Source organism: Copadichromis virginalis, linkage group LG11 (assembly GCF_057382275.1).
Source record: "Copadichromis virginalis isolate Kocher_CV1m ecotype Utaka linkage group LG11, C_Virginalis_male_GT1.1, whole genome shotgun sequence".
NCBI classification, from domain to species: domain Eukaryota; kingdom Metazoa; phylum Chordata; class Actinopteri; order Cichliformes; family Cichlidae; genus Copadichromis; species Copadichromis virginalis.
Window position 1 is genome coordinate 967,643 of NC_140628.1, and position 68,963 is coordinate 1,036,605.

The 68,963-nt window shown below is 43.6% G+C and overlaps 1 protein-coding gene, 2 long non-coding RNA genes and 1 pseudogene across 4 annotated transcripts; 2 read left to right on the plus strand and 2 right to left on the minus strand.

The window, feature by feature from the left end:
- Positions 1–19,798: 19,798 nt before the first annotated feature.
- Positions 19,799–26,605, plus strand: LOC146697892 (uncharacterized). The gene is made up of 4 exons (XR_014922936.1): positions 19,799–19,999; positions 20,813–20,942; positions 21,654–21,742; positions 25,542–26,605. It is a non-coding gene; the product is annotated as an uncharacterized LOC146697892 (long non-coding RNA).
- LOC146697893 (uncharacterized) lies at positions 22,196–24,027 on the minus strand (annotated as a pseudogene).
- A 1,895-nt stretch (positions 26,606–28,500) lies between the features above and the next one.
- On the minus strand, positions 28,501–59,105 carry LOC146697894 (uncharacterized). 2 transcript variants are annotated; one of them, XR_014922937.1, is made up of 4 exons: positions 59,001–59,105; positions 58,685–58,730; positions 31,301–31,441; positions 28,501–28,955 (listed from the first exon to the last, which is right to left on the minus strand). It is a non-coding gene; the product is annotated as an uncharacterized LOC146697894 (long non-coding RNA). The 2 variants fall into 2 exon arrangements; XR_014922938.1 differs by lacking the exons at positions 28,501–28,955; positions 31,301–31,441 and adding an exon at positions 33,264–33,320.
- Positions 32,142–46,572, plus strand: LOC146697895 (uncharacterized). The gene is made up of 3 exons (XM_085472810.1): positions 32,142–32,489; positions 33,126–33,404; positions 45,255–46,572. Exons 1-3 carry the CDS (start codon positions 32,318–32,320, stop codon positions 46,463–46,465), a joined length of 1,662 nt encoding a protein of 553 aa, XP_085328936.1. The 5' UTR covers positions 32,142–32,317; the 3' UTR covers positions 46,466–46,572.
- Positions 59,106–68,963: the final 9,858 nt, after the last annotated feature.

The window sequence follows — 68,963 nt, forward strand, 5'->3', positions numbered from 1 at the left end:
ATCCAGAGATAAACTCACCCCAAAGAAACCAAATTGCAAGAAATCCAGCCGTGGCAATGCTTGCACACACATGTGATTATGCGCAGAGGTCCACCCTACCAGCCAACCTCAGATCTCCACGCAAGCACAGATGAATGCACATACATTTGCACACATCCAGAGATAAACTCCCCCTCAGAAACCAAATTCCAAGATATCCAGAAATGGAAATGTTTGCAAACACATGTGATTATGCGCATAGGTACCCCCTGCCAGCCAACCTCAGATCTCAACGCAGGAACACATGAATGCACATACATTTGCACACATCCAGAGATAAACTCACCCCAAAGAAACCAAATTGCAAGAAATCGAGCCGTGTCAATGCTTGCACACACATGTGATTATGCGCACAGGTCCACCCTACCAGCCAACCTCAGATCTCCACGCAAGCACAGATGAATGCACATACATTTGCACACATCCAGAGATAAACTCCCCTTCAGAAACCAAATTCCAAGAAATCGAGCCGTGGCAATGCTTGCACACACATGTTATTATGCGCAGAGGTACACCCTACCAGCCAACCTCAGATCTCCAAGCAGGCACACATGAATGCACATACATTTGCACACATCCAGAGATAAACTCCCCTTCAGAAACCAAATTCCAAGAAATCGAGCCGTGGCAATGCTTGCACACACATATGATTATGCGCAGAGGTCCACCCTACCAGCCAACCTCAGATCTCCACGCAAGCACACATGAATGCACATACATTTGCACACATCCAGAGATAAACTCCCCAACAGAAACCAAATTCCAAGAAATCGAGCCGTGGCAATGCTTGCACACACATGTGATTATGCGCAGAGGTCCACCCTACCAGCCGACCTCAGGTCTCAACGCAGGAACACATGAATGCACATATATTTGCACACATCCAGAGATAAACTCACCCCAAAGAAACCAAATTCCAAGAAATCGAGCCGTGGCAATGTTTGCACACACATGTGATTATGCGCAGAGGTCCACCCTACCAGCCAACCTCAGATCTACACGCAGGCACACATGAATGCACATACATTTGCACACATCCAGAGATAAACTCACCCCAAAGAATCCAAATTCCAAAAAATCGAGCCGTGGCAATGCTTGCACACACATGTGATTATGCGCAGAGGTACACCCTACCAGCCAACCTCAGATCTCCACGCAGGAACACATGAATGCACATACATTTGCACACATCCAGAGATAAACTCCCCTTCAGAAACCACATTCCAAGAAATCGAGCCGTGGCAATGTTTGCACACACATGTGATTATGCGCAGAGGTCCACCCTACCAGCCGACCTCAGGTCTCAACGCAGGAACACATGAATGCACATACATTTGCACACATCCAGAGATAAACTCCCCCTCAGAAACCAAATTCCAAGAAATCGAGCTGTGACAATGCTTGCACACACATGTTATTATGCGCAGAGGTACACCCTACCAGCCAACCTCAGATCTCCACGCAGGAACACATGAATGCACATATATTTGCACACATCCAGAGATAAACTCCCCCTCAGAAACCAAATTCCAAGAAATCGAGCTGTGACAATGCTTGCACACACATGTGATTATGCGCAGAGGTCCACCCTACCAGCCAACCTCAGATCTCCACGCAAGCACACATGAATGCACATACATTTGCACACATCCAAAGATAAACTCCCCTTCAGAAACCAAATTCCAAGAAATCGAGCCGTGGCAATGCTTGCACACACATGTGATTATGCGCAGAGGTACACCGTACCAGCCAACCTCAGATCTCAACGCAGGAACACATGAATGCACATACATTTGCACACATCCAGAGATAAACTCCACAAGAGAAACCAAATTCCAAGAAATCGAGCCGTGGCAATGTTTGCACACACATGTGATTATGCGCAGAGGTACACCCTGCCAGCCAACCTCAGATCTACACGCAGGCACATATGAATGCACATACATTTGCACACATCCAGAGATAAACTCACCCCAAAGAATCCAAATTCCAAAAAATCGAGCCGTGGCAATGCTTGCACACACATGTGATTATGCGCAGAGGTCCACCGTACCAGCCAACCTCAGATCTCAACGCAGGAACACATGAATGCACATACATTTGCACACATCCAGAGATAAACTCCCCCTCAGAAACCAAATTCCAAGAAATCCAGCTGTGGCAATGCTTGCACACACATATGATTATGCGCAGAGGTCCACCCTACCAGCCGACCTCAGATCTCCGCGCAAGCACACATGAATGCACATACATTTGCACACATCCAGAGATAAACTCCCCAACAGAAACCAAATTCCAAGAAATCGAGCCGTGGCAATGCTTGCACACACATGTGATTATGCGCAGAGGTCCACCATACCAGCCAACCTCAGATCTCAACGCAGGAACACATGAATGCACATACATTTGCACACATCCAGAGATAAACTCACCCCAAAGAAACCAAATTCCAAGAAATCGAGCCGTGGCAATGTTTGCACACACATGTGATTATGCGCAGAGGTACACCCTACCAGCCAACCTTTGATCTACACGCAGGCACACATGAATGCACATACATTTGCACACATCCAGAGATAAACTCCCCCAGAGAAACCAAATTCCAAGAAATCCAACCGTGGCAATGCTTTCACACACATGTGATTATGCGCAGAGGTCCACCCTACCAGCCAACCTCAGATCTCCACGCAAGCACAGATGAATGCACATACATTTGCACACATCCAGAGATAAACTCCCCAACAGAAACCAAATTCCAAGAAATCGAGCCGTGGCAATGCTTGCACACACATGTGATTATGCGCAGAGGTCCACCCTACCAGCCGACCTCAGGTCTCAACGCAGGAACACATGAATGCACATACATTTGCACACATTCAGAGATAAACTCACCCCAAAGAATCCAAATTCCAAAAAATCGAGCCGTGGCAATGCTTGCACACACATGTGATTATGCGCAGAGGTTCACCCTACCAGCCAACCTCAGATCTCCACGCAGGCACACATGAATGCACATACATTTGCACACATCCAGAGATAAACTCCCCTTCAGAAACCAAATTCCAAGAAATCGAGCCGTGGCAATGTTTGCACACACATGTGATTATGCGCAGAGGTCCACCGTACCAGCCAACCTCAGATCTCCACGCAAGCACACATGAATGCACATACATTTGCACACATCCAGAGATAAACTCGCCAAGAGAAACCAAATTCCAAGATATCCAGAAATGTAAATGTTTGCACACACGTGTGATTATGCGCAGAGGTCCACCCTACCAGCCAACCTCAGATCTCAGCGCAGGAACACATGAATGCACATACATTTGCACACATCCAGAGATAAACTCCCCCTCAGAAACCAAATTCCAAGAAATCGAGCCGTGGCAATGCTTGCACACACATGTGATTATGCGCAGAGGTCCACCCTACCAGCCAACCTCAGATCTCCACGCAAGCACAGATGAATGCACATACATTTGCACACATCCAGAGATAAACTCCCCCTCAGAAACCAAATTTCAAGAAATCGAGCCGTGGCAATGCTTGCACACACATGTGATTATGCGCAGAGGTCCACCCTACCAGCCAACCTCAGATCTCAGCGCAGGAACACATGAATGCACATACATTTGCACACATCCAGAAATAAACTCCCCTTCAGAAACCAAATTCCAAGAAATCGAGCCGTGGCAATGCTTGCACACACATGTGATTATGCGCAGAGGTCCACCCTACCAGCCGACCTCAGATCTCAGCGCAGGAACACATGAATGCACATACATTTGCACACATCCAGAGATAAACTCACCCCAAAGAAACCAAATTCCAAGAAATCGAGCCGTGGCAATGCTTGCACACACATGTGATTATGCGCAGAGGTCCACCCTACCAGCCAACCTCAGATCTACACGCAGGAACACATGAATGCACATATATTTGCACACATCCAGAGATAAACTCCCCTTCAGAAACCAAATTGCAAGAAATCCAGCCGTGGCAATGCTTGCACACACATGTGATTATGCGCAGAGGTCCACCCTACCAGCCAACCTCAGATCTCCACGCAAGCACACATGAATGCACATACATTTGCACACATCCAGAGATAGACTCCCCAACAGAAACCAAATTCCAAGAAATCGAGCCGTGGCAATGTTTGCACACACATGTGATTATGCGCAGAGGTCCACCCTACCAGCCGACCTCAGGTCTCAACGCAGGAACACATGAATGCACATACATTTGCACACATTCAGAGATAAACTCACCCCAAAGAAACCAAATTCCAAAAAATCGAGCCATGGCAATGCTTGCACACACATGTTATTATGCGCAGAGGTACACCCTACCAGCCAACCTCAGATCTCCACGCAGGCACACATGAATGCACATACATTTGCACACATCCAGAGATAAACTCCCCTTCAGAAACCAAATTCCAAGAAATCGAGCCGTGGCAATGCTTGCACACACATGTTATTATGCGCAGAGGTACACCCTACCAGCCAACCTCAGATCTCCACGCAAGCACAGATGAATGCACATACATTTGCACACATCCAGAGATAAACTCCCCCTCAGAAACCAAATTCCAAGATATCCAGAAATGGAAATGTTTGCACACACATGTGATTATGCGCAGAGGTCCACCCTGCCAGCCAACCTCAGATCTCAACGCAGGAACACATGAATGCACATACATTTGCACACATCCAGAGATAAACTCCCCCTCAGAAACCAAATTCCAAGATATCCAGAAATGGAAATGTTTGCACACACATGTGATTATGCGCAGAGGTCCACCCTGCCAGCCAACCTCAGATCTCAACGCAGGAACACATGAATGCACATACATTTGCACACATCCAGAGATAAACTCACCCCAAAGAATCCAAATTCCAAAAAATCGAGCCGTGGCAATGCTTGCACACACATGTGATTATGCGCAGAGGTCCACCGTACCAGCCAACCTCAGATCTCAACGCAGGAACACATGAATGCACATATATTTGCACACATCCAGAGATAAACTCCCCTTCAGAAACCAAATTCCAAGAAATCGAGCCGTGGCAATGTTTGCACACACATGTGATTATGCGCAGAGGTCCACCCTACCAGCCGACCTCAGGTCTCAACGCAGGAACACATGAATGCACATACATTTGCACACATCCAGAGATAAACTCACCCCAAAGAAACCAAATTCCAAAAAATCGAGCCGTGGCAATGCTTGCACACACATGTGATTATGCGCAGAGGTACACCCTGCCAGCCGACCTCAGGACTCAACGCAGGAACACATGAATGCACATATATTTGCACACATCCAGAGATAAACTCACCCCAAAGAAACCAAATTCCAAGAAATCGAGCCGTGGCAATGTTTGCACACACATGTGATTATGCGCAGAGGTACACCCTGCCAGCCAACCTCAGATCTACACGCAGGCACACATGAATGCACATACATTTGCACACATCCAGAGATAAACTCACCCCAAAGAATCCAAATTCCAAAAAATCGAGCCGTGGCAATGCTTGCACACACATGTGATTATGCGCAGAGGTCCACCGTACCAGCCAAACTCAGATCTCAACGCAGGAACACATGAATGCACATACATTTGCACACATCCAGAGATAAACTCCCCCTCAGAAACCAAATTCCAAGAAATCGAGCCGTGGCAATGCTTGCACACACATGTGATTATGCGCAGAGGTACACCCTACCAGCCAACCTCAGATCTCCACGCAGGCACACATGAATGCACATACATTTGCACACATCCAGAGATAAACTCCCCTTCAGAAACCACATTCCAAGAAATCGAGCCGTGGCAATGTTTGCACACACATGTGATTATGCGCAGAGGTACACTCTACCAGCCGACCTCAGGTCTCAACGCAGGAACACATGAATGCACATACATTTGCACACATCCAGAGATAAACTCCCCCTCAGAAACCAAATTCCAAGAAATCGAGCCGTGGCAATGCTTGCACACACATGTGATTATGCGCAGAGGTCCACCCTGCCAGCCAACCTCAGATCTACACGCAGGCACACATGAATGCACATATATTTGTACACATCCAGAGATAAACTCACCCCAAAGAAACCAAATTCCAAGAAATTGAGCCGTGGCAATGTTTGCACACACATGTGATTATGCGCAGAGGTCCACCCTACCAGCCAACCTCAGATCTCCACGCAAGCACACATGAATGCACATACATTTGCACACATCCAGAGATAAACTCACCCCAAAGAATCCAAATTCCAAAAAATCGAGCCGTGGCAATGCTTGCACACACATGTGATTATGCGCAGAGGTCCACCCTACCAGCCAACCTCAGATCTCAACGCAGGAACACATGAATGCACATACATTTGCACACATCCAGAGATAAACTCCCCTTCAGAAACCACATTCCAAGAAATCGAGCCGTGGCAATGTTTGCACACACATGTGATTATGCGCAGAGGTCCACCCTACCAGCCAACCTCAGATCTCAACGCAGGAACACATGAATGCACATACATTTGCACACATCCAGAGATAAACTCCCCAAGAGAAACCAAATTCCAAAAAATCGAGCCGTGGCAATGCTTGCACACACATGTGATTATGCGCAGAGGTCCACCCTACCAGCCAACCTCAGATCTCAACGCAGGAACACATGAATGCACATACATTTGCACACATCCAGAGATAAACTCCCCCTCAGAAACCAAATTCCAAGAAATCGAGCCGTGGCAATGCTTGCACACACATGTTATTATGCGCAGAGGTACACCCTACCAGCCAACCTCAGATCTCCACGCAGGCACACATGAATGCACATATATTTGCACACATCCAGAGAAAAACTCCCCCTCAGAAACCACATTTCAGGAAATCCAGCTGTGGCAATGCTTGCACACACATGTGATTATGCGCAGAGGTCCACCCTACCAGCCAACCTCAGATCTCAACGCAGGAACACATGAATGCACATACATTTGCACACATCCAGAGATAAACTCACCCCAAAGGACCCAAATTCCAAGAAATCGAGCCGTGGCAATGTTTGCACACACATGTGATTATGCGCAGAGGTCCACCCTACCAGCCAACCTCAGATCTACACGCAAGCACACATGAATGCACATACATTTGCACACATCCAGAGATAAACTCACCCCAAAGAATCCAAATTCCAAGAAATCGAGCCGTGGCAATGTTTGCACACACATGTGATTATGCGCAGAGGTCCACCCTACCAGCCAACCTCAGATCTCAACGCAGGAACACATGAATGCACATACATTTGCACACATCCAGAGATAAACTCACCCCAAAGAAACCAAATTGCAAGAAATCCAGCCGTGGCAATGCTTGCACACACATGTGATTATGCGCAGAGGTCCACCCTACCAGCCAACCTCAGATCTCCACGCAAGCACAGATGAATGCACATACATTTGCACACATCCAGAGATAAACTCCCCCTCAGAAACCAAATTCCAAGATATCCAGAAATGGAAATGTTTGCAAACACATGTGATTATGCGCATAGGTACCCCCTGCCAGCCAACCTCAGATCTCAACGCAGGAACACATGAATGCACATACATTTGCACACATCCAGAGATAAACTCCCCTTCAGAAACCAAATTGCAAGAAATCCAGCCGTGGCAATGTTTGCACACACATGTGATTATGCACAGAGGTCCACCCTGCCAGCCAACCTCAGATCTACACGCAGGCACACATGAATGCACATACATTTGCACACATCCAGAGATAAACTCACCCCAAAGAATCCAAATTCCAAAAAATCGAACCGTGGCAATGCTTGCACACACATGTGATTATGCGCAGAGGTCCACCGTACCAGCCAACCTCAGATCTCAACGCAGGAACACATGAATGCACATACATTTGCACACATCCAGAGATAAACTCCCCCTCAGAAACCAAATTCCAAGAAATCGAGCCGTGGCAATGCTTGCACACACATGTTATTATGCGCAGAGGTACACCCTACCAGCCAACCTCAGATCTCCACGCAGGCACACATGAATGCACATACATTTGCACACATCCAGAGATAAACTCACCCCAAAGAATCCAAATTCCAAGAAATCGAACCGTGGCAATGCTTGCACACACATGTGATTATGCGCAGAGGTCCACCCTACGAGCCAACCTCAGATCTCCACGCAAGCACACATGAATGCACATACATTTGCACACATCCAGAGATAAACTCCCCCTCAGAAACCAAATTTCAAGAAATCCAGCTGTGGCAATGCTTGCACACACATGTGATTATGCGCAGAGGTCCACCCTACCAGCCAACCTCAGATCTCAACGCAGGAACACATGAATGCACATATATTTGCACACATCCAGAGATAAACTCACCAAGAGAAACCAAATTCCAAGAAATCGAGCCGTGGCAATGCTTGCACACACATGTGATTATGCGCAGAGGTCCACCGTACCAGCCAACCTCAGATCTCAACGCAGGAACACATGAATGCACATACATTTGCACACATTCAGAGATAAACTCACCCCAAAGAATCCAAATTCCAAAAAATCGAGCCGTGGCAATGCTTGCACACACATGTGATTATGCGCAGAGGTCCACCCTACCAGCCGACCTCAGATCTCCGCGCAAGCACAGATGAATGCACATACATTTGCACACATCCAGAGATAAACTCGCCCTCAGAAACCAAATTCCAAGAAATCGAGCCGTGGCAATGCTTGCACACACATGTTATTATGCGCAGAGGTACACCCTACCAGCCAACCTCAGATCTCCACGCAGGCACACATGAATGCACATATATTTGCATACATCCAGAGATAAACTCCCCTTCAGAAACCAAATTCCAAGAAATCGAGCCGTGGCAATGCTTGCACACACATGTGATTATGCGCAGAGGTCCACCCTACCAGCCAACCTCAGATCTCCACGCAACCACAGATGAATGCACATACATTTGCACACATCCAGAGATAAACTCCCCAACAGAAACCAAATTCCAAGAAATCGAGCTGTGGCAATGCTTGCACACACATGTGATTATGCGCATAGGTCCACCCTACCAGCCAACCACAGATCTCAACGCAGGAACACATGAATGCACATACATTTGCACACATTCAGAGATAAACTCCCCCTCAGAAACCAAATTCCAAGATATCCAGAAATGGAAATGTTTGCACACACATATGATTATGCGCAGAGGTCCACCCTACGAGCCAACCTCAGATCTCCACGCAAGCACACATGAATGCACATACATTTGCACACATCCAGAGATAAACTCCCCCTCAGAAACCACATTTCAAGAAATCCAGCTGTGGCAATGCTTGCACACACATGTGATTATGCGCAGAGGTCCACCCGACGAGCCAACCTCAGATCTCCACGCAAGCACACATGAATGCACATACATTTGCACACATCCAGAGATAAACTCCCCCTCAGAAACCAAATTCCAAGAAATCGAGCCGTGGCAATGTTTGCACACACATGTGATTATGCGCAGAGGTCCACCCTACCAGCCAACCTCAGATCTCCACGCAGGAACACATGAATGCACATACATTTGCACACATCCAGAGATAAACTCACCCCAAAGAATCCAAATTCCAAAAAATCGAGCCGTGGCAATGCTTGCACACACATGTGATTATGCGCAGAGGTACACCCTACCATCCAACCTCAGATCTCCACGCAGGCACACATGAATGCACATACATTTGCACACATCCAGAGATAAACTCACCCCAAAGAATCCAAATTCCAAAAAATCGAGCCGTGGCAATGCTTGCACACACATGTGATTATGCGCAGAGGTCCACCCTACCAGCCAACCTCAGATCTCCACGCAACCACAGATGAATGCACATACATTTGCACACATCCAGAGATAAACTCCCCAACAGAAACCAAATTCCAAGAAATCGAGCTGTGGCAATGCTTGCACACACATGTGATTATGCGCATAGGTCCACCCTACCAGCCAACCACAGATCTCAACGCAGGAACACATGAATGCACATACATTTGCACACATCCAGAGATAAACTCCCCCTCAGAAACCACATTTCAAGAAATCGAGCTGTGGCAATGCTTGCACACACATGTGATTATGCGCAGAGGTCCACCCGACGAGCCAACCTCAGATCTCCACGCAAGCACACATGAATGCACATACATTTGCACACATCCAGAGATAAACTCCCCCTCAGAAACCAAATTTCAAGAAATCGAGCCGTGGCAATGTTTGCACACACATGTGATTATGCGCAGAGGTCCACCCTACCAGCCGACCTCAGGTCTCAACGCAGGAACACATGAATGCACATACATTTGCACACATCCAGAGATAAACTCCCCCTCAGAAACCAAATTCCAAGAAATCGAGCCGTGGCAATGCTTGCACACACATGTTATTATGCGCAGAGGTCCACCCTACCAGCCAACCTCAGATCTCCACGCAAGCACAGATGAATGCACATACATTTGCACACATCCAGAGATAAACTCCACAAGAGAAACCAAATTCCAAGAAATCGAGCCGTGGCAATGTTTGCACACACATGTGATTATGCGCAGAGGTACACCCTGCCAGCCAACCTCAGATCTACACGCAGGCACACATGAATGCACATACATTTGCACACATCCAGAGATAAACTCACCCCAAAGAATCGAAATTCCAAAAAATCGAGCCGTGGCAATGTTTGCACACACATGTGATTATGCGCAGAGGTCCACCCTGCCAGTCAACCTCAGATCTACACGCAGGAACACATGAATGCACATACATTTGCACACATCCAGAGATAAACTCCCCCTCAGAAACCACATTCCAAGAAATCGAGCTGTGACAATGCTTGCACACACATGTGATTATGCGCAGAGGTACACCCTACCAGCCAACCTCAGATCTCCACGCAGGCACAGCTGAATGCACATACATTTGCACACATCCAGAGATAAACTCCCCCTCAGAAACCAAATTCCAAGAAATCGAGCTGTGACAATGTTTGCACACACATGTTATTATGCGCAGAGGTCCAACCTACCAGCCAACCTCAGATCTCCACGCAGGCACAGATGAATGCACATACATTTGCACACATCCAGAGATAAACTCCCCAACAGAAACCAAATTCCAAGAAATCGAGCCGTGGCAATGCTTGCACACACATGTGATTATGCGCAGAGGTCCACCGTACCAGCCAACCTCAGATCTCAACGCAGGAACACATGAATGCACATACATTTGCACACATCCAGAGATAAACTCCCCAACAGAAACCAAATTCCAAGAAATCGAGCCGTGGCAATGTTTGCACACACATGTGATTATGCACAGAGGTACACCCTACCAGCCAACCTCAGATCTCAACGCAGGAACACATGAATGCACATACATTTGCACACATCCAGAGATAAACTCCCCAAGAGAAACCAAATTCCAAAAAATCGAGCCGTGGCAATGCTTGCACACACATGTGATTATGCGCAGAGGTCCACCCTACCAGCCAACCTCAGATCTCAACGCAGGAACACATGAATGCACATACATTTGCACACATCCAGAGATAAACTCACCCTCAGAAACCAAATTCCAAGAAATCGATCCGTGGCAATGCTTGCACACACATGTGATTATGCGCAGAGGTCCACCCTACCAGCCAACCTCAGATCTCCACGCAGGCACACATGAATGCACATATATTTGCACACATCCAGAGATAAACTCCCCTTCAGAAACCAAATTCCAAGAAATCGAGCCGTGGCAATGCTTGCACACACATGTTATTATGTGCAGAGGTCCACCCTACGATCCAACCTCAGATCTCCATGCAAGCACAGATGAATGCATATACATTTGCACACATCCAGAGATAAACTCCCCCTCAGAAACCAAATTTCAAGAAATCCAGCTGTGGCAATGTTTGCACACACATGTTATTATGCGCAGAGGTCCAACCTACCAGCCAACCTCAGATCTCCACGCAGGCACAGATGAATGCACATACATTTGCACACATCCAGAGATAAACTCCCCAACAGAAACCAAATTCCAAGAAATCGAGCCGTGGCAATGCTTGCACACACATGTGATTATGCGCAGAGGTCCACCGTACCAGCCAACCTCAGATCTCAACGCAGGAACACATGAATGCACATACATTTGCACACATCCAGAGATAAACTCCACAAGAGAAACCAAATTCCAAGAAATCGAGCCGTGGCAATGTTTGCACACACATGTGATTATGCGCAGAGGTACACCCTGCCAGCCAACCTCAGATCTACACGCAGGCACACATGAATGCACATACATTTGCACACATCCAGAGATAAACTCCCCCTCAGAAACCAAATTCCAAGAAATCGAGCCGTGGCAATGTTTCCACACACATGTGATTATGCGCAGAGGTCCACCCGACGAGCCAACCTCAGATCTCCACGCAAGCACACATGAATGCACATACATTTCCACACATCCAGAGATAAACTCCCCCTCAGAAACCAAATTTCAAGAAATCGAGCCGTGGCAATGCTTGCACACACATGTGATTATGCGCAGAGGTCCACCCTACCGGCCGACCTCAGATCTCAGCGCAGGAACACATGAATGCACATACATTTGCACACATCCAGAGATAAACTCCCCTTCAGAAACCAAATTCCAAAAAATCGAGCCGTGGCAATGCTTGCACACACATGTGATTATGCGCAGAGGTCCACCGTACCAGCCAACCTCAGATCTCAACGCAGGAACACATGAATGCACATACATTTGCACACATCCAGAGATAAACTCCCCAAGAGAAACCAAATTCCAAGAAATCGAGCCGTGGCAATGTTTCCACACACATGTGATTATGCGCAGAGGTCCACCCTACCAGCCGACCTCAGGTCTCAACGCAGGAACACATGAATGCACATACATTTGCACACATCCAGAGATAAACTCACCCCAAAGAATCCAAATTCCAAGAAATCGAGCCATGGCAATGCTTGCACACACATGTGATTATGCGCAGAGGTCCACCCTACCAGCCAACCTCAGATCTCAACGCAGGAACACATGAATGCACATACATTTGCACACATTCAGAGATAAACTCACCCCAAAGAATCCAAATTCCAAAAAATCCAGCCGTGGCAATGCTTGCACACACATGTGATTATGCGCAGAGGTCCACCCTACCAACCAACCTCAGATCTCCACGCAAGCACACATGAATGCACATACATTTGCACACATCCAGAGATAAACTCCCCCTCAGAAACCAAATTCCAAGAAATCGAGCCGTGGCAATGCTTGCACACACATGTTATTATGCGCAGAGGTACACCCTACCAGCCAACCTCAGATCTCCAAGCAGGCACACATGAATGCACATACATTTGCACACATCCAGAGATAAACTCACCCCAAAGAATCCAAATTCCAAGAAATCGAGCCATGGCAATGTTTGCACACACATGTTATTATGCGCAGAGGTCCACCCTACCAGCCAACCTCAGATCTCCACGCAAGCACACATGAATGCACATACATTTGCACACATCCAGAGATAAACTCCCCTTCAGAAACCAAATTCCAAGAAATCGAGCCGTGGCAATGCTTGCACACACATGTGATTATGCGCACAGGTCCACCCTACCAGCCAACCTCAGATCTCCACGCAAGCACAGATGAATGCACATACATTTGCACACATCCAGAGATAAACTCCCCAACAGAAACCAAATTCCAAGAAATCGAGCCGTGGCAATGCTTGCACACACATGTGATTATGCGCAGAGGTCCACCGTACCAGCCAACCTCAGATCTCAACGCAGGAACACATGAATGCACATACATTTGCACACATCCAGAGATAAACTCACCCCAAAGAATCCAAATTCCAAAAAATCGAGCCGTGGCAATGCTTGCACACACATGTGATTATGCGCAGAGGTCCACCGTACCAGCCAACCTCAGATCTCAACGCAGGAACACATGAATGCACATACATTTGCACACATCCAGAGATAAACTCCCCCTCAGAAACCAAATTCCAAGAAATCGAGCCGTGGCAATGCTTGCACACACATGTTATTATGCGCAGAGGTACACCCTACCAGCCAACCTCAGATCTCCACGCAAGCACACATGAATGCACATACATTTGCACACATCCAGAGATAAACTCCCCTTCAGAAACCAAATTCCAAGAAATCGAGCCGTGTCAATGCTTGCACACACATGTGATTATGCGCACAGGTCCACCCTACCAGCCAACCTCAGATCTCCACGCAAGCACAGATGAATGCACATACATTTGCACACATCCAGAGATAAACTCCCCTTCAGAAACCAAATTCCAAGAAATCGAGCCGTGGCAATGCTTGCACACACATGTTATTATGCGCAGAGGTACACCCTACCAGCCAACCTCAGATCTCCAAGCAGGCACACATGAATGCACATACATTTGCACACATCCAGAGATAAACTCCCCTTCAGAAACCAAATTCCAAGAAATCGAGCCGTGGCAATGCTTGCACACACATATGATTATGCGCAGAGGTCCACCCTACCAGCCAACCTCAGATCTCCACGCAAGCACACATGAATGCACATACATTTGCACACATCCAGAGATAGACTCCCCAACAGAAACCAAATTCCAAGAAATCGAGCCGTGGCAATGCTTGCACACACATGTGATTATGCGCAGAGGTCCACCCTACCAGCCGACCTCAGGTCTCAACGCAGGAACACATGAATGCACATATATTTGCACACATCCAGAGATAAACTCACCCCAAAGAAACCAAATTCCAAGAAATCGAGCCGTGGCAATGTTTGCACACACATGTGATTATGCGCAGAGGTACACCCTGCCAGCCAACCTCAGATCTACACGCAGGCACACATGAATGCACATACATTTGCACACATCCAGAGATAAACTCACCCCAAAGAATCCAAATTCCAAAAAATCGAGCCGTGGCAATGCTTGCACACACATGTGATTATGCGCAGAGGTACACCCTACCAGCCAACCTCAGATCTCCACGCAGGAACACATGAATGCACATACATTTGCACACATCCAGAGATAAACTCCCCTTCAGAAACCACATTCCAAGAAATCGAGCCGTGGCAATGTTTGCACACACATGTGATTATGCGCAGAGGTCCACCCTACCAGCCGACCTCAGGTCTCAACGCAGGAACACATGAATGCACATACATTTGCACACATCCAGAGATAAACTCCCCCTCAGAAACCAAATTCCAAGAAATCGAGCTGTGACAATGCTTGCACACACATGTTATTATGCGCAGAGGTACACCCTACCAGCCAACCTCAGATCTCCACGCAGGAACACATGAATGCACATACATTTGCACACATCCAGAGATAAACTCCCCCTCAGAAACCAAATTCCAAGAAATCGAGCTGTGACAATGCTTGCACACACATGTGATTATGCGCAGAGGTACACCGTACCAGCCAACCTCAGATCTCAACGCAGGAACACATGAATGCAAATACATTTGCACACATCCAGAGATAAACTCCACAAGAGAAACCAAATTCCAAGAAATCCAGCTGTGGCAATGCTTGCACACACATGTGATTATGCGCAGAGGTCCACCCTACCAGCCGACCTCAGATCTCCGCGCAAGCACACATGAATGCACATACATTTGCACACATCCAGAGATAAACTCCCCAACAGAAACCAAATTCCAAGAAATCGAGCCGTGGCAATGCTTGCACACACATGTGATTATGCGCAGAGGTTCACCCTACCAGCCAACCTCAGATCTCAACGCAGGAACACATGAATGCACATACATTTGCACACATCCAGAGATAAACTCACCCCAAAGAAACCAAATTCCAAGAAATCGAGCCGTGGCAATGTTTGCACACACATGTGATTATGCGCAGAGGTACACCCTACCAGCCAACCTTTGATCTACACGCAGGCACACATGAATGCACATACATTTGCACACATCCAGAGATAAACTCCCCCAGAGAAACCAAATTCCAAGAAATCCAACCGTGGCAATGCTTTCACACACATGTGATTATGCGCAGAGGTCCACCCTAAGAGCCAACCTCAGATCTACACGGAAGCACACATGAATGCACATACATTTGCACACATCCAGAGATAAACTCCCCCTCAGAAACCAAATTCCAAGAAATCCAGAAAGGGAAATGTTTGCACACACATGTGATTATGCGCAGAGGTCCACCCTACCAGCCAACCTCAGATCTCCACGCAGGCACACATGAATGCACATACATTTGCACACATCCAGAAATAAACTCCCCCAGAGAAACCAAATTCCAAGATATCCAGAAATGGAAATGTTTGCACACACATGTGATTATGCGCAGAGGTCCACGCTACCAGCCAACCTCAGATCTAAACGCAGGCACACATGAATGCACATACATTTGCACACATCCAGAGATAAACTCCCCAAGAGAAACCAAATTCCAAAAAATCGAGCCGTGGCAATGCTTGCACACACATGTGATTATGCGCAGAGGTCCACCCTACCAGCAAACCTCAGATCTCAACGCAGGAACACATGAATGCACATACATTTGCACACATCCAAAAATAAACCCCCCCAGAGAAACCAAATTCCAAGATATCCAGAAATGGAAATGTTTGCACACACATGTGATTATGCGCAGAGGTACACCCTACAAGCCAACCTCAGATCTCCACGCAAGCACACCTGACTGCACATACATTTGCACACATCCAGATATTGACATACACACATACATGGCCAACGATTATAAATGTGGACCTCCTCTAGGCTCCGAATGCCTGGCCAGCCCTCTTGATGGGCTGGCACCACCCTCAGGCATGTAAAGTAAAGAAAAATGCCCGACCGGTCCGCCTGGCCACACTTTATATGGGTGGACCTCCCCCAGGTCTCACTGCCCTCCTCTTCTCAGAGAAACCTTCTACAGAAGAGTTAGGAAAGAAAAAACTTTTGAGTTCTGAATGTCATGGTGAGTCTCCACCTGTTACAGGTCAGTGCAGCCTGGACTGTCTCGAGACAGACCAGACCAGCTGCACCACAGACACTTCAAGCCTCATCTCAGTACAAAAACTAAAAGAACAACATAAAAAAGGAGAGAACTTAGCTTAGAAAAATGCTGGGTTACAGGAGGCAGCAGCACTGCAGAGGTGAGGACAGGCATCTGTTTGAAATAGACAAAACAGTAAGCATAGTCATACAGACACATACACACACACAGGCTCCGAAAGCCTAGCCAGCCCTCATGATGGGGTGGCACTGTCCCAGGCGTGTAAAAGAAAGCAGAAAAAACCCAGACCAGGCCACCTCGCCACCCTTTATATGGGTGGACCTTCCCCAGGCTCCGAAAGCCTGGCCAGCCCTTGTCATGAGGTGGCCCCGCCCACCAGAATCTGTAATCAGGTACTCTGGAAAGGATCCAGATGTTTCAAAATACTTCTCTGCCAAACATTTGCATTCTGCAAACATAAATGCTGCAGTTAACGGACTAAAAGTCGTTGCTTTTCACCCCTATTTATGGATTTAAGAATCAAAGGACCAAGTTGGTGGTAAGATTCTAAATATATGTGACGTCATCATCCCGTAAGCCAATTAGGTTAGCTATTAATTGACTATGTGCACGTTCAAATTGGAGTAATCCTTAAGGACAAAAATAGTGAGTTTTTAGCTAACAATCTCATTATTATAACAAAGTATTACACACATAAATGCCGATATGCTAAATCCCCCCCTTCATGGTCTGCTCTTAAAAACGACCTCTCCCTGTTCCGTAAATCTCTTAAGCTAATAAATAAGCCCCAAGCAATCAAATTGCATAGATTTTTAGAAGAGTTTGATTTTTCTTAGCCCCTTATTTAAGTTATGTGTCTTGTTTATGGAACCTCAATTTTAGAGATTTTATGATCCCCCTTGTCTTCTTTATTTCTGTTCCTTGTTTTTCATTCTTTTTTTTATTGTTATTTATTTTTGTATTGGTTATTCATCTTTTTATATTATTATTATGTAGATGTGTGAATATGGATGTGTATGTATGCATGTGTATATGCATATATATGTATATATGTGTGTGTGTGTGTGTGTGTGTGTGTGTGTATGTTTATTTTCAGTTATTGTCGATTTCATCGTGGTGTACAGGAGATGTGATTCTGTTCTGATTGATTTAATATGTGGCTTGTCTCTTTGAGATTGTCATTGTTATTGTTCTAAATAAAAGTTCATTTAAAAAATAACAAAAAAAGAATGTGTGCACGTAAGCATATGCTACTTCCGGTGCGGAAACTCCTGTGGGGAGCTGTGTTTCCGGTGTCCTATTCGCGCCTGGTTTACGGTCCAAAACAAGTTAAGCAAATGAATGAATCAAGCGGCGATTTACATTTCTATAGATGTCTCGGGCATTTACCCAATATATCTGTAAATGATGTTCATCGACTTGTCGATATTTTTCCCCGCGCCTCAGAGCAAAAGAGAAAAGGATTCAAATGTTATATTTCTCAGCTGTCCCTCGTTTATCGCGGGTGTTATGTTCTAAAAATAACCAGCGAGAGGTGAAATCAAGTAGCCAAATTTATTTTTTGACGTTGCAAAATGTTTCGTGGACATCGTGGACATACAGTACTGCACTTCAGAGTCACACTGCTAGCATCGATGCAGCGATTCTGTACTGTACAGGAGAGACATCACGGAGGAGATCGTCTGCAGCGATCAGGACGCAGGACACAATGTGCCGTAAAAATAAGCATGCAAACTTGCACTAAAAAATCTGAAACAGCGAGGTGAAAGGTGAACCGCGTTATAGCGAGGGACCGCTGTAATTTTGAAGGTAAGTCACAACATACCCTTCCTACATACTAATGTATAGAAACCGTTACCAGCAATCATTCATTTTTGTGTGGTTTTCACGGTTTGTTGACATGCTGTGTAGGTGTGTACTTGACAAGCTGATCTCGACATAACGGGAAACATCTGGTTTGACTATTCTTCACCTGTAGTTTGAATGCTGAACATTTGCCTGTTTAGATCATGAGACCAGTCACTATACAGAGATGTGCTTCTGAGTGTGGACGATGTGTCTTCTGCTGCAGTGATGCAGTTCTGCTTGTGTTGAGTGATGTAAACAACTGATCGATCTAAACGCTTTAAACGTCAAAATTGATCATTAGATTTTTTATGACACAGCAGTGGTGAGTGTTCCCACCTTCTGCTCTTTGTAACTTAACGCCATCTTTCCGTTTTCGAGTTCTGGACATGATTTTGGAGGATATCTTCGCAGTAGCGATTGACCGCAAAGTAAAGCTACCGGAAATGCACAACCCCACATCTGGTCTCAAAACAGGAAGTTAGCATTGTCTCGTGCACATAGTCAATTAATCCTGCATTTTTTTTGTCAAAGACATTTCTCACCATGAAATTACCCGATTCAAAACATGAACAGATTCACGGAGTAATCAGAAAAGTTTAGCATGAATCTGGACATTAGATTTAAGATTTAAGTTTTAAGCTTATCAGATATCACTTGTTAGAAGCTCCTTACCGTTTGAAGAAATCTCTTCTCAATCTGCTGTCCTCTTCTGCTTTCAAACTGATTTCAGGTTGATCCAGGTATCGTTTGAAACAGGTTCTCCTCTGTCACGTGACAGTCGGAACGAATCTGCGTAACCATGGTTACAGGGGACCCTTTGGCGCTCCGCTGCTCAGCAGCAAAATATTTCAGATCAATATGTAAATACTCCAACTCTAAAACCAAGTAAAATAAATATGCTGCATATGTGTATAGTGCACCGCGAACGCGTTCAATTTCTGGAAGAGGCTGTAAAACGGAGTTAAAAGGTGACCGATGGCAGCCATACTGAGGTGAGTTGTTGAGGATATGTCGAGCTGTCGATAAGCACGGCTGTTTCTGTGCTCTTATATACTGTTTTGCTGGCGTTAGTGAAGCTGCTTTCAACAATGTAACATTGTTGAACTCTGATGATTAATGAATAAACTCTCGATGTGACGACGTGAGCATGTAATTGTAACCCTGTGTTCATTTAGTCGTTTGATACCGTTTAATATCCAGCACATCTATTGGGTGTTTTCTTATAACATGCCCTGGAATCATTTTAAGTTTTACAATGCCGGTGATTTACGACTCTTTCGCGACAGTCAACTGTGGCGTAAACTCTGGCGGGTCTCAGAGCTAGCTTATGTGAGCCAGCAGTGACATCTATACATGCAGTAGCCTTAAAATACTGATTATTTATTCTGCTGCTAGGTAAGAATTTGTGTTTTATACGTTTATTGTCACATTGTGCGCCATGTTATTGTTTCGGTGAAAAGAATTTCTACAATGGCGGACTTAGACAAAATAGTGTTACTGTTAATTTGACTCTCTGCAGTGTTTAAATGCTTACATATACACAGTTTACTTGTGTCAGCTAGTGGGAGGGCAGAGAGCGCAGCCTTTACATTGTTTTATTGTAGAGTGACAGGAACTGCCTATGAGCTTCTAATCAAGCAGAAGTATTGACAGAAAATCTATCAAAGGAAATACATTGATGAAAATGAAAGAAGAGAAATATTTATATGATGTTCCATCTTCCTGAGAGCTGATTGGCTGTGATGACTCCTTCAAGTACTACATGCTACTTTGTCCTGCTAGTTAAGCCTGCTGTCTGTTCTCAGGCCTCCTCCTGTTTCACTGCCATATATCCATCACCAGAGGGCTCCACTGACCTGCCTGCTGACATCAGAGCACACCCCTGTGTCATGTGACCTGGCAGGAGTAGCAAAGCTGGACTCAGACCTGGCCCAGGCAAGTTCAAAGGCAGCTGTGGTAGAGAGAGTATATGGGCTCAAATTGTGCTCATAAATATTTTGTACTTGTAAATCAGGATTTGTGTGTTAGGTGAGCACTCGGCTGTCGGGGAAACTTGTTTTGTAAAGGTCGTTTAGCTAACCCGTGCAGGTGAATGAATTTCCCCTGACTAAAGAAATCAAGAGAAACGCACCGGGCTGCTCAGTGACTAACCACGGTTACTGTACTTTTATTATGAGTATTATACTGTAAGAGCAACAGGCTGGACTCTGCTTCTGCTCCTGTGCAGAGCTGATTATTAAATATGTGCAAACAGCAGCATGTTTTCTGTCGCTTTCCACATGTGGAACGACATTAACGCCAACTTTTAAAAAGCTGGCACTTCAGTAACCCCTCATTAGTCAATAGCTACGGATTAAATAGCAAAGCCCGATACTTATGTACTGAAACCAACTACTTCCGCTTGGCAGCTTAAGTTAAAATGTTAATTTTTTCCTCTGATTATTTTTTAGCACTGACTCTGTGTATTTTTTGTTCGTTGCAAATATTCAGGTTAAAAAACTGTCCGAATTATTTTTAATGAGTTATGTTCACAAAGTCACATGTGCAGTACTCTGTACAGCTTGCATCCTTTAGGACAAATAATTTGAAGCATTAATATTTCTTGTTCAATACTGAGCTGATAACACCTCTGTATGTTGTGACCAGGATGCAGCAGCAGACTGAACCTCGACTGAAACCTGCTCCATCATCTCATCTTTGCAGATGTCCATTTATAAAGCATCAACAACTCACAGGTAAACATGATGTTAGAAAATGTGTTAGTAAGGCCTTTTGTCAGTGATATTCAGTTAACAAACAGTCAGGTGAATAATCAACACTGAGACACTTGTGTAGGTTAACGTGCTGCACGGGTGAAAAGCTCAGAGCTAATCACACCGAACTGCAGTATTCGTTTATTTTTATAGGTTACATCGTCAATATGCAAATATAATCACATTTCCTGTTACGCAGATTCTGATGCTGTCTGTGTGTGTGTGTGTGTGTGTGTGTCACAAAGTATGTGTGTTGCAAGTCAATTTCTAAGAATAATATAATGCAAGTCAACTTCTGCGGATATGTATTTCTGTGCTGGTCTCTTGCGGTAAAGGCCAGTGTCACAGGGTCAGCTTCCTGTTTCTACAGAAAACTGTGTCTGGTGAAATATGTATAACATAACTTTTGAAGCATAAGCAAATAAAACAATAAAAACTCCCTAACATCCCTCCCTGTTGTTACCGTATTTCACCACTTCAATCATACTTTATTATCAGCTAACAATCACTTGCACATAACATTTTCAATTGTAGCATCATTCAGTATATGCGAATGTGTGTGTTCCTATACTAAATCTTCTTCGTCCGGTTCATCTTCTTGTGGCAGTCCAACATAGGTGATCACTGTGGCCTGTACCATTTTGCCAATCATTGATCTGATACAGGGTAGAATGCAAGTTGAGAACATGCAAAGCAATAAAAGAAGAACTCCTATCAAGACAAGTCCTTTGATCACGAGGGTCTTTCAGCTGCCGCTCAGCAGCCAGGTCAGCCAGTCCTCTGTGTTCATGACATAGTCTTGTTGCTGTGCATTACTCAGTTGTCGTAACTTCTCCAGGGCGGTGGTCATGGTCAAGGAATGCACGCTATCTGGAATATAGGTGCAGCAAGTGGTGTTGAATAAGACACAGAGGCCCCCTCTCTCAGCGAGAATCATGTCCAGGGCGACTCTGTGTTGCATGACCACTGTTCTGATCGCGTCGATTTCCTCATTCTGAGCCTTGTTTATCCATGTTGAGCTGTTCAGGAAAAGTCCAAATCGGTAGTCAAGAGTCTCGATTCTTAGCATGTTTTTTCCATTCCCGATCCATGGGAAAAGTGAGTGCAGGACTTTCTGTCCGGTGGTCCACAACTTGAACTCCGCTGGCACATCACTGCCCCAGATTGGATCATGAGGTTGCACGTCATCAGTGCTCCTCTTGCGTCTTGGTTGGTCCTGATGGAATATTCTGAATGTGTGGTCTGACACTAAAATTGGGGCGCAGAGTCCGGTGCTGTTGGGTGGGATGGTGAAGTATGTCTTTGAGCCACATGCCCAAGCTGTACCCTGCACCCAATATGTGCCATTCAGGAAGCTTATCCGTGCCTTTCTGTCCTGCGGCATCCGGAAAGTCTGGGAGCAGTTTTGGTTCATCCCCAGCTTTCTGTTGCCGTATGCGAAGGTGAAACACATTGGATGTTGTATTCCTGGTTCCCTCCTGACGTTGAAAGATTTTCCCTTGTCATTGGTCGCATTCAGGTGTACCCAGTATCGGTCATCACAGCTGTAGTTCCAGTCTGAGACCTCTGGTGCACAAGATACTACCTCATTAGGTTTATAGTTGATCAGTGTTCCATTACACCGTGGCAGGTCGGGTTTTGAGACTTGTGTCTTTAACTCAACCTTGAAGAAGAAGATGTCTTCGGGGGAACATGTTCCGCTGGTGGCTTTGTAGAATATACATAGGGCTTCGGAAAGGCTGGGTGATTTTCCATACAGGGTGGCTTGCATTGCTGTTGTTGGGAGGTGAGAACAGACGTAGCAGCCAGTGTGGTTGTCTTCTGTATGTACTCGGTTGTAGACGTACCGGTACCAGGCATTGTTCAGTCAGGGGTGGTTGTGCTCTTTGTCCATATCCTTTAGGTATAAGTTGTCATATGACCATTTCTTCTGCAGGTGGTGCTGTGGGTCCTCGTCTGTCCAGGTGAGTATCAGTAGGCTCACTAGGAGCGCAATGCCAGTCATTATGAGGACAAGGTTCTTCATGATGACCAGGCACACCCGGGCTCCAGGTGAGTAGACCACTGGCGAGAAGACAAAAGGGCGGGATATACCCAAACAGCCCTTTCCTCCACCAGGGAACACCTAGGAGTCGGGGGAACCGGCGTCTATGCTTGTGTTGTCACTCACTTTTTTGCAGTGGCTTTGGTGGATCCAAGATGGTCTTTCTGCTATTTTGCAGGCAGTCGGTGTGCTGAGTAAGACCTGATATGGGCCTTCCCACCTTGGTGAACTCCAATTCTTTCTCTGGAGCACTTTGATCAGGATCCAATCACCTGGTTGCAACCTGCAAGAAACTGGAGAGAATCTCTTTATTCTCAAATAATTTAATCATCCACTCTGCTAGGGTGGTTTCTCTTATAGACTTATTAATAGGCTCACTAGTGAGAGGCAGTGGGAAAAAGGTCTCCCGTGAAGTGCTTAGGGAGGATATCTGACATTCCCCCCTTTCCGACACACGTGTTAATCCGTGTGTCGCTAATGCTGCCGTCTTGTGTAGGGATTGTGGCAATACTGGTTTGCCATTACAGGTCAGTAAGTCATTGTGTAGTTCTACTCCACACTTTAGCCATTTCTTACGCTCTGCAATAGGTGCGGCTTTCTGTTCGTCTTTAAGTACATCAAGTGGTATTAGATGTGAGGTTTCAGACATCAAAGTCTGTACAGGTTGCTGTGCTGCCTTCTTTGCTGCTCGGTCTGCAAAGTTATTGCCTTCAGTAATTTCTGAATTATCTTTTTTGGTGTGCAACGCATATTGACTGTCAGTGTGAATATTTATATATTTCTATTTCTCGACCTTTGCGCAGCATGCACGTATGATAGCCGCTAGTTCTGCACTCTGTGCTGAAAAAGAGGAAGCTAAAGGTTTCGCTTCTAAAACAGTGTCTACAAAAGTAGGCTGCAGTGTACTAAAAATGTCTGGTCGGGGTTTCATTTTTTCAGTTAGCTTCTGCATACAGCTGTGTTCGGCACCATCTACTTCCGCAGGAAGGAGAGTGCTTGTCACAGTCAGGCAAAGCTAAAACTGTGCTTGTTTGCAGGGCAAGTTTTAAGTCAATAAATGCTTTGTCTGCCTCTGGTGTCCATTCTATTTCATCTTTCAGAGCTAAGTGTTTGCCATAGATCAGGTTTTGCAAAGGTTGGGCCAGCAGTGCATATTCAGGTATCCAACATCTGCAAAAGTTGCAGAGACCTAAATAACTCATCATTTGTTGTTTGGTGACAGGTTTTAGGAGCGTTCTGTACAGCTACTTTTCTGCTGTCTAACAGCTGTCTGCCTTGTCCTGTCAGTCTGTGGCCAAGGTACGTTACTTCTCGGCTCCACAATTGCAATTTATGCTGTGAGACTTTATGGCCTTGCTCTGCTAGATGTTGCAAAACTGTGTGTGTTTGCTTTGCAATCCGTTTGTGTGTAGCCTGTAATCAAGATATCATCAACGTATAGCAGGAATTTACCTGGGGCAGGAAGCGTGCAAAATGACATGGATTTTCTCAGAGCTTCTGCATAAAGAGTGGGGCTATTCTGGAATCCCTGAGGCAACCTTGTACAGGTATACTTCTGGTTGTCAAAAGACTCCCTAACACCTTTAAAACAAATAAAAAATAAACAGCTGTCGGCAGAACTGTAGGACTGAACAACTTCAGATCCTGAGTGTGTGAGGACAGAGAAGGATCAGCTCTATTTCAGATTTGAGATAAACTTTATATTTCAGTTTGTGATGATTCTGTTTGTGATTACAGGAGCCGTCCTCAGATTCAGACCTCAGCACCACCCAGTGACAGCAGACAGATCATCCTATATCTTCACTCTTTGTAGTAACTCCAAAATTAACTGAAGAAAACAGTACAAAGGTTAAAGTACCACATGTGCTGTCACTGAAAGCTGCAGCTGTTTTATTGATAAAGTTAAAGACAAAAAGTCAAAAGGATTAATCACCCCTGTAACTGTGTCACTGTACATCAGCATTAACAGGACCTCAGTTTGGTGTTTCAGAAAGCTGCTGATCTCAGACCTGCACAGCTTCTGTTTTAAACACTGAATGTACTCAGCTACATGAAGAGCACATGATGTTTTCTCTGACACAATTAAATAAAACCTGATTAAAGTCAAAGGTTGTTACTTGTATTTGAACTAAAAACTTGTGATCTGGAATTCTTTCACTGTTTTTGACAATAGTGTTATTTATCATAAAGTAATTCAGAGTCATTCATACCAGAGTAACCAGAGAGCACAACATATATTTAACTTTCTACAGGACGTAAAGCTATGCTATTATGTAAAAGTCCAGACCCTCTGAGGATTATCTGAGTACTTCTAACACTTGAGGGAAGATGAACAACTTTAATAATAGACCAACGCGTTTCAGCTTGTGGCCTTCATCAGGGCCACAAGCCCACAAAGCAAAGGTCTCCATCAGTGTTCATGAAATGCTGGGTTTATCCTTCTTGTGAGGGAGCTGCTGGTGAAGATCACGAGCCCTGCTTGATCCTGGCGACGAGTTTCAGTCTTCCTGGTGTTTCTGAAATGATGCCTCTCACTGTGGGTCAACAGAACTTCTGGCACAGGACAGCTGTAATGAAAGAAATTGAAGAAGTTTGGAAAAAAAATCTTGGAAATGCCCTATATGTGAGAAGCAGATTTTGTAGATAACTAACAAGATAACTAAAAGTATAATTTTCACCATACATTTACTAACCTTGTCATCTCCTGCACTGTCTGTTTTGGGGCGTGTCCTTCCCAGCGCTCATGAGACTGCTTTGCTGCACTGTGGTATGAGGTGCTAACCTGTTGACAGTGTTGGGAAGGTTAATTTTAAAATGTATTCCACCAAAGATTATAGAAGTAATGTATTCTGAATACTTTACAACTACATGAATGTCCTATTGCTGTGTGATTTATTACTGTTACTGAAGGTTACTCTCCACACCAACACCAACTAGATGTTTAAATCTTAATATAAATGAGTAACAGTAGGTGCACATCAGGTAAGGCTGCACTTTTTGCAGCGATCTCGTATATAAAACAGGTCGCGGCTCCGAACTGTAGTAAAGGGGCCTCTGGCTGATACGTCGGGGTCTTTTTTTTTTTCCTGGATCACCTGTTGAGAAAGAAAAAAGAAAACAAGCAAAAGAAGACTAGAGCAATAAAATAAACAACATCATGATGATCTATGGGAATATAACAGTAAATACTAAATGTTAAACATTATTGTGCAGCACGTAAGATCGACAGCGCACAGTGTGCTTTAAGGTAGGAGCCAAAAAGGAGCAGAGCAGCGGCGTTAAGGACGTCCTCGCCGTACCTGGGTCCATCAGGTCCTCCAGACGCGTGAGCAGTTTGGTGAGTTTCACCATTTGCTCCAGGAGCTGCGCCTGGATGACGGCCGATTCCAGCAATACCACCGTCTTTCACTCGCCCAGTTTGAGGACCTGCTGTCCCGCATTGGTCCCAGCATCGCCCGCCTAGACACCAACTACAGGCGCTCAATCCCACCTGCAGAGCGCCTGTCCATCTGCCTGAGGTTAGTGTTTAATACGGTAGTCCTTTATTGATACCTGTGCTAACATGGATGTGCTATGCTATCAACGAATGCTGTCGGTGTTTACTGAAAGCAAACTGTGGTACGGAGACGACTGTTTATAATATTTCTAGTGATACTCAGAAGCTCTCATCAAGTCCCGATTTAATTCGATTTATGCTGTTATCAGTGTTTGCATGATAGCATGGCTGTGGTGTCCTATCAGTGTATGCTCTCGCTGTTTGCTGATATCAGACTGTGGTATGAGGACCACTGTGGGTTAACCTTTGTAGTGATACTCACTCCTTTTTATTTAGACCTGGTTTAATTCTGGGATAGTTGAATCTTTGTATATAATCCCAGCAGACTGTTTTAGATTATATCTAATATATATCATGCAATTATCCTGATAATTACAAAAGGTTTTATGTAAGATTTATGTTTTGTAATTTAAATCTGACATCACAAAAGTATTTTGGAATTTGAATAATGTATTTTGTAACTGCAGCATTTTGTCCAGGTTCCTTGCCACCGGGGACTCCTTCAGGACCATCACATTCAGTTTTCGAGTTGGTGTGTCCACGGTGAGCCAGATCACCCCCCAGGTAGCGACGTCCATCTGGGACTGTCTAGTGGACGACTTCATGGCTGTGCCTTCAACTGCAGACTGGCGGTGCATTGCAGAGGGATTCCAGGAGCGCTGGAACTTCCCTCTCTCCCTCACAGTAGAGGTTGCATCTGCGCTCCATGGAGCTCTGTCCTGAAATTGCGGAGAAGTGCGTGAAGGCAATGTGTGTTCTCCACAATTTTCTGCCGAGAGAGGTGCCGAGAGAGGGGCACCTGCTGTGAGGGGTGTGGCACCTGCTGTGAGGGGTGTGGCACCTGCTGTGAGGGGTGTGGCACCTGCTGTGAGGGGTGTGGCACCTGCTGTGGTGGAGCCGTTGCAAGGCCTGGGTCGTGTAGCAGCAAACAACTCCTCCAGAGAGGCTGTCCTGGTGAGGGAGAAGTTCATGGCTCACTTCTCGGCGCAGGGAGCCGTGTCTTGGCAACCAAAGGAGTAGCCTGTTTGAAGTCTGAGTGACTTCCCCACAACGGCTCTTTTAAGAGCCACCCACAAACCTCTAAAGAGTGTTCCTGTCTTTTTAAAATTTTCTTAATAAATGCAGCTCTACTCCAAAATAAACTAACCTCTCTTTACTCTCTAAATAACTTGTCTTCACTATGTTCCTATAACCAGTGTGATGCAACCGTTTGGGCAACCTTATTAATAGTCATTATTTTCCTGTATGAATCGCTGTTACAGTAAAAAATGTCACTTGCATATATCATATAGGAGATATGGGTAGCTACTGGTACACAAGTCGGGGCCTGATCACCCCCGGCTGGGTCGCCTGGGCGAGGGTGTAGGATGTTGTGAGACCCGAAACACCTGATGACCCCAGGATACATCACTGAAGATGCATACCAGTGCATCCAGGAGATGTGTCTTTATAGTTAAACGTTATGTAGCACGATGTCTCCTTCCAACACAACTGCACAGTCTCACACAGACGTATCGGCATCGGCATCTTGCAGGATGGTGAGGATAACAACTGATGCACTGTTCAACACTGGTTCCAAAAACAATGTCAGTGTCCTGAAGAAAAGTAAAATATGAAGTATTGAGAGCCAAGAAAAACTAAGGACAAAATGCATTTCTAAAGATTTTAACTTTAACCTCTATACCATGATGGTCATTTGACTCATGGAGGTTTTAAAAGAAAAAGCTTACTTTCCTTTAATTAATGGCACAGTATCTTTCACCCACCAACCTTGTGATGAGTTTTGTACAAAAATATTTTCTTCTGGAACAACGCCCAGCTGCTCCTCAGCAGAAAAAAGCAGTGAGAGTTATGACAACTGCAATCCTCACCATAAAATTATCCAATCACACATCTGCTTACCTGCATAAAATTATCTGACAACTGCAATTTAACATTTACAGTTTGATGATTTAAAGTCTCACACACAAGCCGTTGGAAAGGGGAGGAGAGTCCTGCTGCTTCCAAGTAGACCACATTTCATTCATAATGTTGTAAATCCAAGCCTATTATGTATTCATGATTTGAATCCTGGGTTGTGCGAAATAAACCCTAGACAAAGTGAACTAAGGTGTAGGTTTATTAGGTTATGTTGTGGTGATCCCTGAGGCATAGGTGTTCATACTGGAGTGTAAAATTAAAACCAATGGAAGATGGACAAGAAAAGTTCAAAGCCATCATGTCTTCAGTTTAGAAAAAATAGAAAAGAAGAGGAGGAGAAACGAGCAAAAGATGCAGGTAAGCAGATGTGTGATTGGATAATGGCAGGTCATCCTGAAACAATCAGAATCAGAATACTTTATTGATCCTGAAGGAAATGATGTGGGTTACAGTTGCTCCAAGAAGAAATGGTAAAAATAGCAACAGTAACAGACTAAACTCCAAACATTATGTTACAGATTTTAATATTAATTAGTCATTGTCAGTTGTTGAGTTGTTCTGTTCTCATTGTATGATGAATCATGATGGATGTTTGGTGGCTGTTTGCATACTATGTGCACTCTCTCTCTCTTCATATGTGTGTGTGTGTCTCTCTGGTGAAATTCAGTATGGTTCCGACAACAGTTTTATGTTACAGTTTTTTACAGACGCTAGGACACATGTCTCAATACTTAGGTCACGTTGGCAAACCTCCTCACACAGTGAGCACAACAGAAGTCTATGTGGGCTAAACTGAGGACCAGTTATCATTGTTTTGGCACAAAATGCATTCAATGACTACATCTCTCAAATTTCATGAATTAGCTTCTCACTCAGACACAACAACTGCCAAAAATCTTTGTATGTACAGGACATTTTGCATGTGCTTACATACTGTTTCCAAAACTGTTAAACTTATGGCCAAAACAATAACACAATGCAAAACTTGAAAAGACAGCAAAATTCAACAACAATATTTTATTGAAACATATTTTAAATCTAAAAATGCAGTTTAACCAGCCACAGCTGATTCTCATTGTAGATGAACATCTACACAGGTGTTACTCCTTCAATTGTTCAACTCCTTCAATTCTGGCAGCCAGGAGATTCTTTCCTAGGTGTGTTGCCCTAGATGACATAAGATGTGATGTGGATGAGAACCTGTGGCCAAATGGAGAAGACCGAGTAGATTAGCATTACTATTGTATGTGTATCAGTGGATGGTGTGCATACAAATTCTTGTATTTTGGGATTACTTAGTGCAAAAAGATAAAAATACATAAACAAATATTAACGAATTCTGCATGATGTCTGATTCGTTCCAGTAACATATATTGAAATTATAAACAGAGATGTGTCCTTGTTTTACACAAGAAAACACTGTAATGCTACATGTTGTTAGTGTTTTTTAGGTCATTGTTTTGTGGGTGACAAAGTGTGTTTGTCGGCTGTCAACCTTTGCTAGTGTTCTGGAAGAATGAGGTTATTTGAGACCTGAATGAAGTGTTTTGGTAGTTGTAGTGCATTTTGAATGTGGAATGAGCTGCTTTGCCAAGCTGACGGTCAGTTAGGAGGATTGTGTGAAGAGTTTTGCAAAAGTGACCTAAGTATTGAGACGTGTCCTAGCGTCTGTAAAAAACTGTAATATGTTTTGTGTGTGTGTGTGTGTGTGTGTGTGTGTGTGTGTGTTTGTGTTTGTGTTTGTGTGTGTGTGTGTGTGGGGGGGGGGGGGGGGGGGCAGAGGGAGTGTTCGCCCAGGGCTAGGACCGCCACTGCCCATGTTTGCCTACTGGTGGTGGTCAGAGGGCCCGGTGGCGCCAGTGTCCGGCAGCCTCGCCTCTGTCAGTGCGCCCCAGGGCAGCTGTGGCTACAATGTAGCTGCCATCACCAGTGTGTGAATGTTTGAATGACTGAATGTAGTGTGAAGCGCTTTGGGGTCCTTAGGGACTAGAAAAGCGCTATACAAATGCAGGCCATTCACCTGTTCATCAAGTTCATCCAGGAGGTCTTCCATCTCCTCACCAAGAGCTCCCTTCTTAGACCGGTACAGTTTCAGCAGGCCAGGCACAAATTTGTCCCCAGGACGTCTTTGCTTGTGATCCGATGAAGTTTTTCCAGATATCTAAACAAGACGTTCACCAAAATATTGTCATTTATTCAGCACAAAAAATTCCTGGGTAGCTGTCTTGGACAGTCTGCGCCATGTTATATGCCTGATTGTGTTATCAACAGCAAAACCTACTTCAAAAATCTCTCATGAATACACATTTTGCACAGGAATAGAAACACCCTCCACAAAACCCATCTCTACACACGACTGTCAGCTTGTTGCCACACTCTGTGCTGCTTTTTGTGCCCTGAGTGAAGCTAACTCAAACCTGTTTGTGTCTGTGTGGATTTATTTCACATTTCCATAACAGGACATGCTTTAATCATCATCATATCTCATTAAATTTGGCACAAAGAGCTGTGCGTTTGCATTTTCAAATCTAGACATTATGTTTTGAACTTTTTACAAATGATTTCCACCAATGAAGACTCTGAGCACGCCACAAACACATTTAATGAACAGCATGTGTAATTCCTCATTTATTCTAGACCTACATCAAGCAATAAAATATTATAAAGCCGTGTGTTAGTATTCATTCACGTCAGACTTTTTGGTGTTGAGTATATGAATGATCAGTACTAGAATGGATATGATTCATTATGGATAAAAACCTGAATGAGGCCTTTTCTTTTCATTTTCTCTCCTTTATTATTTATAACACGTTGTTTATGTGTTTATGGCTCTGTTTGGTACATTTAAATAGGTTTTAGAAAGAAAGAAGGACGTTTATTCCAGGCGGAACAAAGTATTTGCACATCCTCCTCCTGCCGGAACTTCAGAGCGGGACACGAAGCGGAAGTAAACATTTTTAAAAGCCGGCAGTTTGGTTGTTCCAGCGTGAACTTTTGAAAGCTCGCTTTGTGCTGTGTGTGAGCTGAGGCAGTAACGATGCCTCCAGTTCAGTATCTGAGAGAGTTTATCAACGAGCGACTAACTGCTGCTGCTGAACAAATATTCTTGGAGTTTGAAAAAACGATCGTCCAGTACGAGGAAGAGATCGACCGTCAGCGCAGACTGCTGGATATCACCTGGAAACCCCAAATCAAGCTGCACAGGACAGGTGAGTGTCCCTCTGAGGGAGGATCCTGATCACAGCTCTGCGGGACGTTTCTGATTGTGAGGACTTTTTGGAGATGTGAGCTAACAAAGAGCAAACAGAGGACAGGACTGCGCTGCGCTGCATTCAAACAACAGGCGCTGAAATCAGCCTGGATTTGAGCTTTTCTCTGACCTGGATCCATCACTCAATCCTGTGAATTGTTTGAAAATCTTTTTGTTTGGCGGTGAAACGTGTGTTTGATGGTGCGTTCAGGTGCACCTCATAAACTCAGTAATCTAGCCTGAAAAGGTTTTTCCTTGATTTCCTTTCTTCTTCTGCAGAGCTGTAAAGAGTTCAGTGTTAATGTCATAACAATAAGGCTTTTTTTATTTCTCCATCAGTGACGTCAAAGTGGTCGCCCGGGCCCGTTGTGGTGATTGTCACAGTTCATAAAAGCTAAAGTCATACACAGCACGTGCACGGTTCCTGTGGTCACATTTCCACACGTCTTGTCTTTATCTGAATAAATGCAGATCTGAGATCAGTGACTTACAGCTGATTGGACGGCTTTACTCTCACACACATGGGCGACGCAGTCATGCTGTAAAGTCCTGTTAATGTTTCTGTGGTTGTGACGTCTTTCTTCTGTCTCTCCAGACGTCCCACAGCAGCAGGTCTGTGAGGAGGAGGAGGTTCTCCCTGAGCAGCAGCTCTGGAACCAGGAAAGAAGCTTCAATGTGGACCAGGAGGAACCAGAAGCTCCACAGATTAAAGAGGAACAGGAGGAACTGTGCAGCAGTCAGGAGGGAGAGCAGCTGGGACTGAAGGAGGAGCCTGAAGTTCGTAATGATCCTGTGCAGTACGAGGAAGAGATCGACCGTCAGCGCAGACTGCTAGATATCACCTGGAAACCAGAAATAAAGCTGCACAGGACAGGTGAGTGTCACTCTGAGGGAGGATCCTGATCACAGCTCTGTGGTACGTTTACTTTGAGGCTGCGGGGATGTTTCTGGAGGACAGAAGGTGAATGTGTCTCTGTTTAAACAAGCATTCAGCTCTAAACTCACCCGAGGACACTGCACTGAGGCAGGGTTGGGGTTTTCCTCTCACACTTCCAATTCAATTTTATTTATATAGCACCAAATCACAACAACAGACTCCTCAAGGCGCTTTATATTATACAGTAGATTCAGAGAAAAACCCAACAATCATATGACCCTCTATGAGCAGCACTTTGGTGACAGTGGGAAGGAAAAACTCCCTTTTAACAGGAAGAAACCTCCAGCAGAACCAGGCTCAGGGAGGGGCGGGGCCATCTGCTGTGATTGGTTGGAGTGAGAGAAGGAAGACAGGATAAAGACATGCTGTGGAAGAGAGACAGAGGTTAATAACAGATATGATTCAATGCAGAGAGGTCTGTTAACACATAGTGAGTGAGAAAGGTGACTGGAAAGGAAAAACTCAATGCATCATGGGAATCCCCGGCAGCCTATGTCTATTGCAGCATAACTAAGGGAGGATTCAGGGTCACCTGGTCCAGCCCTAACTATACAGTGGGGCAAAAAAGTATTTAGTCAGCCACCGATTGTGCAAGTTCCCCCACCTAAAATGATGACAGAGGTCAGTAATTTGCACCAGAGGTACACTTCAACTGTGAGAGACAGAATGTGAAAAAAAAATCCATGAATCCACATGGTAGGATTTGTAAAGAATTTATTGGTAAATTAGGGTGGAAAATAAGTATTTGGTCAATAACAAAAATACAACTCAATACTTTGTAACATAACCTTTGTTGGCAATAACAGAGGTCAAACGTTTACTATAGGTCTTTACCAGGTTTGCACACACAGTAGCTGGTATTTTGGCCCATTCCTCCATGCAGATCTTCTCGAGAGCAGTGATGTTTTGGGGCTGTCGCCGAGCAACACGGACTTTCAACTCCCGCCACAGATTTTCTATGGGGTTGAGGTCTGGAGACTGGCTAGGCCACTCCAGGACTTTCAAATGCTTCTTACGGAGCCACTCCTTTGTTGCCCGGGCGGTGTGTTTTGGATCATTGTCATGTTGGAAGACCCAGCCTCGTTTCATCTTCAAAGTTCTCACTGATGGAAGGAGGTTTTGGCTCAAAATCTCACGATACATGGCCCCATTCATTCTGTCCTTAACACGGATCAGTCGTCCTGTCCCCTTGGCAGAAAAACAGCCCCATAGCATGATGTTTCCACCCCCATGCTTCACAGTAGGTATGGTGTTCTTGGGATGCAACTCAGTATTCTTCTTCCTCCAAACACGACGAGTTGAGTTTATACCAAAAAGTTCTACTTTGGTTTCATCTGACCACATGACATTCTCCCAATCCTCTGCTGTATCATCCATGTGCTCTCTGGCAAACTTCAGACGGGCCTGGACATGCACTGGCTTCAGCAGCGGAACACGTCTGGCACTGCGGGATTTGATTCCCTGCCGTTGTAGTGTGTTACTGATGGTGACCTTTGTTACTTTGGTCCCAGCTCTCTGCAGGTCATTCACCAGGTCCCCCCGTGTGGTTCTGGGATCTTTGCTCACCGTTCTCATGATCATTTTGACCCCACGGGATGAGATCTTGCGTGGAGCCCCAGATGGAGGGAGATTATCAGTGGTCTTGTATGTCTTCCATTTTCTGATGATTGCTCCCACAGTTGATTTTTTCACACCAAGCTGCTTGCCTATTGTAGATTCACTCTTCCCAGTCTGGTGCAGGTCTACAATACTTTTCCTGGTGTCCTTCGAAAGCTCTTTGGTCTTGGCCATGGCGGAGTTTGGAGTCTGACTGTTTGAGGCTGTGGACAGGTGTCTTTTATACAGATGATGAGTTCAAACAGGTGCCATTCATACAGGTAACGAGTGGGGGACAGAAAAGCTTCTTACAGAAGACGTTACAGGTCTGTGAGAGCCAGAGATTTTCCTTGTTTGAGGTGACCAAATACTTATTTTCCACCCTGATTTACCAATAAATTCTTTACAAATCCTACCATGTGGATTCATGGATTTTTTTTTTTTTTCACATTCTGTCTCTCACAGTTGAAGTGTACCTCTGGTGCAAATTACTGACCTCTGTCATCATTTTAGGTGGGGGAACTTGCACAATCGGTGGCTGACTAAATACTTTTTTGCCCCACTGTATGCTTTAGCAAAAAGGAAAGTTTGAAGCCTAATCTTGAAAGTAGAGATAGTGTCTGTCTCCTGAATCCAAACTGGAAGCTGGTTCCACAGAAGAGGGGCCTGAAAACTGAAGGCTCTGCCTCCCATTCTACTTTTAAATACTCTAGGAACAACAAGTAGGCCTGCAGAGCGAGAGCGAAGTGCTCTAATAGGGTGATATGGTACTACAAGGTCATTAAGATAAGATGGGGCCTGATTATTTAAGACCTTGTATGTGAGGAGCAGGATTTTGATTCCTGGATTTAACAGGAAGCCAAAACAGGAGAAATCTGCTCTCTCTTTCTAGTCCCTGTCAGGACTCTTGCTGCAGCATTTTGGATTAGCTGAAGGCTTTTCAGGGAGTTTTTAGGACTTCCTGATAATAATGAATTACAGTCGTCCAGCCTGGAAGTAATAAATGCATGAACTAGTTTTTCAGCGTCACTCTGAGACAGGATATTTCTAACTTTAGAGATGTTGCGCAAATGGAAGAAAGCAGTCTTACATATGTGTTTAATATGTGCGTTGAAGGACATGTCCTGGTCAAAATGACTCCTCACAGCGTTACTGGAGGCCAAGGTAATGCCATCCAGAGGAAGAATCTGCTTAGATACCATATTTCTAAGCTTTTCAGGGCCGAGTACAATAACCTCAGTTTGATCTGAATTAAGAAGCAGAAAGTTAGCGGCCATCCAGGTCTTTATGTCTTTAAGACATTCCTGCAGTTTTTTTTTTTTTTTGTTTTTTTTTTCATTATTGAACTTTTAATTGCAAAGCAGGAAAACAGCAGTCACCAGCATATACATACACAGGACAAAGATGCATCTACATGTATAGCAGGACGTGGGAGGCAGAAAGAGAAAGCCAACAGCAATAGTAATAAACAATGAAAAAGGTTAACAATCGTCCCTTTGTTGCCAGGCTAAATCCCGTAAGCCCGATTTCAACCTCTGAGCAGAAGGAGTGTCCAGGTGGGCCAAAAAAGGGTCCCATATGCGATAGAAAAGGAAAGGTTTGTCCTTAAGTGCCGTAGAGAAGGCTTCCATTGGCATAATACATATCACAGACTGTAGCCACTGGTTGACAGATGGAGCCTTATCAGAAATCCACAGTACCATAATGCACTTTCGAGCGTAGTGCAGCAGTATGTGAAGGAGATCTTTGCTGCGAAAGCCGGCAGGTAGCTCATCATTTAGTCCTAACAAGCAAGTCCTTGGACCCAGATGCAGTCGGCAATTAAATATAGTACATAGCTTATCTATGAGTGATCTCCAAAACTGTAGAATAACAGGGCAGCTCCACAGACAATGAAAAAAGGAACCAACAGCAGACTGACATTTGTTACAGAGATTAGGCAAAGCTGGAAACATCATGTGTCTCTTCTCGGGTGTAATATAAAGCCTATTTATAAGTTTAAACTGCCTTTCCCAAATAGAATTAGATGCCAAGGCTTTAAAAGGACGACAACACAACTCATCCCAAGCTTCAGCATCTATAGCGCCTACGTCTGATTCCCATTGGCCCTTGATTTTGTTAGAGTCATCCATTCTAAGATCAGAGAGAATGTTATAAATCTTTTTAGTGATACATTTTAGTTGGGTAGTTTTTACCATGAGTGATTCTATAGGAGAAAGACCAAACCCTCCATTAAAATCCTTCAATTTAGAAGTAATATAGTGCTTTACCTGAAAGTACTTCAAAAAATCCTTATTGGTCAGACCAAACTTGCTTTTCAGTTGATTAAAAGTAAGAAGAGAGTTCTCATGAACAAGATCACCCACTGTATTAATCCCTTTTTGAGACCAGTCCGCAAAACCAGCCCGAAGACCAGGTAAGAAGTCAGGGTTTTCATGAATAGGAGTAAGAAGGGAGAAACAATTAAAATATCCTTCCAGGCGCCTGACTTTGCGCCAAACAACGAGCATATTCTTTAGCACCATATTATCTTGTGTTAGAACTGTGGCTTTACCTGAGGAAATATATAGCAGGTTCCGCAACGGATACCCTTTAAAGAAGCGGACTCAGCGCTGAGGTAAATGGAATCCGGATCATCCATAAACCAGTCTGTAAGAAATTTAAACTGTGCAGCCAAGAGGTATTGTGGGAAGGAGGGAGCGGCAAGACCGCCTTTCTGAACCGGCAAACACAGAAAACTGTATCTCAGCCTAGGTCTTTTCTTACGCCATATAAAAGAAATAATTGAACCATTTAATTTTGACAAAACCTTTTTGACAGAGCAAGCGGTAACATCTGGAATAAATACAAGAGGCGAGGGAGGATATTCATCTTGACCAGATGAATACGACCTAAGAGAGACAGAGGGAGGCTGCACCACCTACCCAAATCGCGATTGATGGTCTGAATTAAAGGGGTGTAGTTCAGACTATACATTTCTTTTAGATTCGGTGAAATCTTTACCCCTAAATAAGTGAAACCGGAGGGAGACCAACGAAAAGGCTGAGAAATGTTTGGATCAACCTCATTTAGAACAGAGAGGGGCATAGCCTCACTTTTAGAAAAATTGATCTTGTAACCTGAGAAGGAGCCGTATTGGGAAATTAACGCAACTAATCTAGGAATTTGAGTGAGCAGGATATTTTAGAAAAATTAAGACGTCATCTGCATAAAGTGAAATCTTATGTTGAGAATTGTTCAAACAGAGTCCTTCAATAGCAGCATCCTTCCTAATGGCTGTGGCAAGGGGTTCCATAGCCAGGGCGAATAACAAAGGGCTCAGCGGACAGCCCTGCCGACTGCCACGTTCAATACTGAAATTGTCCGACCTATAACCATTGGTAATCACTGCCGAAAGAGGGGAAGTATAAAGGATCTGAATCCATTTAACGAAGTTGTCACCTAAACCAAATTCTTGAAGTGTGAAAAGAAGAAACGGCCATTCCAGACGGTCAAAGGCCTTTTCAGCGTCAAGTGAGATGACTAGAGCCTCAGGGTTAAACAAAGATGAGTGCTGAATAATGTTAAGTAGGCGCCTCACGCTATGTGTGGAATACCGCCCCCGTATAAAACCAGTTTGATCATTCTTAACGATCGAAGGTAGTATTGGCTCAAGACGTACAGCCAGGACCTTAGCAAGTATCTTCAAATCAAGATTTAAAACAGATATAGGCCTATAGGAGGCGCATTCTTCTGGAGGTTTCCCCTTCTTCAGAATTAGCGAAATATTAGCCTCCATTAAGGAGGGGGGGAGAGTGCCTGCCTCAAAAGAGGACAGAAGCATCTTATGCAGTGGGGAAGTCAGACTAAACTTACTAAATTTCTTAAAAAATTCCCCTGTGAACCCGTCTGGACCCGGGGCTTTGTTATTTGGAAGCATCTGAATAACTTTCAAAATTTCACTTTGCGTTATAGGTTTACATAAATCATCCCTTTGGATTTCAGTAACTTTAGGTAAATTTAGTCCTAAGAAGAAGTGATGCATACCTTGTTCCAATGTTGATTTAAACTGGGAGGTATATAACTGCTTATAAAAAGTTTTAAAAGTATCATTAATAATTACATTGTCATATTTAGGTAAACCAGATGAGTCTCTAACACATGGGATATTACAACCAGCACCCTTATTATGAAGAAGATTGGCCAGATAGCGGTTAGGTTTATTAGCAAACTCATACAACCTCTGCCATGAAGAAAAGAGATTTCTCAGCCTTTCTTGTTAATAGTGCCTCCAAAGCTGTTTTAACCACCTGAATTTCATTCCTTAATTGCTCTGATGGTGATTCATTATGTTTAGCCTGCAGTTTGTGCAAATCCAGTTCCAATTTCCGTTGTTCCATCTGATTTTTCCGCTTCAGGCCTGCTGAATATGATATAATCAGTCCATGAGTGTAAGCCTTCAGGGTGTCCCAAAGCAGGCCTGGAGAAACTTCAGGGGTTGCATTAACCTTTAAAAAATGTTCAAGCTGATCATTTAAAAATATTTCGAATTTTGGGTCGTGAATCAAAAAATTGTTAAATCTCCAGGTATGAGACCGAGGGACAGGATTTAGATCGCTTAGCTGAACAAAAACCGGCGCATGATCTGATATAATAATATCGCCTATTGTACATCTCAAAATGTTTCCCAGTGATAGTTTGGGGGTGAAAACGAGATCGATCCTACTACTTGTTCTATGAACACCGGAAAAAAAAGTAAATTCTTTATCGTTAGGATGAAGAGTCCGCCAGGTATCAACCAGATCAAGTTCGTTACAAGTATCTAAAAGTGCTTTGGCCCTTGTAGACATTTGAATTTGTTTAGGAGGGGATCTGTCCTTAGTTGTAGAAAAATAACAATTAAAATCACCGGCTATCACAGAATTATCACAAACCCAATCAGAAAAGGAAGAGAAAGTATGAGCAATAAAGTCGTTAGACTGTACTGGCGGAAAGTAAATATTCAGAAATGACACCGCCTGACCACCTAGGGTGCCCTTTAAGGAAACATATCTACCAGACTTATCACAAATTGTTTGGTCAACTGTCAGCAGTAGGTGTTTATGTATTAAAATGGCTGCACCGCGACTCTTACTCGTAAAGGAGGAACTAAAAACTTGACCGACCCAATCACGTTTCAGTTTTAGATGCTCCTGAGGAGACAGGTGAGTTTCTTGCAACAAGGCAACATGTACATTCTCCCTCTTAAGAAAGCTCAATATTTTTTTTCCGTTTAACAGGGTTATGTATACCTCCTACATTCCAGGAACAAACATTTAACACTGAATTATCACTTATCATACAATATTTGAAATAAGCATGGAACCTCGCTCAGGTGACCAAAGCATAGCTGATATGTAGGGCTCCCAAACACTGCTCTACAACACCAGTGGCAAGTAAAATACACATAGAAAAACAAACGTACTGCTTTGCTAACAATTAACAAAAAACTATTTACAAGAAACAGAACCGTCAAGAAACCAGTGAGTATGGAGGTCAGACAAAGGTCTCCAACGCCCAGCAGGGGGCGCAAGCAAACTTTCCAACTTGGACATAGAAAGATGCTGGACCAGAGTCTTTTCTTAATCAGTAACGTGAAACAGCTGCCCGCCCGCAGCTAAAACAAGGATTCGGATTATAAATGGCTAAATAAAATAGTCTATATGTATGGGGTTATTATCTCCGCGCAGACCCGAAAAGAAAAAAAGAAACCAAACAGAAAAAAAATAACAATAATAAAAAATAAATAAATAAATAAAAAAGTAAAAAGAAAGGAGGAGACGAGGGATTGGCGAATGCCTCACGTATGGGACAGGAGCACAGATCAACAGTCCGCTGGAGCCACTGAGGATGAGCGCGGTCCCGCCCCTTGAGGCACGTTATCCAGGTAAGCTGAGGCTGCTTCTGGAGTTCTAAAAGATTTCTCCTGGCCATCGATCTTGATCCTAAGGACAGCCGGGTACATCATGGCGAAGGGGACACCCATCTCCCTGAGGCGTTGTTTGACGTGGTAGAATCCCTGGCGTTTCTTCAGAACAGCGGCGGAGAAGTCCTCGAATATCATAATAGGAATGCTGTTATGAAATAAGGACTGCTTCCTCGTAGCCATTTGCATGATCCGTGCTTTATCCTGGAAGTTGTGGAGCTTTATGATGACCGTGCGGGGCCGCTGGGCACTGGAAGGGAGGCGTGCAAGCACCCGGTGGCAGCGATCGATTTTAACAGCGCCGCCCTTGAAACTCACAGCCACCAACTCCGGTAACCACGTTTTGAAAAAAGACACAGGGTTGGTACCTTCACTGCCTTCGGGTAGCCCAATAACACGTATGTTACACCGTCGGCTCCTGTTCTCCAAGTCATCAATCTTATCCAAAGCGGCCTCCAGCTTAAGCTCCACTTCAGAAATCTTGGCGCCATATCCCACTGTAACATCTTCCTGCGTTGATATACGCACCTCTGCCTCCTTCATTTTAACATCCAATGCAGAGATGTTAGCTGCGCATGTTTCCAGTCTTTTCAGAACCGGATCAATCTTCTTCTCAAAGGAGGCCTCCACAGCCTTCTGCAGCTGCGCCGATACCATCTCCACCAATTTGTCGACGTCCATTTGGCCGAGAAGTGGGGACGACTGGGCCTCCGCCATAACCGCTACAGCATGATCGCTGAGTGGAGGGTGATTTTCTCCGGATTTGCCCGGTTTCGACCTGAGGTTGAGCATAAAAGTGGTATCGTGCCATCTCTACTTTTCACTAGAGATGGCACGATACCACTTTTTTATGTCCGATACTGATATCCAAATTTATGATATCTGCCGATACCGATATGAATCCGATATAGTGTTTTTTTTAATCAACAAAACTGTTTTTTTTAAATATCTTGCTGCATTTTGTATAAGTTCATACTCAAGTTTAAAACAACAACAACACTAAAGCTATTCTGTTATACCTGTATGCAAAAAAAAAAAAAAAACTTCATAGTTCCGAAATACTGATCAATCTAATAAACTTAAACCTACACCATCCTCCCTATTCTGGTATTTTAAAGAGTACTTAGCATAAATATTAAGCAACCTAACTAATAGGGTTCCAACTCCCAGCAACAACAAAAATAAATAAATAAAAAATAGGGAACCACCCCTCACGCTCCTCATGATGCTTAATCGATGTAATCAACCTTAATTTGATGCAGTGTGAAAAACAATGCACAGAAATCAATTATTTTTCAAGAAATATTAAATAGATTCAACATCTTTCTTCAACAGAATTGCAGACTGCACAGATGGTACCTTCCCAAAGGAAAAAGTACTATAGCTTACTAGGGTATATTAGACTTAACAGTTACTATATACAGTAATGGACTTCTATACATTTTACATCAGATTAAAACTTTGGTGTAAGATTCAGATAATTATTTATTAAAAGCTAGATATTTTAAATGAGAGTAAGAAAGAAAAGTATGTCTTTGTGCCCCCTTTTCCCTGTTAATGCCCTATCGGCCCCCCTGGCTAAACTTTGCTAGATCCGCCCCTGCACAGTTACAGCAGTCAGCTGCGTAGAAAAGGATCCTGGTGTAGAAAGTATTAAATACATTCTAACAACAGCTGATCAAGCTTAAACGTGCTGCTGTTGTTCAGCCGCTGGTTTCCTCTTTCTGGTGCAAAGTGGGCCAAAAACAAACAAGAGAGACGGACTCCCGACAGAAAAGCCGATCAGCTGATCATTAAGCAGTTTCATGATTGAAGTAGCAGCAAGAAGAGGCAGTCGCTCCATATATCGGTTGTTAAGCTTAACGCTGGAATGCTTTACAAACATTCAGAGATGGACTTGCACACTTGCTTTACTTCTCTCTGTGATAACTTTGTTGGAGATGAAATGTCGGTTTGGTGGCGAAGCTCCAAATGCTATCCAGACCACCGACAGGTCCTGCATGCCACAGCCGCTCTATCACGTGATGCATACTGCTCCGACGTGCTAACGTTCTGAGGTGAGTTACGGCGTGTTGCAAGTTTTGTGAGGTGCTTTCGAGATATTTAATGGATCGGATTACATTTTTTATTTTTCTCCGATATCCGATCCAGTAATTTAGGTCAGTATCGGACCGATACAGATACGTAATATCGGATCGGTCCATCTCTACTTTTCACACAGCTGAATAAACGTCAAGCTGAAAACTGATTAAACAGAAGTGTGAGATGGTCGAGAATTTACTCCAGTGTCGTGTTATATTTTAGATAGCAAGGAGCAGATGGCTGAGTTTATTAAACTCCACCAGGACAAACTGCAAAGGTCATTAAACGTTTAATAAACTATCATCTTGTCTTCATTTTTAGTTAGCACATACCTTAAACACTTAAAGCTGTAAGCTAATGATAGTTATATAAGAGCAGACGCTGCTGGTGCAATACGTTTTACGTCCAATGGATGATGATCTGATTAGTCGACTAATCGCAAAATTAATCGTTGACTAATCGACTATCAGAATAATTGTTTGTGCCAGTCGAAGGTGACACTTGGGTGAAAATCAAATCTCAGGACATACCACAATTCACGGATCACATTAACTCGGTGGACCGACACATCAAATTCACCAGCGAGGATATGAAAAGTGGCAGGTTAGCCTTCTTTGAGTGTGAGATTTCCATCAGTAATGGGGGACATCTAAAAGCTGATGTGTACCAGAAACCTATGCATACAGATCAGTATCTAAGGTTTGACTCTCATCATCCACTGGAACACAAACTGGGTGTCATTAGGATGCTACACCACAGAGTGAACACCATCCCCACTGACCCAGCAGCCAGGGAAGCGGAAAAACAGCACATCAGGAATAGGGATGGGTACCGGTATCCGGTGCCATTGTGGCCATATGCTTTTTTTTTTTTTTTTTTTTTTTTTTTTTTTTTCCTGAATTGTCACACACTTTGGATTCTAGCCAATCATTTAACTTTAGCAAGGATAGTAGGCGGGTCCAGGTACGTACGTTCTTTTAGAGCAGAGCTACAGATTAAAAATGCTCAAGGCGAAGCGGTCAAAGTCTGGCTGTACTTCACAGCAAAATATGCAAACTCAGCCGCAACAAGTGCTTTAAGCTGATACTGTGATACTGTCAAAGGAGGTAACACCTCAAATCTGATGAAACACCTGGCGACGCATAGCGTTTTTTTTTTGTTTTTTTTTTAAAAGCCGAGAAATGCACCGTATTTGATAGCTTACTGCGAAACCTCACGCAGTGCACATCTACTGCGGGTGTGGTGCCTGTTGTCGGACCCAGAGTTAGCAACATCCCTCAAGAACCCAAAGAGGAGAGTCCTGGCCCCTAGCCCTGCCAGTGTAGCAGAAATGATGAGGATGATGATGCAGCAGCAGCCGTTCTTCTCTGCGTGAGTAGCTTAATGTTGTTCGTGTGTAATTTACGTTGAGTAGGCTAACCACGTTATTACATTAATGCATGTAAGGTGAACTAGCAAACACCGTCGTAGTTACATGCAGCTGTGTTCTTGTTTGATGGCAGATACTCCCTTCACCCTGGCCAAAAAGGCTAAAATGACCAAAGAAAAAGTGGAAAACAGTTAAACATGAGAGGTTTTGGACAAGGTTTATGGTTTTGTTTTGTTTTTTTTTCCACTGTTTAAGCACTGCTTCCATCCAAGAGTGATACCATATATGCCCCATAGCTGCAGAAAAGGCTAACATTGTTATCTTTTTACAAAAAAACAGCTGAACATGAGAGGTTTTTGGACCAATTTTGTGTTCTCCATTCTTTAAGCACCGGTTTGAGCACCATTTAAGCACCAGCACAGTTTCAAAAGTACCGATTTGGCACCGGTATCGGATAAAACCTAAATGATACCCATCCCTAATCAAGAAGGCCCTGAGTAAATGTGGTTATCCCAGCTGGACTTTTGTCAAAGCTGGAGAAGAGCAAAAGAGAAAGATAAGATAAGATAACCTTTATTAGTCCCACACGTGGGAAATTTGTTACCCTCAGTGATCCCGTATGTGTCAGTAGTATGGGAACAATTGAGACCCATTTTCTCTAAACTCTGTGGCTTTCAAACCACAAAACAGGTGAACTCGGGTGTCAGTCCACATACATGAGTGATGCAGTCATGCTGTAAAGTCCTGTTAATGTTTCTGTGGTTGCATCAGTAACTTTTTCCTTCTGTCCCTGTAGACGTCCCACAGCAGCATATCTATGAGGAACAGGAGGTTCTCCCTGAGCAGCAGCTCTGTGACCAGGAGAGGAGCTCCAGTGTGGAGCAGAAGGACCCAGAACCTCCACAAATTAAAGAGGAACAGGAGGAACTGTGCAGCAGTCAGGAAGGAGAGCAGCTGGGACTGAAGGAGGAGCCTGATACCTTTATGGTGACTGCTGCTGAGGAAGGAGAGCACAGTGAACCAGGAGGAGATGGGGAGCAGCTCCTCTGTGATGACTCTCCTCAAAGTGAAAGCACAGATGAAGAATCCAGCAAGTGTGAAGAGTCAGGGCTAAGCGAAACTGTGACCTCAGTGTCAAAGAAGAGACAGAAGCGAGACAGAAGTCACAATGATGTGGAGAGCCGGACTGTGTCTGATGTTTGCCAAAAATCCATCAAGAATCAGGCCCAAAGAAAGAAACCCCACATTGATGTGAAACCGTATCCTTGTGATACATGTGGGAAAAGTTTCAGAGCTAGAAGTACATGGAAACATCACCTTGCAATTCACACTGGTGAGAGGCCATATCCCTGTGATACATGTGGGAAAAGTTTCAGTCGAAGCGGTACTCTGTATATTCACATGAGAACCCACACAGGTGAGAGGCCATATCCCTGTGATACGTGTGGGAAAAGTTTCAGTCGAAGCAGTAATTTGTATGATCACATGAGAATCCACACAGGTGAGAAGCCATATCCCTGTGATACATGTGGGAAATGTTTTACTCAAAGCAGTCGTTTGTATATTCACAGGAGAACCCACACAGGTGAGAGGCCATATCCTTGTGATACGTGTGGGAAAAGTTTCAGTCGAAGCAGTAATTTGTATAATCACAGGAGAACCCACACAGGTGAGAGGCCATATCCCTGTGATACATGTGGGAAAAGTTTCAGTCGAAGCAGTAATTTGTATATTCACAGGAGAACCCACACAGGTGAGAGGCCATATCCCTGTGATATATGTGGGAAAAGTTTCAGTCGAAGCAGTACTTTGTATATTCACATGAGAACCCACACAGGTGAGAGGCCATATCCCTGTGATATATGTGGGAAAAGTTTCAGTCGAAGCAGCCATTTGTATATTCACAGGAGAACCCACACAGGTGAGAGGCCATATCCCTGTGAAACATGTGGGAAAAGTTTCAGTCGAAAAAGTATATTGATGCATCACAAGAAAACTCACAGGTGAAAAGCCAGAGGCTCGTAAAATGTTTCAGTGTGAGTAGGAATTTGATAGACTGCATGAGAACTCTCACAGGTTGTTGTTTTCCAGAAATAAATGTCTTTTATGCTGTATTCCTGTTTGTGGTCAGTGTTTTATGTGAGACTTTGAAGTTGAAGCTGAGAATCCCTCTGGCCCTTTCTGCCTGCTTCAGTCTGTAATGGTCTGTTTAGAGCAGTTTTTTTTTTTTTTTTTTTGTTTTTCTCATGCATTCATTTATTTTTTTGATTTTTATCCACTTGTTTTGGGGTTTCTTTTCAGCCTTTAGAGGTGATCCTAAAAATCTGTAACCTTATGTACCATATATTTTGAAGTATAAGACACACTTAAAATCTTTTAATTTTCTTAAAAATCGACAGTGCGCTTTATAATCCAGTGCACCTTATGTATGAATTCTGTTTGTGCTTACTGACCTCAAACGGATTTTATGTGGTATACGGTGCTCAAAAATCTGTCAAAAAATGTTTTAGTACGACTTTGGTAAGCTACGAAGCCGCACCGCTTGATGGATATTCGGATCATTATGGCTACCGTAGTCAGGAGCCTCGCGGAGTAATCTGGGTCCTAAACTCCGCTTCAGGTCCCAAAATCAAACGAACACTGCGCATCACTGAGAGTTACAAAATGTCTAAATTCTTTCATCTTTAATAAAATGATCAGTGTGGCTTCTCTACCAGGTGTAACAATTAAATTAGACTTCTGGCTTAGACGGTGTAGCTGTAAGCCACATGTTTCGGAGCTCTGCTGCATTTTTTTTTTTTTTTTTTCAAATTCTGAAATTTCCTACTTCACACTTTTCTAAACTCTTATCCTGTTATACCCGAAGGAAGAGACAAGGTACAGTGGGGCAAAAAAGTATTTAGTCAGCCACCGATTGTGCAAGTTCCCCCACCTAAAATGATGACAGAGGTCAGTAATTTGCACCAGAGGTACACTTCAACTGTGAGAGACAGAATGTGAAAAAAAAATCCATGAATCCACATGGTAGGATTTGTAAAGAATTTATTGGTAAATCAGGGTGGAAAATAAGTATTTGGTCACCTCAAACAAGGAAAATCTCTGGCTCTCACAGACCTGTAACGTCTTCTGTAAGAAGCTTTTCTGTCCCCCACTCGTTACCTGTATGAATGGCACCTGTTTGAACTCATCATCTGTATAAAAGACACCTGTCCACAGCCTCAAACAGTCAGACTCCAAACTCCGCCATGGCCAAGACCAAAGAGCTTTCGAAGGACACCAGGAAAAGTATTGTAGACCTGCACCAGACTGGGAAGAGTGAATCTACAATAGGCAAGCAGCTTGGTGTGAAAAAATCAACTGTGGGAGCAATCATCAGAAAATGGAAGACATACAAGACCACTGATAATCTCCCTCGATCTGGGGCTCCACGCAAGATCTCATCCCGTGGGGTCAAAATGATCATGAGAACGGTGAGCAAAGATCCCAGAACCACACGGGGGGACCTGGTGAATGACCTGCAGAGAGCTGGGACCAAAGTAACAAAGGTCACCATCAGTAACGCACTACAACGGCAGGGAATCAAATCCCGCAGTGGCAGACGTGTTCCGCTGCTGAAGCCAGTGCATGTCCAGGCCCGTCTGAAGTTTGCCAGAGAGCACATGGATGATACAGCAGAGGATTGGGAGAATGTCATGTGGTCAGATGAAACCAAAGTAGAACTTTTTGGTATAAACTCAACTCGTCGTGTTTGGAGGAAGAAGAATACTGAGTTGCATCCCAAGAACACCATACCTACTGTGAAGCATGGGGGTGGAAACATCATGCTATGGGGCTGTTTTTCTGCCAAGGGGACAGGACGACTGATCCGTGTTAAGGACAGAATGAATGGGGCCATGTATCGTGAGATTTTGAGCCAAAACCTCCTTCCATCAGTGAGAACTTTGAAGATGAAACAAGGCTGGGTCTTCCAACATGACAACGATCCAAAACACACCGCCCGGGCAACAAAGGAGTGGCTCCGTAAGAAGCATTTGAAAGTCCTGGAGTGGCCTAGCCAGTCTCCAGACCTCAACCCCATAGAAAATCTGTGGCGGGAGTTGGAAGTCCGTGTTGCTCGGCGACAGCCCCAAAACATCACTGCTCTCGAGAAGATCTGCATGGAGGAATGGGCCAAAATACCAGCTACTGTGTGTGCAAACCTGGTAAAGACCTATAGTAAACGTTTGACCTCTGTTATTGCCAACAAAGGTTATGTTACAAAGTATTGAGTTGTATTTTTGTTATTGACCAAATACTTATTTTCCACCCTGATTTACCAATAAATTCTTTACAAATCCTACCATGTGGATTCATGGATTTTTTTTTCACATTCTGTCTCTCACAGTTGAAGTGTACCTCTGGTGCAAATTACTGACCTCTGTCATCATTTTAAGTGGGGGAACTTGCACAATCGGTGGCTGACTAAATACTTTTTTGCCCCACTGTAAATGTCTCACAAGGAAATGGACATGACAAAGTTTGCAGCTAGTGTGCTACATGATGGCGTTGAGGACGAGGAAGAAACTAACAAGGCTGTTACATCAGCACACTGCCAGTTGAAAATAAAAGTTGAAAATTCTGAAAGCTCTCGACACACTTAAGTCAGAGTTTTCCGGCAGACTGGACCCTGTGCTTTCCGCTGTGCGAGAAGACATACAGGGATGCGTTGAGAGAGTGACACAAGTGGAGAATCGCAGTTAAAAAGCTGGAAAAGGAGGCAGAGACGCTCCGTTCAAAGGTCAATGACCTAGAAAACAAGTCGCAGATCCAACTTGAGATTGATCAACCTACCTGAAGGAGCAGAACGAAGAGATGCATGCGCTTTCATGGAGAGCTGGCTCTCCAAAACACTCTAAGGAGCCCACTGGATGTTGAAAGATGTCACAGTCTTCCCTCAAATAATTCCTAGGTGCCTCAGCCTGTCATTATGAAGTTTTTAAACTTCAGAGACTAAGGCTACTTTCACACTGCAGGCAAAATCGCATCAAGTCCGACTTTTCTGACCCTATGCAACCCATATCCAATCATGCTATGACAGTGTGAACAGTACAAATCCGATATTTTCAAATCCGATCTGGGTCACTTTCGTATGTGGTCCTGAATCCGATACATATCTGATGTTTTAGAAAGCGACTGCTGTTTGAATAGTCATGTCGCATTAAATCCGTCTTTTACGTCACTGACACAAGACAGACGCCAATTATCAGCTCCAGAGAAGCGCCCAATAAGACATTGCGAACGCTTCCTGGCCATCCCATGTAGATGTTAGTGAAACTGTCTGGAAGACAACGTTGGAGAACCATGAACATTTTATTTGTACTGTATAATCTGCAGATTCTGACAGAAATCTGCAACTATCCTTTGAAGCACCGCTCCTCTAAAACAGCAATAAGGATAATTATTTGGCCGTATGTAAATACCAAAATAACTATAACTTAAAGCAAAATTGGGAAACGTAAAGTCCGAAACAAGTCTTTATATTAACGGCCAACAATCCTGTTTGGTCTGGGTCTAAACAGAGCGTGTTGTGTGTGACATCTTCTTTTGCGCATGCGGGCCGCTTTGAGGGTTCACACTAGAGCGCGTTTGCTCTTTCTTTTTCTTCTCTCCTTTTTTAAAAAATTCACTATTATTACTATTTTACCTTCCCAAGAATGGCCATCTTCATATTTTCAGCTTTAATCTACTGCAGTCAACTTACTATCTACAATTATGTCCCAATCTATGACTATTAAGATAACATCCTGGAACTGTAGGGTTTAAATAAAGTGAGTAAGGTGAAACAGGTATTGACTATGTGCACGAGACAATACTAACTTCCTGGTTTGAGACCGGATGTGGGGTTGTACATTTCCGGCAGCTTTACTTTGCGGTCAATCGCTACTGCGAAGATATATCCTCCAAAATCATGTCCAGACCTCGAAAACGGAAAGATGGCGTTAAGTTACAAAGAGCAGAAGGTGGGAACACTCACCGCTGCTGTGTCATAAAAAATCTAATGATCAATTTTGACGTTTAAAGCGTTTAGATCGATCAGTTGTTTACATCACTCAACACAAGCAGAACTGCATCACTGCAGCAGAAGAGACATCGTCCACACTCAGAAGCACATCTCTGTATAGTGACTGGTCTCATGATCTAAACAGGCAAATGTTCAGCATTCAAACTACAGGTGAAGAACAGTCAAACCAGATGTTTCCCGTTATGTCGAGATCAGCTAGTCAAGTACACACCTACACAGCATGTCAACAAACCGTGAAAACCACACAAAAATGAATGATTGTAAGGGTTTCTATACATTAGTATGTACGAAGGGTATGTTGTGACTTACCTTCAAAATTACAGCGGTCCCTAGCTATAACGCGGTTCACCTTTCACCTCGCTGTTTCACAGATTTTTTTAGTGCAAGTTTGCGGCGTAGCCCTCGCAGCTCCTGCTGGTTGATTAATAGGCTGGTGTGAAAAATTGCTGCCAGGTTTCTTGAAATGAGAGCTGCTCCATCCAAAGTGGGATGGATGCCGCTTGTGCTAACAAGACCAGGTTTCCCCCATAATGTTTCACAATTATCTATAAAGCCCAAATCGTTTTTAGGACATGTCCATTCTGGTCCGATGGGGTAGAAGCTTTTTAATAAAGTTCATTTTTACCATGCATTGCAATGCATGCTCAGAATAGAGTTGATACACTCCTTGTTAGAAGGATATGAGCACTAACCCCACAGTGTGAAGGGTAAACTAAGAGGCATAGAGTTGAGTGTTGAAGGTAAATTGCTCCACACTTATAGAACACTGCTTCAGATAGATAGAGGCTGCCTTGGCTTTGTGTGGGGTATAACATGGTGTTCCAGTCAAAAATAATTGAAACTTGTGATTTGTCAGTTAAATTGGAAATAACATGTCTGGTAACAACTGTAAGGTAGGAAGGAGTTTTCTCACACAGGAGAAGATCCCTGACTTGAGGTCAAAGACCGTTGCCATGCAGAAGGACCACGAGGAGAACAAATCAGGGAGCACCGAGTCTAAAACAGGGAATCTGCACATCAATAGCCAATTACAAATGTTTCCTGTTTTCATGTGTCTGATATATATTTTGAATTATGAACTGTACTTCACTTCTCTGTGAGCAGACGACCTGACATAGAGAAGACCAACAGCTGTGCAAGCCGAATCTGCAACTGCCGCATGATAAAACGGCGTGAACTGCTAGATTGTCTCCCGAACTTCTTTCAGTAAAAAAGACCACCACAAGTCTGACATTGTTTCAGTTACACACTGATTCAGTATTAATTTTAGTTACCTCCAACTGACATAACTCGTGTAATTACTGCAGACATGAATTATAATTTCAATGAATTTATGTTTAACCCTAGCCAGCAGTTTTAAATTGTCCTTCCCCCCCCCCCCTTTTTTTTTTTTTTACAGCTTATAGTGTTCTGTGTCCTTATTGGCTGCAGACCACTGTCAATCAATTTCCTCCATGCCGTGTCCCCTGTACAGCTCAGAATGCGTTCAGCCTGTCAAATTTACATAAATCTTCGATCGCTAGCAGTGTGACCCTGAAGTGCTGTACTTTATGTTTGTAAGTTTTCTCGCCAAGATACACAACAGTGTCAACTAAACATCATCACCTACAGGTGCCTTTGGTTTCATTCTATAATACTGGACTTATTTTTCTACAAAGGTTTGAACTTTGAGTGTTTAAAATAGAGAGAAAAGTGTGAAAATGTTCATGCCTGTCTGAGAAAAGTGTATAAAGCATGCAGTGAGGGGTTTTACAGTCTCAAAACATCTATAATAATTGTAAAAAAATAAAATTGGCTACTTTGCAGATTTTACCTATCGTGGGTTATTTTTAGAACATAACTCCCGCGATAAACAAGGGCCACTGTACTGCAACTATAATTATAATTATACCATATCAGCTTTATTTATAAAGCACTTTAACATAAAACCAGGGTTCACAAAGTGCTGTACATATACAAAAAGCATAAGCAAAGTAAAATAAAATAAGATACAATAAGATAAAATAAATAAATGAATAAATAAGATAAAACATGTTAAAACAAACTGAGTTAACCCCTTAAAGAGGGCAAAAGGCTTCAGCAAATAAAAATGTGTTAAGAAGAGTTTTAAACTGAATGAAGTGTCTCAGCTTGGTGCTTATTCCATGCCCCGGTTTGACGAGCCCCTGGATTTCCAAACTGGAAATAACCAGGACTACTGGCAGATTCTCTTTTCTCCAGACTCTCCAGAGTCTTATTGACTAATTAGGCAGTTCTTGGGATTGGCTCGTTGCTATTTTTGGTTCATGACCGGTTTTGCGGACCTGCCCAGCCCCCTGACTGATTTCACCCAAAAAAGTGCCTAGACCTGGTCCAGTGGATGGCGTTTGTACAGGAGTATGTTTACTTTTTAAACAAAATGCAACAATGAGTTCTGAGCAAATCACAGTTTACAACTGCAAACCTCTGGGGAGAGCTCCTAGACCACATACACTGGTGAGTGTGATCTGTGGCAACCTGAGACCTTCTGGAATGGAGCAATGCAAGTGTGACTCTGCCCAATGTGTTCTACTATGCATGGCTAAAAATAAAATAGTACTGGCCATAACACGGAGGCTCATGAGATTAATTACGTCACTTTGGGGAGTGTGTTTTGGGGGAAGGTGGTGTTCGACTAGACACATATGCTGCTCGACAGTAGCAACCACACGGCCTTCTTTCTGCATACACACCAACAATAATTCTGTCCCTTTGTCATGTATGGCTATCTGAGCTCTCAGACTGAAGACTGCTCTCATATTCATGGACAGAGTCACTCACACATACACAGACTGTCCAGGCCCTAAAAATAGCTGGTGTTAGCTGTCTGATGATATGTATGGAGATAAATACCTGCAAATGAGTCTCATGTGTGTTACCAAATATGTGCACAGACACACGCAGTACGTCCCAAAGACATAAACTCTCTTATCCTCCATAAATAGGTCACAAACTGGCACCTCATTTCTCTTCACTCCTCGGTGTCCTTCTCTGCTGTCCCAGATAGAGCAGCCACAATCACTTTCTTCCATCCAGCAAATAGTCCAACTCACCTCGACCAGACAGAGAGGACATCTATGCTGCTGCACAAACATCTCTCACATCTCTATGTAGCTAATATTAAAGACAAACAAAAGCGAGCAAAATGATTTGCAAAAATGTAATTATCCTTTCTCTTTCTCACAGAAGCATTCAACTTGACAACTATGTTCATCTAGCCACTCTATGTTTCGTTTTATTTGTGTATTTTTCACTGCACTTCATGGCATTTACTATTTCATACTTTATTTATGTTTTTCAGTTTGCAGAGGACATGGAGCTCTTTTTAAAAGCATGTGCTGACGAGCAGGGACTACGGGTCATGTGACGTTTGACACTTAATGGACAGATGAAGGCACTGGCTGCTTGTTTGTGTTTTTATGTGTTGTTGGGTTGGTTTTTTTTCAGTGTACAGAATTCCAGTTAAACTTGTTATAAAATGTTGTTTACTTGTTTCCATGTCCATACTTATAGTAAAAAAATTAAGTGTAAATGTAACAGAATTGTTTATACTTGTAACTTCAAAATAAAAAGCTTATAGTTGCTATTAACATTAATGTATTACCCTGTAATCCATAATATTTTTATACATTTTACGCATTAACCCTCTGGGCTCTATCCTGGCCTTATGTGGCCACTTCACTTCCTTTTTCTTTCTTTTTTTGACCATTTTTGCTGTGTTAATGCAAATGGAATGAAAGGGTCTAGATTGTTTTCAGCTTTTGGCCACTTGAAACCCATTATTATGACATTTTTAAATTCCTTGTTGTTGACAGTGCTAAATCATGCAATTTAGGTAAAATTGCTTTTATTCTAAACTCAGCACATAAAAATTATGGTTGTTGTTGTTGTTTTTTTGTTTTTTTTTTGTTTTTTTAACCAAATTACATCATTTACCCATTTTTGGCTGAACAACAAATTTCATGTAATATTTTTAGTTTCAAACAGGGGTGTTTGATGGCTTACTACACCGCAGTGGACCAAAAGAATGACATAGGTTTGATCTTAAGGGTCCCATTGTCATGGTCCCCGTGCCTGCTCGGCTGGCCCTGTGTGGCTACATGTTATGTTTTGTCTTTTCTCTCTCTCCTCTCTCTCTGCTCGCTGCCTGGGCGGAGCTCATTGTGAGCTCCCGGCCTCCACCACCTGTAGGCAATCACCTGTGGCTCCTCACCTTGTTTGCTCCCGCTACTTAAGGCAGTGACTGAGAGCACCTCGCCGCTGGACTATTGAATAACGCTCGTCAGTGCTACTTTAGCCTCAGCCAGTTTTGAGCTCTGTCCGTGAAAGTTCCGTGCTAACCCTTGTTCTCTGTATGCAGATTTCTCGTGTTTGGTTTGGAGACTCTGGACGCTTTTCCCGACCCCACTCTGCACCCCTGGGAACCCTGGCCCCCTTCTCCTTCACCTGTATATAGTGCACCTGGAGTGTGTAAATAAACCTGTTTTTTCTGAGATTTCAGTCTGCGCCGAGTCCTCCCTGCTCCTCCGTGACACCAATAGTTTGTGCATGGCATTGCAGCACAAATATGTGTTTGCAAGATAGACTGGGGGAAAAAATGACGCATTAAATATTACACAGGCTGCATTGAATTTCTGTTGAGTTTGAGTTTCCCAGTCAAACTTAGCTTTGAAGCACCTGCTAAAAACCGTTTTACTCTTGTAGAGTTCACAACAAGACACCATAGCCAAAATATTAACTCTCAAAAACAAATTCAAAGCTGCAGCACATACAGCAACAAACACTGTTAGTAAATGTGTCCTGGAGTTTATGCAGGTGCAGAAAGTGCTGCTGCTGTAAATAAGCCTAACAGCTTCTAGATCACTTATTTTTCTGGAAAGATGGCAAGAAGGGCATCACTGCTCATTTCTACAATCTCCCAGATCTTGGAATACAAGCCTCTGTCCCATGAAAATCACTTCACAGTAGTAGGAGTCCACTAAAACCTACAAATGAAGAGTGATCCTGGAAGAAATGGGGCGCACACTATAGTGACCTCAACAAGTGCAAGACAGCCTTGTCCCCGATGCTCAGATGAAAAGATAAATAAATAAACCTTTTTATCTGAAAGGTTACTGGTAATATATATAACCTAACTGGCATTTAAAGAGTAAAAAAAAGAATGTAGATAAAATTTTGGTTTTGATGAAAAGGACTGGAGCTAATTTAAAGAGTCAAGTCGGTAAAAGTAGAAAAATGTTTTAATAAATATACATTTTATAGCATTTTGTGAACATACACAAAAGTGGCCATTTTTGGCAACGAACAAGCTGAGAGAGAGTTTTATATTTTTTGCTCTCCTTGAACAAAAATAATAGAGCACAATAATCAATGTTGATGTTAATCAATTAGATGTCCCAGACTCTACTATGAATAATATAGCGGTCCCTCGTTTATCGCGGGAGTTACGTTCTAAAAATAACCCGCGGCAGGTGAAATCTGCAAAGTAGCCAACTTTATTTTTTACAATTATTATAGATGTTTTAAAACTGTAAAACTCCCTCACTACATGCTTTACTTTCCTCAGACAGGCACGAACATTTTCACACTTTTCTCTTTTGTTTAAACAGTTCAAACCTTCGTAGAAACATAAGTCCAGTATTATAGAATGCAAAACGTTTCGTCGGCATTGTTGTGTTTGTTGGGGAGAAAACTTACAATCTTCAAGACAAGCTGAACGCATTCTGAGCTGTACAGCAGCGGTCCCCAACCTTTTTTGCTCCACGGACCAGTTTAATGTCAGACAATATTTTCATGGACCGGCCTTTAAGATGTCGCGGATAAATACAACAAAATAAAATGATACGACCAAGACAAAAAATGTGGTATTTTGTAAATATAATAATAAACGTGAATTCACTGTGTAATTGTGTAATTTTATTAGCAGCATCCTCCTGAAATGCGCCAACAACATTGAGAGTAACATCCTCCTCTCTGCTTCTTAATGCGCTCTGGTCGCTACGGTAACGCGTAAATAGTTCTTTCAAAATAGGACACACGACTACAACACGGCAAAAGACCCAGGGAAACCGAATTAACGATAAAACCTCAGAAAACCATACATTTCACACCCGAGCCTCAGCTCTCACGGCCCGGGTGTTGGGGACCGCTGCTGTACAGGAGACATGCCACTAGATTGATTGACAATGGTCTACAGCAATCAGAACGCACAACACAATGTGCTGTAAATTAAAAAATCAAAAATCAGCGTAACAGCGAGTCCGCGAAAGGTAAACCGCGTTATAGTGAGGGACCACCGTACAATAATTTCCAGTAGCACTGCTGATATGGTGAGTTTTGAGGTTGTCTTCAAACAAGTGCATTGTACAAAAAAAAGGTGCTTGAAGGATTGAAAATGTAAAAAGTAATGACTATTTTATATTTATGAAAAAAACTTGATGAGATGATGAGATGATGAGATAGCCTTTATTTGTCAGTTGCAGGTCTTTTACCCACAACCGAGATGACAGACCTTGCCGACCGTACATACAATACACAAACATCACATTGGTTATACTAGGTCAGGCCAGGTAGCGAGAAAAAAAACATCGAAATGTGTAACACAAACACAGTCGTTATCAGGGAGCTTTTGTTCGGCTCCAGCCTTGAGCCCACAGCTGGCTCCGAAGGGGTAGCTGGATTATGATGGTGATTTTTCTTTTGCGACAACTCGTGAGAATTTCAAAGCTGTTCTTTAACACTCCGACACTGGTCTCTCAATCTCCCGTTGGAGAACCGCGAGCTTCCCCATGATGGTATTAACCTTCATTTCCGTGGTCTTGTCATTCTTTTGCTCAAAGAGCAGATTCTGAGACCTCACGACCGCAGTCAGCTTTTTCCAAGATGTGATCCAACTTCCGCTCAGAGATGTTGTTCTGAGTGGACTTTTCCTTGATGTAATCCAATATACGCTCAGAGGTGTTGTTCTGAGTATTCACGGCAGCTGTAAGCGTCTCCAAGCTCTTAACCATGCTGCTCTCAATGAGCCCGTTCTGAGAAGTCGCGTCTCGTCCCATCATTTCAATCCCAGCGGGCAGCTTTGTGGGGGTTTGAACAGCCGGTTCAGCTATCTTAATCCTCCGATAAGCCAGAGCCAAGCCAGTTCCGATCAGCAAGAACCCTGTTATCATGGTTCCGAATAGGTAGATATCTTCAGCGTCCTCGATCGACAGTCCCACCAGGCACACGATCCTCCATGTCTGCCACCCGTCCATCGTGTATCCGGCAGGGAAAGTCCCTCCAGGGCACTCGGGCTCTCCCGAGCCCAGACTTCTCGTTGAGAAAAGGGTGTCAATAGCATTCAGAGACCAGTTGATCAAATCCATAATTCTCTTTAGGTTTTAGAAACAGACTGTGAGAGACTGTTCCAGGGAAAGTAATACAAAAACACGAGACTAGACAAGGACATAAGAACTAAGCAGGGAAGATAAGGGAGAGGAGAAAAAGGGCGTCCACCTCCTCCGAGAGCCAAAAGGAAAAGTAGCAAAAAAACCAAAACCAAAACATAAAACATGGACACTTTTGGCAACGAACAAGCTGAAGGGATGGTGATTTTTTTAAACAAACCCAGAGTGTTAAAAAACATTTTAAACCATGTTTATTTCTCATCAGCATCAATAGTAACAAAAACACAATTTAGTTTTCGCTGTCAAAGTCGATTTAACTGAAGTTACGTGTTTCCGGTTACTGTGGAGGTCACAATATGGCGCTCCCCAGTGGCTGCAGCCAGGTGCTCTTGATTGGTGTAGGCTGCTGGGGGATTCCCATGATGCACTGGGTGTTTCTTCTTCACTCACTATGTGTTAACAGACCTCTCTGCATTGAATCATATCTGTTATTAACCTCTGTCTCTCTTCCACAGCATGTCTTTATCCTGTCTTCCTTCTCTCACCCCAACCGATCACAGCAGATGGCCCCGCCCCTCCCTGAGCCTGGTTCTGCTGGAGGTTTCTTCCTGTTAAAAGGGAGTTTTTCCTTCCCAATGTCGCCAAAGTGCTGCTCATAGGGGGTCATATGATGGTTGGAGTTTTCTCTACAATTTAAAGCGCCTTGTTCTGATTTGGGGCTGTATAAATAAAACTCAACTGAATCAAATCCATAAGTCATACCTCAAATCACGATGTCCTGGTCATGGAACACGGGAACAGCCATACCCTGTGCAATAAAACACACGTCATGTATGAACATTTTCCATCCACTGTCTGAAATAAATAGTTTGTCATCATGATCCTAGAGTTGGCAAATGGATGGTTTATGAACTGGTACTTATATAGCACATTCTACTTAAGTTTGAACATTCACAATGCTTTTTACTACTACTACTCATTTTTTTATCTACACCTTAGCAGTTTTACCTTACATTCTAACATTTACAGGCACACTTAATGCAGTTTGTAAAGTCAGTGAAAGCTTTTGTTTGCTCACCAGTCTATTTCAGTTTGTCATTTGGAGTCAGTTCCCCTCCTGTGTATCATTGCTAATAGTGGAGCCCCTCGCTCAGCCTAGTTGGGTATCCACTTACCCAGCCATACTCTGGAAGTCATGCCAGAAATCACTGCAATCCTTTTTACAGAGACCTGATCACGTGTCCGACAGTCAGTCAGACAGTCAGCCTGGTAGCTGGCTTTCTCAAAGCACATTGTAATTTGGAGAGGCTCCCTTTGTGAAATTTCTCAGCAGGTATTTCAATGGTACTTTTGTGGCAGTTTCACAGGCTGCTTAGAAGGAGAACAAGTGATTAACTCATTAACTCATTAACACAAATGCATGAACAATTGGTGCAATATATTGCACCAATTGTTCATGCATTTGTGTCATCGCGTTCAGGTTATTGTAATTCCCTGTTTACCAGCTTGGATAAATCATCTCTTTCTTGCCTCCAAGCTATACAAAATGCAGTGGCCAGGCTACTAACATGTTCTAGCAAGCGAGCTCACATTACTCCCATCTTATATTCTTTACATTGGCTCCCAATAGATTTTAGAATTTGTTTTAAAATTCTTGTTTTAACAAGTAGAGCACTAAATGGCCCCAGATTATTTATCCAAGCTTCTTATAAAATACACTGCTGCTCGTTGTCTCCGCTCGTTGTTACACAACTGAAGACTAAAGGGGCGGAGCCTTTCAGTCTGTTGCACCAAGGCTGTGGAACAGTTTACCTCCACAGCTACGTTTGGTTGACTCTGTGGAATCCTTTAAAAAGTGTCATGGTCCTGGGTCGTGTGACCCAGTGTGTTATGCTTAACCTATTTTGATGTTTATTGTTTGCTTAGGTTCTTTAAGGTAGTCCAGTCCTTTTGTAATTATGTTACCCTTGCATTACGTCTCCCTTGCCCTTCGTGTGTTTATGTCTGTGTGTCTTGTACTGTCAAGTTCATGCTGTCAGTCATGTCACCTCCCCCTGTACTACGTCGCCCCGGTTCATGTCTCATGTTTCCTGTTTTACTTTGAAGGCCTGCATTCACTGTCTGTGTATTCAGCTCACTCCTCCTGTCCTGTCGTTAAGTTCATGTGTGTCAGCTGCGTTCCCATGTGTGGCCACTTCCCCTGATCATCCCTCATGTGTATTTAGTCTCTGTGTTTCTTACAGTCTGTGTTGCGTCGTCTGTGTTCCCACCCTCCGTGTTTCCATGCCTGGTCTGTTGTCTTCCAAGCCATAGCCTCACCATAGTTTGTTCCCAGTTTAGGTTTTTGTTTAGCCACGCCATCCCTGCTGTATTTGCACACCTTGTTTTCAGCCATATTAAAGGCTCGCCTTCTGTTAAAGTTCACTCCCGTCTGTTCACTTGTGTACGCACCTGGGTCCATTACACGCATTCTCCACTCGGTCCGTCACAGCGGACCGTGACAAAAAGCAGTTAAAAACGTTTTTGTTTCAACAGGCCTTCTGTGAATCAACACTTTTGAATTGTTTTGAATTTGCATTATTTACATTGTCTATTTTATTACTTAATGTTTTCTTTATTTTAACCCTTGTGTACAGCGCTTTGTGACTGCCTGTCTACAAAAAGCGCTCAATAAATAACCTCACTTACAATATCACCACCAAAGGAGGAGTGTCATTCATTTCCCTCACATCATATTTACTGATATCACGCAATGCTGAAGAATCTGGGGTCACTTGCCTGACATATAGCAGCTGCATGTTTTTTGTTTTTTTTACAAAGGAACAATTGCTGTCACATATTCTGTTTAATAATCTGCTGGAGCCACCTGCACCGTTTCATTCAATCAATATATTTATTTATAAGCACATTTAAAAGCAACACAGGTTGATCAAAGTGTTGTACACAGTAAACAGTAAAAACCTCAGTCACAATTAAAAGCTAGTGAGTAAAGATGGGTTTTCAGATGTTGAGTGTTGAAGAGACACTAATTTGAAGAGGCAGACTGTTCCAAAGTGCAGCAATCACAAAGGCCCGGTCTCCTCTGGGTTTTAGGAACAATCAGAAGTAACTTATCAGCTGACCTAAGAGTGCTAATTGGAGTATTTTTAGTTAACAGGTTAAGAGGTAAGACAGAGCTAATCCATTTAGAGACTTGAAAACAAGGAATAAAATCTTTAAATCAATTCTATAACATACAGGAAGACAATGCAAACGAGCCAAGACTGGAGAAAGATGGTCGTGTTTACAAGTGCCTGTCAAGAGTCGGGCTGCAGCATCCTGAACACGCTGAAGTCGAGAGAGCAGAGCCTGGCTGATCAGTAATGCTTTGAAACCAGACTGAAATGTGTCATTCATTTCCAGAAAAGCCTGGAGCTGAAGGAAGATCATTTCTTTGAGGATTTGGGGCAGGAAGGGGAGTTCAGAGATTGGTCTAAAATTTGAGAGAGCTGTTGCATGAAGATTTGTTTTGTTGAGAAATGGGTGCACTGTAGCATGCTTAAGATCAGCTGGGATGGTTCGCATTAGAAGGGAGGTTTAATAAATTAGGTCCAATAGTGTCAAAGACTTCTTTGGAAAGGCGAGAGGGGAGAGTGTCGAGGTGACACATAGAGGGCTTAAGATGGGAGACTACTTCACCCAGAGCGCACAGAGACATGTGGTGTTTGAGAATGCCCCTTGATGCAAGCACGGCTTCTGTAGCGAGTGAGCTTTATTTTAACAGTGACAGTACAAACAGCAGTGAGGATGGCATGCAGAACCTAAGAATACCTAAACTGGAAAAACTAAGAAAAATAAACCAGAAACCTTTAAACAGACGCAGGGAGACTCGGGGAAACAACACCGATGAACCAGCAACAAGCATGAGATGACACACACTATAAATACACAAACTGGAACATGAGGGAACGAGGAACAGGTGGCATGACAGCTGGAGCCAATTGGGGACGACGAGACATAGAAGCAAAGCACTAACGTCGTGATGCTGAGATGAAACCTCGCGATGAACTGAAGCTTTCCATCCAACTGGTCGACTCAAGGTTCGAAGCATTGTGATGATTCATTTGCTCTACTGCGCCATCAAGTGAACGATTCAAGTGAAAAAGGCTCTTTAATTATAATGATGTGATGTGTAAACCTCTAAACTGAATAAATAAATTGTTTTCATGGTTATTTATCCCGAATATTGTCTCAGTATGTCTGATACAAAAGAGAAAGTGGAAACTATCAGGACAGAGTTTTGGTATGATTGTGTAACTGTGTAATCATCAGTGTTGGGTAAGTTACTTTAAATTAGTAACTTAGTTACATTACTAGTTACTTCTATCAAAAGTAACTCAGTTACTTCGAGTTACTCGTTACTTTCAGAGTAACTAGTTACTAGGGAAAGTAACTTTGGTTTAACTCAGAATTCTCTTGTTAATGTGTTGCTTCCATAACTTTGTCAGTCTTCTAGCTTGCTTACTTGCCACAGTGCACTGTGCCACCTACCAAAGGAAAAGATAATGTGCACATTTCCACGAGAGAAATCCCACGCCTGGACGGTCATTGACCGCCGCCATGATTCTAGCCTACGTCACAGCGTCATGTGCGCCTTTTACATCCAACACAAAAACTGCAGTCGTGGTGCTTTCGATTGTACTCAGAACTCGGAAATTCTGCCTTCTGAATAGGAAGATGTAGGTAACAGCAGACTGCAGATGAGCTGCATACAGGGCTGGACTGGGACAGAAAATTGGCCCGGACATTTTGACTAGAGAGCGGCCCACCATTATAGGAAAAATCATAAAGCCTTTGAATGAAAATAAACACTGTTGTGACAGTGATGTACACTGTTCTGATGGTATATATGCATCAATCTATCAATCGTTTGTTGTAAGATTCAGATAATTATTTATTAAAAGCGAGACATTTTAAATGAGAATAAGAAAGAAAAGTATTTCTTTGTGCCCCCCTCTCCCCGTTAATGCCCTACCTGGCCCCCTGGCAACACTTTGCTAGACCCGCCCCTGCACAGTTACCAGCTGTCTGCTACATAAAAAAGGATCCTGGTGTTATTTGTCTCTCAGAAACAGTTCATAACTCATTCATGTCACCTAAAAGGTAAACCTGTTTCTCCATCACCTGTTCAGCTCTGATGATTCAGTAAGGACATCTCCTGGTTTCATCTTCATGTTTCCCTCTCACCAGATAACCAAACCATATCATGACCAGCAAACATCAGCTGATACTAGAAATTAATATTAAATAAATTCTAACAACAGCTGATCAAGCTTAAAAGTGCTGCTGTTGTTTAACGCGACATCTGCTGGTTTCCTGCTTCTGCCGCAAAGTGGGCGATAAACAAACAAGAGAGCCGATCAGCTGATCATTGATCAGTTTCATGATTGAAGTAGAAACGGGAGAGGGAGGGGGAGAATGAAAGAAGAGGCAGCTGTGCAGCAAAGACACAGAATAACTCCAGCTTTGTGTCTTTTTCATTGCAGCTGAATTACGGGACAAACTGTTCCTTTTCACCTCAATAAGAAACGCGTAATATTTTCTCTGAATACCAGACGGGACGGTTGGCAACTCTAATAACTTATGAACAAAATAAAGTTCAACATCAGTAACTTCATAGCACCACCCAGCTGTATAGAAACTCCGTCATGCTAGCTAGCACGCAGTACGAAAAAGTCAGCATAACAAAAATAAACTCCACCTAAACTTGGTTCATATCTGACCCAGAGAGACTGCAGGTCATAACTTCTTACCTGAAGTTCAGTTCACCTGACACTCGGACCAGTGGCCGCCTCGGGTCTCACCGCTTGCCTCCCTTTTCCCTCCTCCACCTGCTGGCTTCCACCACTTGCTAATGTTACTGAATCTGTGGAAGCTCCGCGATGCCACCACACGAAGTAACGAGTAACGAGCCTATCTAAATCCCAGTAACGAGTAACGCGTTCCTGGTTTTGGCATAATAACTAGTTACCGTGCTCGTTACCACAATAATAACGTAGTTACTGTAACACGTTACTTAATAACGCGTTAGTCCCAACACTGGTAATCATGCTTATGTACATCTGGATAATGACACAAACTAGTGTGTGGTTCTTCACTTTTTAATAAACTAAAAGACAGAAATCAGATTATAGGATCTGTTGTTTATTTATATTATGGTGCTTATCATTCGTGACATTTATGACTGTGTGCATACTTTATTAGAAGAGATGAAATTTTAAAAAAATCTCTTTCTTACTGGTTCCATCGAAGAAGAAATGCTCAAGTAACTCTGTAGCACGTATGTAGTCCAATTCCACAACACAATGTGATGGGGAAATCAGCTTTGTTTTGCTGTCCATTTTATTTTGAATCTGGCGCGAACCGGCGAGCCAGTTCCTGAATCAGTCACATGGTACGGACTGCCCGCGAGGCCTCGACCGTCACTGCATACGTAATCAAAGCAAGCCTCGATACGTGCTTCACAAAAACTCCCCCGAGATTACCCGACACGGGCAACGAAGCTTCGACACACAGGACACATCACTAAACATTTGCTCAAACACCTTGAAGAGGACACAGGCAAGAAAGGTGAGTAATCATATCTTACAAACACTTATTTGCATCACCGGGCGACCGTGGCTCAAGGGTTTGGGAAGCGTATCTGTAACCGGAAGGTCACCGGTTCGATCCCTGGGCTCTCTGTCCTGGTCGTTGTGTCCTTGGGCAAGACACTTTACCCGACTTGCCTACTGGTGTTGGCCAGAGGGGCCGATGGCGTGATATGGCAGCCTCTGTTCTGTCAGTCTGTCCCAGGGCAGCTGTGGCTACACCTGTAGCTGCCACCACCAGTGTGTGAGAGTGAATGAATAGTGGCATTGTAAAGTGCTATATAAATCCAATCCATCATTATTACTTTGATCTCTAGATTTTCACACCCGCATTTGTTGGTGGTAAATCTTACTTCCTCTCAATCATCATTCCTTTCTCCTCACAGACTACCACCACATTCCTTGATGAGGAGCAACTGTGCAGGATCTGAAACAAGGCTACCGACTGATTTTTAAAATTCCCAATAAATATTCAATAAATAATTAAACTTCTTGTGTGCAAATGTTTTACTATGCAAATCCATGCTTAACGTGCAATGCTAAATAAAGTGCTTATTAAGGTGCTTTTAATAAAGTGAAAGGTGTGCTCTAAAGTGCTATACAGACAATATAAACAATATAAATAAATGTAGTAAGGGAGTCCTCTTCCTTACAAGTCTCCATGAGGTAAAAATTTGGTTATCACAATTTTTTCTTACAGACCAGTTAGCTGATGCCCTAGGTCCTCTTGCTAGCCATCTCTCGCTCACTGTAAGCAAGAGATGGCGTGGTTTTCTGAACACCTAAGTGTCAAACATCTATAGGAGAGATGTTTGGTCTTGGGAAGGGGGGTGTTATGGCCCTGGCCATAATTAGTTTTGGTGGCTGTTTCTTTGTCTGTGTCTTTAAGTCTCTGCAGGTCCCTGATTGGATGAGCTGACGGCTGCTGATTGGCCCCCTGATCGTATGGTTTTGGGGACCAGGGCGGGGTCAATCTTTCCAACTCTTATGCTGCGTTCCTGTATCCCTAGACTGGGGCGTAACGCTCTACAGTATAAGATGCCTTGAAGCAACTGTTTTTTGTTAAAAATATGTTTTTCCTTTTTAAAAATGTACAAAATAAAATGTAATCAACTTGAATCAACTCTTACTCTCAAGTGTTTTTGTTTTGTCGCTGGTGTCACTGCCTCTCGGTCCGCCACTTTTTGATAAGTGTTAACCTGATCTGCTTCAGATTGAATTGATCGGGGCCCTGGTAGCTCCACAGTTCAACTCGAGGTGACTGGATGAGGGCTGGTCTCAGCACTGCGGTTCTTTGTTGTGTGGTGTGAAAATAAATGGCCAGCTCTTGTTCCCACTGATGCAAATTACGATTTCATGCAGTGAAGTCATAACAACAACCGGTTTAAACTGGTTTGTTGTCTGGATTTTGAATGTCTACCTTTTTATGTTTACTTAGGTTAACAGTCTGATCATATTCTGATTCTTGACAATAATCTGCTTTTCTTGTCACATAATAAAAAGGCATATAACTCTGTATTTACACAAAGTTAGACAGTTCAAATGAAGGTGTAATACACTGATTACAAATCATTTAGCTCATTAATGACTGTAGCTTTTGTATGTTCCTCATCTTCTCCTAGACAAGTGGACCAATTTTGACCACACTTCGCTCAACAACTGCCAACTTCTGTATTTTATCAAAATCCCACAATCAAATATATTTGTACATTTGACAGTTCAACTGTGCACCGAATGAAATGGAACGCCAGCATTGACTCACGCTCTGGAATATCAGATAAGACTGGTGTGTGTCAACTCAAACACATTTCTGAAAGACTTTGTTTGGTAGGATGTGTTAGGTGTGGCTGTGTGCAGACAGGAATAGGACCCAAGGTGCAGACTCCGGAGACAGAACTTAAACCAAAACAGCTTTAATGCTGAACTCAAACATAACATAACTGGGGAAAAAAGGTCAAAAATAAACTAACACCGGCAGATTGACAAAACACACAGCAAAATAAACGGTAGATCGCGACACAGACACTAAGAAACACTGGGCTTAAATACACAGAGGGAGCAATCAGGGAATGGGTAACAGGAGGGAAACACAGCTGGGGCAAATCAGGCCTAACGAGACAAGGGGAAGCAAAACCAGACACATTAACATCAGACATGGACTTTCAAAGTAAAACAGGAAACACATAACACAGACTGAACAAAGACACAGACTCGCACGCACTGCAACAGAGGGAACAGAGACGTGGGACCAGGGCAGACACAAACACTGACTGGACACGGGGATATAGCCACTAAGGACACACAGAGACGCGAACTAGACAAGGGGATACAGCTGACAGGGAAGACAGAGCAGCTAGAGAAGACAGAGACATAAACTATAAGACAGAACTCAAAGAAACCAAAGACTAGAAAGTATAAATAATATAATAAACTCAAAACCCCTGGGTCAACGACCCAGGCATCCTAACAGGATGTTCATTTGATAGCTATATCAACAAGCTTTTGATATAGTTTGCAGCTCACTGGTGCAGTGGGAAATGGACTGGCTCTTATATAGTTTTTTTCTGCGCGCTGCAAGTCTCATTCAACAACTATACAAGCACAACTCTACTGTGTAAATGTGCTATTCTTTGTATATTACGTCAGATGAATTGGAACGCTCTAATGCGTGGGTGTTCTTGCAAACACAACTTCCTGCACATATAATATTATTATTTTTTACAGACAGTCTTTCAGGAAATCTGTCTGTCAGACCCTACAGAGGCTGTGCAGTTAGTCCAACTCCTCCAGTATTGCACAGCAATAAGTGCTATTGCCAGAAGCTTTGCTGTGTCTCCCAGCACAGTGTCAAGAGCATGGAGGATATTTGAGGAGACAGAAAGTTACTCTAAGAGAACTGAACAGGGCTGTAGAAGGTTCTAACACATCAGGAGAACCGGTATCTTCTCCTTTGTGCATGGAGGAAGACGAGCTCTGCCTACCTCCAGCAGCCCACTGTCTGATCAAACAAACAGAAACAGACTTCGTGAGAGTTGCTGGAGGCCATAATGTCCTCTAGCGGGTGCTGTGCCCACTTCCTGGCACTGTAGAGTCAGATTGGCATTTACCATAGAATACCAGAATTGGCAGGTCCGCTTCAGATGCTCTGTGCGTTTCACAGATGAAAGCAAGTTCACCCTAAGCACACGTGACGGATCTGAGAGGTACTGGATAAGCCGTGGAGAACGCTATGTTGCCTGTAACATCACGACCAGTTTGGTGGTTGGTCAGTGACAGTCTGAGGGTGGCATATCCGTGTCCGGCCTCATGTGGTCAGAGTATGGAGAGAGTTTCTGGAAGACGAAGGAATCATCATCATCATCATCACGATAATACTAATAATATCAGTGACTGACCCCAAGAGTTGCATGACCTAAATCCAGTAGAACACAAATACAACATCATGTTTTGACTGCATCCCAGATTCCACCTGGCTGCATCTGGGAGGAGATCCTACAGGATACTGTCCATCATTCCATTACAAGCCCCGAAATCTAGAATTGAATTCAAAATCCTGCTCCTCACATACAAGGTCTTAAATAATCAGGCCCCATCTTATCTTAATGACCTTGTAGTACCATATCACCCTATTAGAGCACTTCGCTCTCGCTCTGCAGGCCTACTTGTTGTTCCTAGAGTATTTAAAAGTAGAATGGGAGGCAGAGCCTTCAGTCTTCAATTCAATTCAATTTTATTTATTTACACAGCGCCAAATCACAACAAAAGTCCCCTCAAGGCGCTTTATATTGTACAGTAGATACAGAGAAAAGCCCAACAATCATATGACCCCCTATGAGCAAGCACTAGGGCGACAGTGGGAAGGAAAAACTCCCTTTTAACAGGAAGGAACCTCCGGCAGAGCCTTCAGTTTTCAGGCCCCTCTTCTGTGGAACCAGCTTCCAGTTTGGATTCAGGAGACAGACACTATCTCTACTTTTAAGATGAGGCTTCAAACTTTCCTTTTTGCTGAAGCATATAGTTAGGGCTGGACCAGGTGACCCTGAATCCTCCCTTAGTTATGCTGCAATAGACGTTGAATTGAATTGACATTGTCAGGCCAGAAGTGACCATATTTGGAGGGTTAGAGGGTGGAGTATCCACCAGCAAGTTTTGGAAGAAGTATTCATATTCAAACTAGTAAAACACTATAATTTACCCTTCGAAACTGGAGCACCTCTTGCCCTGTGGTAGCTGGAATAGGCAAGATGGCATGACTCTTTATCATGTCATTTTTAATAATCAGCTCTGCACAGGAGCTCAAGAAGAGTCCATCCTGTTGCTCTTGGAGTCTAAAATGACAGTGTCGGCAACGTTAGTGACTGAGCAGACCTACTGACCTGTTGGGGCGATCGTGGCTCAAGAGTTGGGAGTTC

Coding starts and splice junctions, on each gene's coding strand:
- LOC146697895 (XM_085472810.1), top strand. CDS start 32,318: ATGCCTCCAGTTCAGTATCTGAGAGAGTTTATCAACGAGCGACTAACT. Junction 32,490..33,125: donor AATCAAGCTGCACAGGACAG/GTGAGTGTCCCT, acceptor CTGTCTCTCCAG/ACGTCCCACAGCAGCAGGTC. Junction 33,405..45,254: donor AATAAAGCTGCACAGGACAG/GTGAGTGTCACT, acceptor CTGTCCCTGTAG/ACGTCCCACAGCAGCATATC.